Raw genomic sequence first — 72,089 nt, 5'->3', positions numbered from 1 at the left:
AATTCAGAGAGTATAAGAATGAGGTGGAGAATCAGACTGGAAAGAGTATCAAAACTCTTCGATCAGATCAAGGAGGTGAGTACTTAAGTACAAAGTTCACTCAGTTCCTCAAAGACCATGTGATATTATCCCAATGGACACCTCCTTATACATCTCAGCTCAATAGTGTCTCTGAAAGGAGAAATCGTACATTATTAGATATGGTACGGTCCATGATAAGTTTCGCTGACCAACCCATCTCATTCTAGAGATATGCTCTAGAAACCGCAGCTTACCTTTTGAACAGAGTTCCAACTAAGTCGGTAGTGTCTACACCATATGAGATATGGAAAGGGAAGAAGCCTGATCTTAAGGTTGTTAAGATTTGGGGCTGCCCTGCACATGTTAAAAGACACAACCCCGATAAGTTTGAATCAAGGACCGAGTGATGCAAATTTGTGGGATACCCCAAGGAAACTTGTGGGTATTATTTCTATCATCTCGAGGACCAAAAGGTCTTTGTAGCTAAGAGAGCAGTGTTCCTTAAGAAGGAACACATTCTTGGCGGAGATAGTGGGAGAATGATAGAATTGAGCAAGGTTGGAGAACCAAGCTCAAGCACCACTCTACAGCCCGAGTCTGTTCAGGTACCTAATACACAAGTTTCAACTTTACGTAGGTCTGATAGACTATCCCATCCTCCTGAGAGATATGTGGGACATATTAGAGGAGAGGATGTAGAGGATATTGATCCTCAGACCTACGAGAAGGCTATTATGAGTATAGACTCCGGGAAGTGGCAAGAAGCCATGAATTCTGAGATGGATTCTATGTACTCCAATACGGTTTGGAACCTAGTTGATGCGCCCGAAGGTATTGTACCCATCGGTTGCAAGTGGATCTTTAAGAAAAAGATCGGAGTAGATGGAAAGGTAGAGACCTATAAAGCAAGGCTAGTGGCTAAGGGGTATCGTCAAAGGCAAGGTGTTGACTATGATGAAACCTTCTCACCCGTAGCAATGCTAAAATCCATCAGAATTCTATTGGCTATTGCAGCACACTATGATTATGAGATCTGGCAGATGGATGTGAAAATCGCATTCCTCAATGGGAACCTCGAGGAGGAGGTGTATATGATACAACCTGAGGGATACATGTCCAAGAACTGTCCAGATAAGGTGTGTAGGTTGTTTAGATCCATTTATGGATTAAATCAAGCTTTCTGAAGTTGGAACATAAGATTTGATGAGGCAATCAGATCTTATGACTTCGTTAAGAACGAAGATGAGCCTTGTATATACAGAAAGGTAAGTAGGAGCTCTATCATCTTTTTGGTGTTATATGTGGATGACATCCTGATCATTGGGAATGACGTAAGAATGCTATCCATAGTAAAGGCTTGGTTATCTAGACACTTCTCCATGAAGGACTTAGGGGAAGCATCCTATATTTTGGGGATTAGAATCTATAGAGTTAGATCTAAGAGGATGCTTGGCTTGTCCTAGTCCAGGTACATAGAAACCATTGTCAAAAGGTTTGGCATGGAAAATTCCAAGAGAGGTCTCATACCAATGAGACATGGGATATCACTTTCTACGAGTATATCCCCAAAGACTCCAGAAGAAAGGGCGAACATGGATATGATACCTTATGCCTCAACAATAGGGTCTATCATGTATGCTATGCTATGTACTAGGCCTGATATAGCGCATGCTCTGAGTGTCACGAGCAAGTATCAGGCGGATCCAGGCTTGGAGCACTGGAAAGCAGTAAAGTGTATCCTTAAGTACTTGAGAAGGACTAAGGATCTTTTACTAGTATATGGAGGTAATAGCCTTAAGGTTGAAGGCTACACTGACTCAAGTTTTCAATCTGATGTCGATGATAGCAAGTCGAATTCAGGGTTTGTGTACACCTTGAATGGAGGAGCAGTGTGCTGGAAGAGTTCCAAGCAAGATACCACTGCTGACTCGATCACAGAGGCGGAGTACATTGCTGCATCAGATGCAGCAAAGGAGGGAGTTTGGGTGAAGAAGTTCATCACAGATTTGGGAGTCGTGCCGGGTAGCGAAGAGCCGATCTCCCTATATTGCGACAACAACGGGGCGATTGCTCAAGCAAAGGAACCTAGGTCTCATCAGAAATCTAAGCATGTTCTGAGGAGGTTCCACCTTATCAGAAAGATTGTGACCCGAGGAGATGTAGTAGTGGAAAGAGTTCCATCCGAAGATAACATTGCAGATCCACTAACAAAGCTGTTGTCTCAGATTTGTTTTGAGCGTCACAGAGGTCTGATGGGGATCAGACACATAGGTGATTGGCTTTAGGTCAAGTGGGAGATTGCTAGTCATAGGTGCCCAGCAAGCCAATCACGTGAGTGATGGCACGTGTGACTTAATATAGAATCTTTTTGCTTATTATATTTTGGCATATATCACTTTATAACTATTGCATAAATGCATACATATATTGTGATGTCCTTGGATTTGTGCAATGGGAATCGGATCGTGATGAGATCACGATAGTGAGATCGATTCACCTTTAAACACATATCCTAAATAATCCCGGTCATAGGTTACTCGAGAGGGATATCATGATAACTGGACAGACTGGTGTGTTGTATACCCATCCATATGATGGATGCAGCTGGTCTCATAGCTGCTTGTGTAGGGACACTAGGGATACAGTACAGGTGCTCATTGGAGAATGAGTTCACTGATTGATCCGTTTACGGAATGTTAGATGGTTGATGATGCCTTATTGTCAGACAGTGATTCCGTAGTTCTAGTGGTGTATCTGGTCCTTAGACTTGAGGCACCAAGGATGTCCTGTGTGAGTGCTCCACTCTTTGATACCAGACTTATAGGTTTGGCTATCCCAGATCTAGTACAACTGGTCATTGGGAGTGGTAGTCGACCTTACGAGGGCTATTGAGTGTCGATAGAGGATCATCCACTCTCGGCGTCATGAGAGGAATATCCCATGTGTTCTTGCTCAAACAAATCCCTGGCCAGGGTCATTCGGGTTGAGAGAGAAAGAGTTCTCCAGGAGAATCCAATTAGAGCGAGACTCGAGAAGAAATCGTGTGGGTCTGACAACACCATGCTCGATATACGGTCTCTGGTATATTAGATGGATGAGGGACTATAGGTATACGGTAACTGAGGACAGACATGTCCAATGGATTGGATTCCCCTGTATCGTCTGGGGACTACGGCGTAGTGGCCTAGTACGTCCATAGTCGATGAGTCAAGTAAATTATTACAGAGATAATAATTCACTGAGTTAGAAGGAGTTCTGACAGGTATGACTCACGGCCAGCTCGATATTGGGCCTAGAGGGTCACATACATATGGTAGGCATTGCGATGAATAGAGGTTCGGATATGAGATATCCGACGGAGCCCTTGTCTTATTGGATGCAGATCCAATACCCACTGGGGGAGGACCCATTAGGGTTTGACAAGGGACCTCTATAAATAGGAGGGATTCGGAGCCCCATGGGCTAGAGAGCTTTTGGTTTGCCTTTTTCCTATTCTCCTCTCCATCTCCACCTCAGAGTAGGTCTGGAGTTTTGAGGAGCGTCGTTGTAACCCTGCTGTGTGGATCACCGCTAGAGAGGAGGACGCTTGACCTCCTTCACCCTCTCCTAAGGATCTGTAAGGAAACATGGATATACAATCTCCCTAGGTAACACAATCTATTCTATACGCAGTTTCATGTTTCGCGGATTTTTGCGTACCAATCTTCGCACGACGACGAACATCTCTTTGGGAATCGGGGATTTTGTTTTTCTTGTTCTTCCGCTGCGCATATGATGTCGCCCCCAAGAATTTCCCAACAAATATTATCGAAAGCAGTTTTCGAAGATCTTCTCTTCCAATGAACCATTGGAATGATTTGGAGAAGAAGACTTTTTCCTTAATGCTAGAGCTGTGAACGCTCTATTTTGCGCTTTGGATAAAACTGAGTTTAATCGGGTTTCTACTTGCGAAACGACTTTCGATATATGGCACACTCTTGAAATCACACATGAAGGTACTAACAAAGTTAAAGATTCGAAAATCAACTTTTTAATACATGATTTTAAACTTTTTCGAATGAAGCCAAGTGAAACCGTTATTGATATGTACACCAATTTTACGGATGTCGTCAATGGTTTAAAAACACTTGGTAGAAGTTTTTTGGATTTTGAACTTGTAAACAAGATTTTACATTCTCTTAATAAGAGTTGGAATTCAAAAGTAACGGCTATTCAAGAATCAAAAAAATTAAACCATTTACCAATTGAAGAACTTATAGGGTCTTTGATGACCTATGAAATAACATGCAATGCACATAAAGAACTTGAGAATCACCTTCCAAAGAACATGAAGGATTTCGGATTCAGAACAATTGAAGACCACTCGAGGTTAAGCTCAAGTGATAGTGAACTTAAACTCCTCATGAAATTTTTAAAACAAGAATCAAAAATTAAAAATAAACTTAAAAAGAAGAAGAAGGCGACTTTAGACGAATTGAGCTCATCCGAAAACAAGAAGAAAATCAATAAAGGCGAGGTGGCAAGCTAAGCCTTAAGGGCTTTCTACATTATTTCGAAACTTCTTTGCCTTATTTCAAAATTATATAATGCTTTTCATGAGTTATTTTAGTTTAGAAAAATTATTTTTCTTGAAAATTACATGTTTAATAATATAATGAAAATGCTAAAAAATTAGGATCATGCTTATCTTTCTAGCAATTTTGAAAATAATCATGAAAATTACATGTTTTATGATAAATGAATAAATATGTTAGACTTAAATCTAATGATAATCCTATGTATGATTTTAAGAAGCATTAATGTGTATTATGTTGATTAATCATATTGTTTCTCAATTTTGATTAAAGATGATCTATGATTCATGAAATCATGTTTGATTTGAAGTAATGATTTGATATCATGCTTAATGAGTTTATCTTTCGAAATTATGCATGATGATTTGAAGTAATAATGATTTTTGGGTAATTTATGGATTATCGATCTTTGCGAAAGTTCTTTTACAGCTTTAAATGTTAATGCATGTTTTTGTTTGGCATAAAAAAACAAAGGCATGCTTGTATAAAATCAAATCACTTAGATTAAAACAAAAAGGGGGAATGCATATTTTTCTTGAATATACCTCTAAAGCTTTTCGATTTTTCAACAATTAATTCTTAGTGATGAATCCATCTTATATAATCTCTTGAAAATAATCTTGATTTGATGATTTGAATTTAAATGAGTTTTATCTTGATTTTTCAAAATTTATAACTTAAGATTTCTTATGCACAAATCAAGATCTCCTATGTTTCTTTTATCCACTTATAAAAGAAGATATTTGTTGAAATAAATCATGTCTTATGACATTCATAAAAAAATTGGGACATTATGCATGAATCAAGTTCTCATGAGAATCTATTTACGTTGTCTTCATTGAATTTTCTTGAAAATATGTTGATAATTTTGACGATCTGAATTTGAATAATTTTTATCAAAATCATGATCTTGGTTTATTGGAATTACTTGAGATATTTTTTTTAATCAAGATCTCTTCTATGTACTCCTACGATTTTTCTTGGTATTTTACTAAAGAAGAGATTTTCTATGTGAATCATAATATTTTATATGCATGAATTGAGGTCTTGTTCTCCTACAAGATTAAATGAATTTTATCTATATCATGATCTTCTAAGAGTTCTTTTCGTTAATTATTTAAGAGGAGATTTGTTAAAATGGATCATGGTTTCTCTTGATTTCTTGAATTTTAGACTTGATCTTTCATTTTTAATGATTGAAATAATGATTGAAACATTGATGATATGAATGCATGAAATACTCTTGATATTGTTTTGATGCTCTAAAATGATATAAATTTGCTAGCTTATGAGTATCATGTATGATATGATGATTAATTTATTTTTACTATCATGCATAGAGTAAGGATGATATGTAAACTTTTAAAATTATGCATGTTATAAATTGAAACTATAATGATGCACAAACATGTTGAAATAATGATTGAAACATTAATATACTTATGAATGATGATTTGATATTATGCATGTAATACTTCAACTTATGATAATGATGCATGCATTGATAAAATATTCATGATGAAAAATTATTTTGACATTCATAACTTGATTTTTCATCTTTAATTATTCATCCTTTATCATGATTTGAAAATTATTGTAAAAGGAAAAAGAGATATAAAGTTATATTATTCCCTTCTTTTTGGACAATGACAAAGGAGGAAAAATTTTGTTAGCTTGCATACTTCAACAAGAAGTAAAAAGTTTGCTTACCCTAAAAGATGTAAAACATTTTGCCAATTTTCATGTGTAAACTTTGCTAGCTCACAAATTGCAAGGAGAAAAACTTTCTAGGAGCAAAGATACTAACTTATTCAAAAATGATGCATGCAATATTTATGATTTTATTATAATGATATATTTGATGTATTGCATATCATGTATGAGAATCATGATTAAAATTACATTGACTTGAATTAAATTTAAATTCAAGGTTTATCTCAATTATGACATATTGAAATAAGAATGACGCTTTATTTTTGTCATAATTTGAAAATTAATGAATTCCATCATTGTTTTGTTATTCCTCTCTTTTTGCTAATGACAAGGGGGGAGAAAGAATTTCTAGTGTGTACATCATGAAAATCATGAAAAGAGGTAAACTTGTTAGCTTGCACAAGTCAAGAAGATGCAAAAACATAACTTACATATTTCAAGAAGCAAAAGTAGCATTCTTGAACATCTTAAATATTGCTAGCTTACATGATGTAAAACTCAAAATTTTTGCTAGCTTGCAATGATGATAAAACTTGAGATTTATTATCGAATGATTTGAACTTAGATGTCTAAAAACACTTGCTAGTTGCACTTCTCTTTTTTGTTGATGATAAAGGGGGAGAAGTATGATGTTATGCATAAGTTTATGATAATATGTTGCTTGGATTTTTGAATTCAAGAGTCTCTATCAATATGGCATATTGATAGGGGGAGTCTGTTTAAACTCCGAGAGTCTATTTAAACTCCATCATCAATTAGTTATCATCATTAAAAATGGGGAGATTGTTGAATCTCGGATTTTGAAGATGAAACCAATTGATAAGTGTTTATGAATTGATCTGCGTTTTGAGTGACATAGGATGCTTCGATCAGATGAGATAATTAAAGCAGGAAGAATCATGTTGGGTCGGTGGAACATGTCAAAAGTTTGGACGTCTAGCCGGAGGATCGGATGACGTATCCACAGAATGCTTCGGGCCATGGATTCGGGCATTAGGCTAAGAAGAGTAAAAATTACACCAAGGATATCAGAGTTGTGGAGGTCAACTGACCGATTGGGCAATAGGCCGCAAGAGAGGACGATGCATCGAAGAATCGGATGATATGTCGATGGACCAATGACATGCCAACAAACATAACTCATGCTTAGTAATAATTGTCTAGATCGAAGTGTGTTTTTACATGTGCAGGATTAACTACGATAGCAAGGCATAAAGCAAAATGAAGTCCCGGAGTCAAGAACGCGATTTCGTTGGGAGTTCATTGGAAGTCTAGACGTTTATCAAAAGTTCTATCGGAATTAAGTTCTATCGGAATTGACCGAGAAGTCCTGGAGCTTGCCAAAGAAGCTAATCAGAACTTGCCAAGAAGATCATTATGAAGTCCAATAGCTTGCCGGGAGTCCACTGGAACATTGCCGAGAGATCGTCGGAAATTCGCCGGAAGATCGTCGAAAACTCGTCAAAAGAAACCTAGACTTACGGACTTTGTTTAGCTTAGTAAATATTTTAAAATTCATAGTTAGCATATAATTGGGATTAGAATTGGGCCAATTCAATTAGGGGACAATTGGGCTAAATTTAGGTTGTGTTAGGCTAAGAGAAATGCCCAAACAGTGACCAAACAAGTGAAACAATTGTGACACAATCTCCAAGACTATGTCAAGTGGTGGTACCGTCAATCTGGGTGGTGGTATCGCCCGTACCCTAAAATTTTAAGGATTTGAATTTTGGGCTGTAAAAAGTTGTCTTCTAAACCTGTGAAAAGAAGAAGAGGGATGTAAAAGGGTAGTTAGTCTTCACGAAAGAAAACCGATAGTGGATGCTAGTAACCTTAATGGAAGAGGAATCGGCGAAGTGGATGTAAGTCATGACGACCGACTCACTATAAAAATTTGGTTTGCATTTCTCTTGTGCAATTTATTTTATTACAAACCACTTTACTTGGTTTACATCCACTATATTCTTCCGTACGCTTTCAAAGTTAATACTTTTACGAAACAGGTTTTTGTTGGAAACGGATTTAATCGTAACGAAGTTTTGAACCGATATAATTTTTACTAATTCACCCACCCACCCCGCCCCCCTTCTCTCCTAGGGTGAGATTTAACTTTGAGGATAAGGATGGTGAGTATCTAGAAATTATAGAAAAGCAACAATAGGAGAGAATAAAGGAGATAAAATCATAGAAAAGCAACAATAGAAGAAAATAAAGGAGATAATTTATTGGCTTTGCACCCATATCTTTAACCTTCAAGAATCATCTAATTTTATTTATTGAGGGTAAACTCAAGACACTAAGAAACCAAAATTCTATTTAATAATCCAAACAAGCGTATCCCAAATAAACAAAACTTGAATGCTAATTGGGTTCTGCCGCATGCGGTGTCCGGCATGATTGATTGACTTTCATGCCGGCGGTGTCCGGCCGTCCTCGGCGTCAGGTCCCACCTCTCCTGCACGAAGCCTTCGCAGGTCGTCTCTGGGATCGTGGCGCCCGTCTCTCGCGCATGCAACGTCGAGCAGCTCCTCGTAGCGCTCCTTGCACTGAGCCGGCGTTCGACCCACCTCAGTCGCAACCGCTCTCCAATCAACAAGCGCCTGCAGCCTGGCGAGATCCACCAGCCTCTCCTCCTCTTCCCTGCGCCACTCCATCTGCGAGAGCAAGTCAGCTGTAATAGGAATTGGGTGAGTCGAGAGCTTTACGTGCACCCGCGCGCACCTCGTTCGCGAGAGGAGGATGGTGCAGCCAGTGCAGTCGTTGCGATCCGTGCGACGTGTGCAGGCGAAGGGAAGGGATCGCGCGTCGGGTGTTGGACCAAAAGATTCCCTTCCGGATCATCTCTTGCTCTTCTTGCTTCCTCCTCAACGCGTTCCTTCTTCCTCCTCCTCCGGATCGATGCTGCAGAGCCTCCTCAATAAAGACGAGAGGGGAGATGGTGTTGCTCAATTCGACTAGGACTTCTTCCGAGAAGGAAGAGAGGTATAAGTCGGATTCCAGTTGCTTTTAGCTGCTTAATTTAGCTTAATCTCATCTTATTTATAATATGGGGGATAGAATTACTATAAAAGTTACAAATTGGGAGATACGGGATTTCAACACTAATTAAAATCCTTCACGTAATTAATATTAACATATTAAATTAAAATAATATCTCAAGTAAATCATATAGTCTAACTGATTGAGATGATTAATAATAACATATATGAAAGTATTTCGAGTTTTGGAAGGATCTATGTGTGATTATGCTACTATTCACTTATATATGTGATGAATTTGGATTACTTTCATTTTATTATTACATTTATCGTATAATTAGTTTTAAAATGTTAAATTAGATAAGATTTAGGTATCAAATATGTTTGTAGTTGGGCGAATTGCCTATAATAGCCTCTCTTTTTAGCATTTTGCCATAGAGTACCCTCTTTTGTTTTTTTTTCTTTTTTCCTATATAACATCCCTATTGTTTTTTTGCCTCCGACAAAATGGCCTCAATAATTCTTTTATCTTTTTTTTTTTCTTTTACGTCCCTTTTGAACCCATTACAAATGAACCAATACATTGGACTAGTTTAAGCGAGCATTAGATTGATCCAAAATAAACAATAATTAATATATAATTTATTTATTTACCAAAATAAAATAAAAATTAACATTAAAAATAATATATTATAAAAAATTTATTACAATAGATATAATATTATATTATTTAAGGGCAAACTTATTATAAAAGTTTTTTATTTTGTGAAATTTTCGATTAGAGATTCCTTGTCCAAAAATTCTCACAAAGAGCCCTAAATTTTTAAAATGATAAAACTAAGGTCAATCTATTTTTGTCTTTTCTTGTTTAAAAAAAAAAAGAATTCTCTCTCTGTCCCTCATGTAAGTTAAACCAAATCACTGAATTAAATTGATTAAACTAATCCAAGACCTAATTGATTACGGGATTCGATTTCAAGCCCTTACGATAAACTATCAAAATCTTTATCAACTAAGTTTGCACTTTTCATAATATGTTAGTTAACGTTTCGAATCCTCAATCTCATGATAAACTATCAAAATATTTATCAACTAAGTCAGTTTGCACCTTTTAAAATGTGTTAGTTGAAGTTTTGAATCCCCAACCATTGATAAGAGGGTTTTTACACGACTACTTGGCAACAATTAATGTTTAAAGTATAAAATATGTTAATGATTTCAAATCCTTGGCAAGAGAATCTGGTATACCACCATCAATTTAGTATTTAAGAAAAAAAAATATGTCAGATGAGATTTTAAACCATCAACCTTTGGTAAATTAATTTGGTACATCATCACCAAACCAATATCTAAGATGAAAAAAATAAGTCGGATGAAACTTCCCTCAAATTTTAGTAAATTAGTTTGGTATACTACCCCCAAACCAATGCTTAAGGTGATAAAAATATATTAGTGGAGGTTTCAAACCTTCAATAATATTAAATAATTTTTTTGATATATATCAATTTATAATATAAAAAATAAAATATACATTTTAAATTATAAAAATTTAAAAACAATAAAGTAAAAAAATAATTTAATAATAATATTTATGTATTTTAACGATAAAAATAAAATGTAAATTTTTTTATCAGTTTAAAAATATTTAAAATAAATTTAAAAGATCTATATGACCATTATTTTTATTTTTAAGTCTTAAAATAGTTATTTTACAGATTTTGACCCTAAAAAAATTGTTTAAAAAATACCAAAAAATATCGTTTAATTTCTCAAAAAATATATAATTTTTATCCACTGTGGACCGATTCAAAAGTTTGCTGAAATTTTAAGCTTGTTTTGATTAGAGTTAGACTAATTTATACTATTTTTAAATAGTCCAAAGAAATTGTAACCTAGTATTTGATTTTTAATAACATTTTATAAATACCTTACAAACCAATTAATAAGTCCAAATGTTAAAAAAATTCATAGAAGTATCAAAGTTATGAAATTTAGCCGAAATTAAAAAAATTTAACCCAACAGGACGCTAAATTAACAAGACAATTATTATTTAAATTTTCAAAAATAAAATATTTTATTTTTATCCATTTGGACAATTGCTTATAATAACTATTCATGTGCTCGATCTATTTTATTTGTCTTGATTAATTATAAAATTATGATTTATTTAAAATTAATCTTATTAGATTTTTTGAACTAATATCTAAATATGAAATTAATCTGATTAATATAATCATGTGTACATATATCTGACCTTCCTATTATAAAATATTCATCAGACTTCATGACCTCTATATCTTAAATATCTTCTTCTGAATATTTGGTTGCTAACTTTGTAAATTCTTCTTCCATATAAGGAGGTAATAATATTTTTATGTTTATAATGAAAATAAAATCATCTTCTCCGATAAAATCAATACCTTCCACATCCTACTCTAAATCTTATTTTTACACGATCTCATTATCTTTAATCTTAAGAAAATCTATCACACTTGATGAGATACCTTTTCATTCTTACTTGATAAAGGATATTTAGTTTTTTTTTATATTTTGCATCATGCATTTTTTATTTATTTATATATAATATTAAAAGATATATATTTTTTTCATAAATATCCTCTAAGATCAACTAGACATCTTTTTTATGTTTTGACTTAGAATCCATAAAATAATGCTTTCATCTGATATTGATTGAAAAATAAGCATCCATGCATTTTTATTTCTGTTCTCCGAAGAGTAACTCAGAATCTCTATTATCTATTACATTTCTAAAACCATACAAGATTATTATTTTTAAATCTTTCAAACTGAGAAAAAAAATTATCATAATTTTTATCTCTGGTAATTTTTGCATTCAATATAGGTAATAACAAGATCCAAAATAAACTATAAAAGTTATCATTCATACCTTCAATTTTCTCTTTGAATGTGATCAAACTTTCAATCTATTAATCTTTATATATCAATTAATTGATATTGTAGTGATCTCTTCTGTCAATCATCTTTCTCAATCTATTGTTTTTTTTATTTTGGTATTTTCTCTTATCTAATGGTTGTCACAATCAAATCTGCTTGTCAATGAATGCTGTTCTATAATTTTCTGTCTCTATACTTTCCCTATTCTTAGATTTTTCTCACCATAGATACTCTCTCCTTAGAATTTTTCTCCATAGATTATCTCCTTGTATTCTCTCTATTATTTTTTTTCCTTTTTATAGCATTGTTTCTACCTCTATAACTTTGTTTCTCTCTCTAAGAGTTTTATTTTCTCTCTATAACACTATTTCTCTCTTTAAACGATCATATTATAATTTTCTCTCTATAAAGTTATTTCTTTCTCTAAACAATATTGTTTCTCGTCAATTAATTCTTCTCTCTAAAGTAAACATATAGTCTGACTGATTGAGATGATTAATAATAACATATATGAAAGTATTTTAAGTTTGGAAGGGATATGTGTAATTATGCTACATTACTCCCTTCTATTATTATATGTGATTAATTTGGATTAGTTTCATTTTATTATAGGTATCAAATAAATATATTTGTGGTTGGGCGTATTGACTAGAATAACCTCTCTTGTTTCTTGTTTTAGCTCCAATGATTGAGAGGAATAAAAAATAGAATATGAAAATTGTTATTTACTTATTTATTTTATAAGTATAGACACCAAAATCAATAATAAGAGATAAAACTTATAGAAATGACTAATGTATGTATTGTACATGGCAAATATATATATATATGGGATAAATATAATCTTCCATAATATCAGTAAAATAAAATTATCTATGATATTCTATTAGATATGATATATCTTCGTATTTGATGTAACCCTCTATACCAAACTACACTGTTTCATGAACAATAGGCAGACTTTTGTCCTCTTTGCTATTTCAAAATTCTTCATGTGTTGACGTCCATCTAATGTAACGTATGCATGTTGAAATATATCCGGAACTGATTGAATTTAGAATTGAAAGATGCTGATATAGGACTTATAAGTCCATGATAGAAACGTGTATTAACTTTTTATACTAAGTGATAATCTTAGATCAACAGATGATGATCGAAAAGTAATTAAGATTGTTGATGGAAGGATCCATGATTCTAGATGATACAAATTATTTCTCTCTCTCTCTCTCTCTCTCTCTCTCTCTCTCTCTCTTAAACTCAGTTTTCATGATTCTGCTCTCTCTTTACCTTTTATATTTTTTTTTCTTTTGAGGAAAGAAAAATCATTTATATGATGTAAAAATCAAAATTTATAAAAAATAAAATGTAAAAAAAAAGATTTTGATGTTGATCGTGGTTACGTGAAAGAAAATAGATCTAATCATAATTTAACTTAATCTTTTGATGTAAGAGATATTTAAAAAATATTTATATATGAATAAAAATTTAAAAAGTTGAGGGTTCAAAATCTTATCAATATATTCTTTACATCTTAAAAACGTTAGTTCGACGATGGTGTACTAGACTTGTATATATTTATTAAAGATCGAGGATTTAAGGTCTCATTACACATTTTTTATATCTTAAATATGGATATTGTAAAGATGTACTAGACTTTATTATCCAAGATAGTTTGAAATCTTATCCGATATATTTGAAGGTATCTTAATGGTTAAAACTTTACAGTTTAATATTAGACTTAATCTAATATTATTTATTAATCAAACTCATTAAGAGAACTGATACATGGAAAACTAAGAACCCCAAAACACTTAAACCCAAGTTAATAGTACCTGAGTTATGTAACCTTATAAAAAATAACTCAATTTTCCTTCTCTATCAAATTAAATTGGGGTGCCAGCGGTTCATAAATGACTTAGGTAAGCAATATATTAAATTTAGAATTGATTTATCACACTAATAGAATATTTGTATCAATAAATGGTTCTTTTTCCCATGTAAACAAATCTATGAACGTCAATGCATTTATCCCCTTAAAAATAATTATTCATCCCAAATATACTAATAGATTAGATTGATTTAAGCTGATAATAATTAGAGAAAAGGAAGGATTGCAAGCACATAATTTTTTCATGTCCAATATGTTAGGTAAAAAGCCATTTTTGGTGTTGGACATAAAGGACAAAACATAATTTGTCGAGGGCATTTATGACATTCAATTTTCATTTTTATTACCAAATCACCCGCTTCCCGCATAAATAGCGCGCCTGCCTTCCCCTCTCCAGCCTCCTTCCGCGGACGAAGATGTTGGAGAGAAAGAGGAAGAGGAAGAAGAAGAGATGGCGACTCTTTGTGGATATCAAGGTACTTTTCCTTCCCTGCTTTCCGGCATCCTTCATCCGTTCTTTTCAGCGTTTGTTGTTGGATCTTTGATGTAAAGATTCATCTCTTCTTCCTCATCGATCATCTCAATCACTTTGGTCTGGAGATCTTAGATCCATAGCCTATTGAGTCTCTCTCCGGTCTGATCTCCTCCATGCTCGTTGATCTTTGAGTTCTGCCTTTCTCTGATGTAGATCTGTGATCTTACGTATCTCTTTTGTGACATCTTATATCCGTGCAACTTTAGATCTTGTTCTTCGTTTCATATGGTTCGTGTCAATGATATGGGTCTTATCAGATCGGGAAGAATGGGGCTTAGTTTCGCGAAGCTATTCAGCCGCCTCTTTGCGAAGAAGGAGATGCGGATCCTGATGGTGGGGCTTGATGCCGCCGGTAAGACGACCATCTTATACAAGCTCAAGCTCGGGGAGATCGTCACCACCATACCCACCATCGGTGAGAATTATTTGCCTTCATCGTTTGTCTTCTCTATCGAGGTCAGTTTGATGCTACCTGGCATTGTGGTTCCTCTTTCATCTAAATTTATTGTTTGTTTTCCCCTGTATTAGTCGGTCTCATATCGCTCATCATCTTCATCTTTTCTGTTTATAGTAAGTAATTGGTTTTGTTGGCAACTCTTTAATTGTGGTGCTTTTGTTTTTGCTTTAACACATGATATCATATCTCTATCTTTAAAAGCTAGAAAGAGAATTATAATGTCTATTGCTCTGTTTGCCATGATTTGGTCCTGATTCTGGTCTCTATTATTAACATGGTATTGCATTACTTCATACCACATTTCCTCGTTAAGCTCTCCTCTTCCGATTGTTCTGGCTAGATGCTCTTCTGATTAAGATTCAGGATAAAGAAGGGATATACATCGTACTTGTTTCATGAAGTTCCCAAAAATATAAAGTATACAAAGAATTAATGTATATAGTTTTATTTGTTAGATTGTGTGATTTTTATAATTTGATAAGATATATATAATATAATTAATTAGATTTTGATGATATATATTGATTAATAGAAAAGAAGTCCTAGGAGTAACTCTTCTATTTACTTATTCTAGACCTCTGCTCTCGCTTATAAATAGACAGGACCTAAAGGCACTAAAAAAAAAAGAAAAAAAAAAAGAGAGGTTATCTCAGTTTAAGGGATTATAGTCTTTCTCTCAACTCTTTTCCCTAACTATCAATCTAGGTGGTCCTACGAAAAGATAAGAAGAGAAGAGAAGGATCTAGTTCTAATTCTCTTACAAATTTGTAATGATCTTAGATATAAAGACGGTACCCTTACTGATCATAACAAAGATCTCTTTTTCAGATGACATCAAAAGGTACATATCGTAAAACTAGATCTAATTATATTTGATTTCAATCCTATCATAAAAAATTATTTTCGTATTTAATTTAGCATATTACATATTTTATGCTTACAATTGGTATCAGAGCTAGGTTCTTGAGATCAAATTTATGTGTGGGTAAACCGCGCACAGACAGCGGCCGCGCACGGGTAGGCCACACCTAGGCAGCGATCACACGTTGGCAGTAGCCACGACCATTCATGCGTAGGCATCGGCAACTGCACAGGTAGCAACCACATGCGTGGGAAACCGTGCCCAAGTGGTGGCCACGCGCGGGCAGTCGTGCCTAAGCGGTGGCCATGCGCGGGTAGTCGTGCCCAAGTAGTAACCACACGCATGCAGGAACCACCGCAACATCCATGCATGGGCTGGAATCGCCACAGTAGTTGCGTGCAGGCAAAGGTACTACCGTAGTGGCAACGGCCACACATGGGCAGGAATTGCCGCAACGATTGCGCATGGGCAGAGGCAGCCCTACGGCGATAGTGGCCGCGCGCGGGCGACGGCAGCACCGCATGCGCAGGCAGTAAGGTTTTGGTAAATATTATAATTTTGCCCTAGGGTTTCCCTTTGATTAAATTATAGTTTTGCCCTTTTGTATTTTATTGATATCTTTTAAATTTTTTTTATAATTCTGCCCTTTACAAATCTCATAATTTTAGTTTATATCTTGCCAAATATTTATATTTTTACCCTTATAAAATTAAGAATTTTAATTTATATTTTTAACTATAAAATAGATAAATATGATTTATTATAATTATGATTGAATTTAATCATAATTATATTTTGATTATTTGATTGGATTTAATTTTGATTAAAAATATAAATTATGGTTTACTTTTATAGTTTTCTCAAATGAATTATTGATTATATTTTTACATATGATAAATAAAATCTAATTATGAAATAATATTCATTTGGTTATTTACATGTATATATTTAAAATTATAAAATAATATTTATCTTTCACAAGAAGATATGATTTATATGTTATTATGATTATCATATGAGTTTTCTTTTGCTGATTAATGTTCAATAATTATTATGATTGTTATTTTAATATTAAACTGCTTAGCATAAATTAAATTAAAGAAATTTAATGAATATTATTTACAACTTATCTCCTTAAGTTTTATTTGACTTGTAGTTACCAAAATGACTTAAGATTATAGACTTTTGTGACATGAATTACAATAAAAGTTTTGTCATTATAGGATATTTTAAATTATATTTTATATTATTGTATTAGTTTTGCAGCCACCAAAGTGTCCTAGACCAATAACTTATAAAATAATATTAAGGAATTAGTTTTAAATGATATTAAGGAAATAATATTCATAATGACACACATAATTATGAGATTTAGATAATTTTAAAGGAGAATCCACTTCAAATAATTATGTTATAGAGTAAGATGATACTGTTTTGGATATCCTTACAGTTTAAGGTTGTATACCCAAATGTAATAATAGTACTCCACAATGATGGTATCAGTCCTACATAAATGATCTTGAGTGAACACTAGATATATTAATATTTCACTTAAAGGTGTAATATAGATGATATCAATAGTTCCTTAAATTTTTAAAAAACTTAAAGTATTAATATTATTTTATATTTTTGTAGTGGTATTTCCGTCCATACATTCATATGTTTCTAGTATTCATGTACTTTCTGGATCAAATTATTCAGAATGGTTAGAGCATGTGCACTTTACACTAGGCGTATTAAATTTTAATTTAGCATTGCTTGTTAAAAAACCTACAGACTTGACTGATGAAAGTTTTATAGAATAAGTTGATAAAATGAAGGTTTGAGAAAGATATGATGTGCTTAATTTAATGTTCAAAAGAATGGCGATTGCAAATAATATAAAGACCTTATTACCGATTGTAACTAGTGCACAGAAATATTTAAAGGTTATTGAAGATAAATTTAAATCTGCTGATAAGTCATTGGCTGACATACTAATGAAAGAACTGACTATGGCTCAGTATGATGACATTCGAGGAATTCATGATCACATCCTTAATATGGCTAATAAAGTTACAAAATTTAAAGCATTAGGTATGAATGTTGATGAGTCTTTCCTCAATTCATTCTTAATTCCCTTTCTTCTTAGTTTGGCTCATTCAAGATTCACTATAATATAAATAAAGATAAGTGAGATTTGAAAGAATTAATTAATATGTGTGTTCAGGAAGAATTGAGAGTAAAGTAAGAAAGTTCATATAATGTCATGACTACTACTTAAGGAGTTAGTAATAAGAAAAAACAATTAAAGCATCATCCATCAAAGAAATTTGTCGGGTTTGGAAATGTTAAACAGACTAATGAAAAGAAAACATTTACAGTAAAGTGTTTTTTTTGTGGCAAGAAAGGATATGTGAAAAAATACTACATTAAACATAAGACTTGGTTCGAAAAGAAAGGTATTAACTCGATCTTTATATGTTTCAAATCAAACATTACAGAAGTTTTTTCTAATACTTGGTGGATTGATTCTAGTGCTTCAAATCACGTTATCAATAATATGTAGGGATTTCTTTCAATCCGAAAACCAAAAGAATATGAGAGATTCATCATTATGGGAAATCGTCTTATATTAGTGGGAACTCATAGTCTATACTTAGAGACGCGTCATTTGATAGATCTTGTTGACACATGTTATGTTCCTATTATTTCTAGAAATTTAGTTTCTCTATCTAGAATTGATGAGTTAGGATATTGACTTTGTTTTGATAATGGTAAACTCAGTATATTTTATGATTTAATAAAAGTTGGTTTTGGAATTCTGTGTGATGGTTTATATAGAATTAATTTGGATCTTAAGTTTGCAAAAATATTATTGACCCTGCAATCAAGTACTGGATTGAAACGTAATTTCAATAATGAAAGATTTTTTATATTGTGGCATAAATGATTTGGGCATCTCCAAGGAAAGAATTGAAAGATTAGTGAATGAAAATTTTAGAATATTTAGACTTCACTGATTTTAATGATTGTATATATTGCATTAAGAGAAAATAATCTAAACATATAAAGAAAAATGCCACAAGAAGTAAAGAACTATTTGAGATTATTCATACTGATATCTGCCGACCACTTCATATTACTTAGTTTAGCGGAGAAAGATATTTAATCATATTTATAGATGACCTGTTCAGATATGGCTATGTTTATCCAATACATGAAAAGTCTTAAGCCATTAATACTATTAAAATGTACATAAATGAGGTAGAGAGATAATTAGATAAAAAAAGTTAAAATTGTCAGATCTGATAGGGGTGATGAATTTTATGACAGATATAATAAATCTGGTCAGAATATTGGTCCTTTTGCTAGATTCTTAGAACAATGGGGTACTAGTGTTCAATATGCATTATCAGGTGTGCCACAATAGAACGGTTTTGCTGAAAGGCGAAATCGTACTCTTATTGATATGGTTAGGAGAAAGCTATAAAAAGTAACGATTCTGAAAAATGGTATGATGCAATGAAGAAGAATTAAAATTGATGGTCTAGAATGGTGTTTGGAAACTCGTTGAATTATTCAATAATTATAAAAGAGTCTATTGTAAATAAGTCTTTAAGACAAAACGTGATTCAACGGGTAATATTAAATAATATAAAACCAAACTTGTGGCCAAAGGTTTTTCTCAAAAAGAGATGTTGATTTTAACGAGACTTTTTCTCCAATTTCTAGAAAGGACTCGTTAAGAATCATCATGGTATTAGTAGCTCATTATGATATTGACTTACATCATATGGATGTGAAAATAATATTTTTGAATGGAGATCTAGATGAAGAAATTTATATGGTACAACATAAAGGATTCATAGAAAAAGGAAAAGAAAGTTGGGCTTGTAAACTTAAAAAATCTATTTATGATCTTAAACAAGCTTCTAAACAATGATATATAAAGTTTCATAATACCATTAATTTTTCGGATTTAAGGAAAACACTGTTAATAAAATAATATTTTTTACTCTCACTTATTTTATCATTTTCTAGGAATCTTACATTAATAGATTCTACTATCCTCATACTATGATTTGGGTAATAAAATATGTATCTTTTAGATTTTTTTGGATAACAAATAAAATATCCTGAAATAATTCTTATATCCAATTTTTTTTTTTATGTGGATTGATTATTTTTATCTCTGTAAGATACCCTCAAATATGTAAATGTCTCAAATTGAGCTTCCTACCAGTCCATAACTTGAATGTAGTTGATGAAACTAACTTATTAGGAACCCTATTCAAGATATATATAGCTGTCCTAAGAGCTTCATCCCATATCGACTCAAGTATAAATAAATAACTTATCATACTCCTAACCATATCCATAAGTGTATGATTTCATTTTTCAATAACACCATTCTGTTGTGACACATCTGATAATACATATTGAGCACTAATACTTCGTTGTTTTAGGAATCTAGCAAAAAGATTAATATTCTAACCAAATCCATCATATCTACTATAAAATTCACCACCCATATCAGATTTGATAATTTGAACTTTTCTATCTAATTGCCTCTCGATCTCATTTATGTATAATTCAAGAGTATCAACGGCTTGAGACTTTTCATATATTAGATAAATATAGTCATTTTTGGACAGGTCATCTATAAATGTGATGAAATACTTTTCTCTACTAAAATAAGGAATATAAAGTATTCCGTAGATATCAGTATGAATAATCTCAAGGAGTTTTTTATTTCTTATGATATTTTTCTTTATATATTTAGTTTGCTTTCCATTAATGTAATTTATACAAATATCAAAATTAGTAAAGTCTAAATCTTCCAAAATATTATTCTTAACTAATCTTTAAATTCTTTCCTTGAAGATATTCCTCAATCATCGATGCTATAATATAGAAGATCTTTTATTATTGAAATTATGTTTCAATCCAACACTTAGATTGCAGGGTCAATAATGTGTTTGCAAACTCAAAATCTAAATTAATTTTGTATAAACCATCACATAGAATTTCAGAACTAACTTTTATTGAATCATAAAATATATCGAGTTACAATTATAAAAAAAAGATAATATCCTAACTCATTAATTCTAGATAGAGAAACTAAATTTCTAAAATAATAGAAATACAACACATGTCAATAAAATCCATCAGATAACCCATCTCTATGTATAGGCGATAAATTCTCACTAATATTACTTTCGTTTTAAGACTATTTCCTAGAATGATGAATCTCTCATGTTTTTTTGGTTTCCGGTTGAAAAAAATCCTTGTATATTATTGGTAACATTATTTGAAGCACTAGAATCAATGTACCAAGTATTAGAAGGAACTTCTGTAATGTTTGATTCGAAATATACAAAGGTTGAGTTAATACCTTTCTTTTCGAACCAAATCTTGTGTTTAATGTAATTCTTCTTTATATGTCCTTTCTTACCATAAAAAAAGTATTTTATTGTAAAAAATTTCTTTTCATTAGTCTATTTAATATTTTCAGACCTGATAAATTTCTTTGATGGATGATGTTTTAATTTTCTTTTTTTACTACCAGCTCCTTAACTGCTAGTTATGACATTATATGAACTTTCCTATTTTAATCTCAATTATTTCTAAATATATATATTAGTTAACTCATTTAAGTCTCACTTATCTTTATTTGTATTATAGTAAATCTTGAATTGGCCAAACTGAGAATGAAAGGAATTAAGAATGAACCACACGAGGGAAGAATCGTCAATATTCATAATTAATACTTTAAGTTTTGCATCTTTGTTAGCCATATTGAGGATTGATCATAAATTTCTGGAATGTCATCATATTGAGTCATAGTTAGTTTTTTCATTAATATGCCAACTAATGACTTATCAGTAGATTTAAATCAGTCTTCAATAACCTTTAAATATTCTTGTTCGCTAGTTGCAATCGATAATGAAGTCTTTATATTATTTATAATCGTCATTCTTATTAACATTAAACTAAGCCCATCATATCTTTCCTAAGCTTTCATTTTATTAACTTGTTTTATAGTGCTTTCATCAGCTTTTCAACAAGCAATGCTAAATCAAGATCTAATACGCATAACATGAGTTACACATTCTCTAACAATTCTGAATAATTTGATTCAGAGTACTAGAACACTAGAAACATATGAATGTATGGATGAAAGTACCACCACAAAAATATAAAATATAAAATAACAGTAATGCTTTGAGTTTTTCAAAAATTTGATGAACTATTGATATTATTTATATTACACCATCATAAATTACAAGGATATCCAAAATAGTATTATCCTACCCTATCACATAATTATTTGAAGTAGATTTATTTTTGAGATTATATAAATCTTCTGTATGTTATTGTGAATATTATTTTCTTAATATTATTTAAAATTAATTTTTTAATATTATTTTATAAGTTATTGGTATAGGTGACTACAAGACCAATACAATAATATAAAATATACTTTAAAATTTATCATCCTAAGCCACTTTGATAGCTACAAGTCACATAAAATTTAGGGAGATGAATTATAAATAATATTCATCAAATTTATTCAATTTAATTTATGCTAAGTAGTTCAATAATAGAATATCAATCATAATAATTATTGAACATTAATAAGAAAAAAAAAAAACTCATATGATAATCATGATAATATATAAATCATGTTAAAATATAAATATTATTTCATAATTTTAAATATATATATGTGAATAACCAAATGAATATTTAAGTACAATAATTGGATTTTATTTACTATATGTAAAAATATAATCAATAATTTATATGAGAAAATTATAAAAGTGAATCATAATTTATAATTTTTTAATTTAATCTAATCAAATAATCAAAATATAATCATAATTATAATAAATCATATTTATCAATTTTATAATTAAAAATATAAATTGGAATTCCCAATTTTATAAGGGTAAAACTATAAATATTAGGTAGGATACAAACTAAAATTATGAGATTTTTAAAGGGCAGAATTATCAAAAGATTTAAAGGATATTAATAAAATATATAAGGGCAAAACTATAATTTGACCCAGGGCAACCTTGCTTGCGTCGTCGCCTGCACGTGCGGCGTTGTCGTCGCGGGGTTGCCTCTGCCCGCATGCGGCCGCTGCGACGATTCCTGCTTGTGCATGGCCGTCGCCTAAGCGCGGCTGCCCGCGTGTGTGGCTGCTACCTACGCGGCTGTCGTCGCCTGTGCACGGTCGTTGCAAGGATGCGGGTTCATATTAGATTTTTTGGCCATTTTATAATTGGATAAGATATATAACTAATTGGGTTTCGTTGAAATATTTTAGCCAATAGAATGGAAGTCCACTTACGGAATGATTCCTTGGGAGATAACCTTGATGGAAGGAAATCTCCTGAGATCTTATCGTAGACCCTCTGCTCTTGCCTATAAAAGGATAAGACCTCTAGGGGGTTGAGAAAACGTTGACGTTAGCACGTATACACGTACAGACGCACCTCTCCGTTGAGGGATTTTAGTTTTTCTCCTTAACTCTCTCCCCCAATATCCATCAATTTGTATGGGTCTTGTGAAAGGATAGGAAGAGAGGAGAAAGGATCTATTCCTTGCAAACGGTGCCTGCAGCAATTTTGGATCGGTGCCTGTAGCAATCTTGGATTAAAGACGGTGCTTAGCATATCAAACGAGATCTCTGAACAGATGGCATCAAAAGGTACGTATTGTTAAAATTAGATCTATGCACTTGATTTCAATCCTAGCGTATAAATTATTTTTGCATTTCAGATATAGCATAATTAAATTTTTTTATGCTTACAATTTGGTATCAGAGCCCGAATTTTTAGATAAATGCATTAGATCTATAAATTTGTTTACGATGCATAAATTACCTTTATCTTCTAAGAATTGCTAAGCAGCAATGGTCATCGTCGACCTTGCTGCGAATTTGCGATTACGCCGGGTAGCGTGCGCATCACAGAACCAGTCTTATACATGGGCATCACAGAACCCGTCCATGCGACAGCCGGTCGCACACGGCCAGAACACGGACGGTCGGCCGCATGTAGGCAGACAACCTAGGTGGTGGTCGTGCGTGAGCAGGCCGTGCACAGGCTGCGGCCGCGCGTTGGCAACAGCCATGCGCGGGTAGGAACCATCGCAGCGGTAGCGGCCGCGCGTGGGCAGGTGGCAACCCCGCGATGGTAGCACCGTGGTGGCGGCAGCCGCGCAGGCAGCAGCAGCAGCGCCGCACGCGCAAGCGACGGTGAATGCAGATTAGGGTTTTTGATATAATTATGATTTTGCCCTCGAGACTAGTGTTTTATAAAATTACAGTTGTACCCTAATAAATTTCGTAATTTTAGTTTATGTACTGTCAACATATTTATGGTTTTGCCCTCGAGTCTAATTTCTACCAAATTACAATTCTACCATTCGTATATTTTCGATTTATATCTTTTTAAATATTTACGGTTTTATCAAAATTGAGAAATTTAGTTTATATCCTTAATTATAAAATTGATAAATGTGATTTATTATAATTACGATTAATTTTAATCATGATTATATTTTTGATTATTTGATTAGATTTAATTTTGATTTAAAAAGAAACTATAAATTATGGTTTACTTTATAGTTTTCTCATATGAATTATTGATTATACATGTGATAAATAAAATTAAAATCTAATTATTATTTTTAAAATTTTATTTACTTATTCATATGTATATATATGAAATTATGAAATAATGTTTACCTTTCAAATGAAGGCATGATTTATACGTTATTATGATTATCATATGAGTTTTCTTACTGATTAATATTCAATAATTATTATTATTATTTATTATTAAATTACTTAGTATTAATGTTCAATAATTATTATTGTTATTTATTATTGAACTGCTTAGTATTAATATTCAATAATTATTATGGTTATTTTATTATTGAACTACTTAGCAAAAATTAAAGAAATTGATGAATATTATTTGTAATTCATCTCCTTGAGTTTAATCTGATTAGTAGCTACCAAAGTGGCTTTGGATAATAGACTTTTGTGATATGAATTATAATAAAAGTTTTATCATTTATAAGATATTTTAAATTTTATTTTATATTATTGCATTAGTCTTGTAGCCACTAAAGTGACTTGGAGTAATGACTTATAAAATAATATTAAGGAATTAGTCTTAAATGACATTAAGGAAATAATATTCATAATGATACATATAATTAGGATATTTAGATAATTCTAAAGGAGAATCTAATTCAAATAATTATGTGATGGGTAGGATGATATTGTTTTTGGATATCCTTGCAGTTTAGGGTTGTATACCCAAAGGTAGCTACACTATTCCACAAGGATGATATCAGTTCTTCATAAATATTCTTGAGTGAACACTAGATATGTTAATGATATCAATAGTTTATCAATTTTTGACAAACTCAAAGCATTAATGTTGTTCTATATTTTTTGTAGTGGTACTTCAGTATATACATTCTTATGCATTTAGTATCCCTGTACTATTTAGATCAAATTATTCAGAATAGTTAGAGTATGTGCAATTCACACTGGGTGTATTAGATCTTGATTTAGCATTACTTGTTGAAAAGCCTACAGACTTGACTAATGAAAGTACTGTAGAACAAGTTAATGAATTGAAGGCTTGGGAAAGATCTGATAGACTTAGTTTAATATTCATAAGAATGACAATTGCAAATAACATAAAGACTTCATTGCCTATTGCAACTAGCGTAAAGAAATATTTAAAGGTTATTGAAGACAGATTTAAATCTGTTGATAAGTCATTGACTGACACATTAATGAAAAAACTGACTACGGCTCAGTATGATGGCACTCAAGGAATTCAGGATCACATCCTCAATATGGCTGACAAAGCTACAAAACTTAAAACATTAGACATGAATGTTGATGAGTCTTTTCTCGTGTAATTTATTCTTAATTCTTTTCTTTCTCAATTTGGCCCATTAAAGATTCACTACAATACAAATAAGGATAAGTGAGACTTGAATGAGTTGACTAGCATGTGTGTTCAGGAAGAATTAAGATTAAGGTAGGAAAGTTCATATAATGTCATGGCTACTACTTAAGGAGGGTAATAAGAAAAGAAAATTAAAGCATTATCAATCAAATAAATTTTCCGGGTTTGGAAATGTTAAACGGACTAATGAAAAGAAAGCATTTACTATAAAGTGCTTCTTTTGTGGCAAGAAAGGACACGTGAAGAAGGACTGTATTAAACGCAAGACTTTGTTCGAAAAGAAATATATTAACTCGACCTTTGTATGTTTCGAATCAAACATTACAGAAGTTTCTTCTAACACTTAGTGTATTAATTCTGGTGCTTCAACTAATGTTATAAATAACATGCAGGGATTTCTTTCAATTCGAAAATTAAAAGAATATGAAAGATTCATTATTATGGGAAATCGTCTTAAAGTGAAAGTGATATCAATGGGAACTTATCGTCTACGCTTAAAGACAGGTCACTTGATGGATCTTGTTAACACATGTTATATCCCTACAATTTCTAGAATTGATGAGTTAGGATATTATCTTTCTTTTGATAGTGGTAAACTCAGCATGTTTTATGATTCAATAAAAGTTGGTTCTTGAATTCTGTGTGATGGTTTGTAAAGAATTAATTTGGATCTTGAGTTTGCAAAGACATTAATGACCCTGCAATCAAGTATTGGATTGAAATGTAGTTTCAATAATGAAAGACCTTTTATATTGTGGCATAGATGATTGAGGCATATCTCTAAGGAAAGAATTGAAAGATTAGTGAAGGATAATATTTTGGAACATTTAGACTTTATTGATTTTAATGTTTGTATAGATTGCATTAAGGGAAAGCAAACTAAAAATATAAAGAAAAATATCATAAGAAGTAAAGAACTCCTTGAGATTATTCATACTGATATTTGCGGACCATTTCATATTCCTTGTTTTAGTGGAGAAAAATATTTTATCACATTTATAGATGATCTATCCAGATTTGGCTATGTTTATCTAATACATGAAAAGTCTCAAGCCGTTGATACTCTAGAAGTATACATAAATGAGGTTGAGAGACAATTAGATAGAAAAGTTAAAATTATCAGATTTGACAGAGGTGGTGAATTTTATGACAGATATGCTAGATCTTGTTAGAATATTGGTCCTTTTGCTAGATTTTTATAATAACGGGGTATTTGTGCTCAATATGCATTACCAAGTGTGCCACAACAGAATGGTATTGCTGAAAAGCGAAATCGTACTCTGATTGACATGGTTAGGAGCATGATGAGTTATTCTTCTATACCTGAGTCGATGTGGGGTGAAGCTCTTAGGACAGCTATGTACATCTTGAACAAGGTTCCTAGTAAATCAGTTTCATCGACTCTATTTGAGTTATGAATTGGTAGGAAGCCCAGTCTAAGACATTTACATATTTGGGGGTGTCTTGCAGAGATAAGAGTATTTAATCCACATGAAAAGAAATTGAATCCAAGAACTATTTCAGGATATTTTATTGGTTATCCAGAAAAATCCAAGGGATACAAATTTTATTGCCCTAATCATAGTATGAAAATAGTAAAATATGGTAATGTAAAATTATTAGAAAATGATGAAATCAGTGGGAGTGTAAAATCTCAAAGGATTAATTTTAATATCGAGGAGAGTATTGATGAGGGTGAACAACAAAATAACATCGAAAAACTCTCACATGATGTTTATGTCGCCGCTGATGATCTTGTAGAACAATCACAATTGCCAAATTTGAGAATATCTCAAAGGAAAAGGAAACATGTCATTTCTGATGATTATGTGGTATATCTACAAGAATCAGATTATGATATAGGAATAAAAAGAGATCCCTTATCGTTTTTACAAGTCATATAAAGTAACGATTCTAAAAAATGGTATGATGCAATGAAAGAAGAGTTAAAATCAATGGTCCAGAATGGTGTTTGGGATCTCGTTGAATTGCCTAATAATTATAAAAGAGTCGGTTGTAAATGGGTCTTTAAGACAAAACGTGACTCAACAGGCAATATCGAGCGATATAAAGCCAGACTTGTGGCCAAAGGTTTTTCTCAGAAGGAAGGCATTGACTATAATGAGACTTTTTCTCCAGTTTCTAGAAAGGACTCATTAAGAATCGTCATGGCATTAGTAGCTCATTATGATCTTGAGTTACATCAGATGGATGTGAAAACTGTATTTCTGAATGGGGATCTGGATGAAGAAATCTATATGGAACAACCTGAAGGATTCATTGAAAAGGGAAAAGAAAGTTGGGCTTGTAAACTTAAGAAATCCATTTATGGCTTTAAACAAGCTTCTGGACAATGGTATATAAAATTTCATAATACTATTACTTCATTCAAATTTAAGGAAAACACTGTTGATCAGTGTATATATTTGAAGGTAAGTAGGAGCAAGTTTATTATATTGGTTTTATATGTGGATGATATTTTACTTGCTAGTAGTGATCTTGGTTTATTGCACGAAACCAAGATATTTCTCAATAAGAACTTTAAGATGGTTGATATGAATGAGGCAGCTTATGTTATTGGCATTGAGATATTCAGGGATAGATCTCAAGGATTATTAGAATTGTCTTAGAAAGAATATATTGATCATATTTTGGAAAAATTTAATATGCAACTTTGCTCGGCCAATGATATACCTATTACTAGGTGAAAAATTCAGTCAAAACCAGTGCCAAAGAAATATCTTAGAAAAGAATCAAATGAAGAATATTTCTTATAGGTGCACGGTTGGAAGTCTATTATATGCTCAAACTTGTACAAGACCAGATATCAGTTTTGCAGTTGCAATGTTACGAAGATACCAAAGCAATCCAGGAATGAAATTTTGGAAAGCTGCAAAGAAAGTAATGAGATATCTGTAAAGGACGAAAGATTATATGCTCACATATAGGAGATCAGATCAGCTTAAAGTGATAGGATATTTAGATGCTGATTTGGCAAATTGCCTCGACACTAGGATGTCTACTTTAGGATTTGTATTTATGTTAGCTAGTGGGGCAATTTCTTGGAAAAGTGCAAAGCAATCGCTTATTGCATCATCAACAATGGAAGCTGAATTTGTGGCATGCTTTGAGGCCACAAATCAAGCTTTATGGTTGCAAAATTTCATCTAAGGACTTGGATTGGTCGACTCAATTGCCAGGCCGTTGAAGATATTTTGTGATAACACTACAGCAGTTTTCTTCTCTAAGAATGACGTTCCAAGCATATTGAGATAAAGTACTTGGTGGTTAGAGAAAGAGTCCAGAAATAATTAGTGTCAATTGAGAACTTGAGCACCACTATGATGATTGCTGATCCATTAACAAAAGCCTTACAGTGTAAAATATTCAAAGAACATGTTCTTAGAATGGGGCTTATGAGCAAGTTATAAAGGATATGGTAATGCATGTTTATGTGGATGCTATTATTAGCATTCTTCTTGCTTAATTAAAGTTATATATTTTTGCTATCCTGTTTACATTTATAGTTGAATGTAATAACATGATTGTCTTGACAAGACAAATTACAAGGGTCATTATGGACTATATTAGGAAAGACTAACAATGTTGTGATACATAGAAGGGAGTATGACATTGATGAAATACTATGACTCGCATTGATAGTTGGACTTAATATAGTATTATTATGTTTATTGGACTTATTGACTTATTTTAAAATATGACTATGTATAAAATGCTTTTCAATATTCTTCGGAATCCAATTAGGTAAAATTATTTTTTAAATAAATTTTGTTTTGTTTATTTTGATTTTGAATATTTTTTTATATCTTATCAATTAATGGGTCAAGTGGGAGAATGTTAGATTTTGTGGCTCTTTTATAATTGGATAAGATATATAACTAATTGGGTTCCGGTGAAATATTTTAGCCAATAAAATAAAAGTCCACTTATGGAACGATTCCTCGGGAGATAACCTTGATGGGAGAAAATCTCTTGAGATATTATCATAGACCCTCTGCTCTCGCCTATAAAAGGACAGGACCTCTACGGGGTTGAGAGAACGTTAACGTTAGCACGTATACACATACAGACGCACCTCTCCGTTGAGGGATTTCAGTTTTTCTCCTCAACTCTCTCCCCAAAACCCTCTCCCCCAAAATCCATCAATCTGTGTGGGTCTTGTGAAAGGATAGGAAGAGAGGAGAAAGTATCTACTCTTTGCATTCCTTGCAGATGGCGCCTGTAGTAATCTTGGATCGGTGCCTGCAACAATCTTGGAGCAATCTTGGATCAAAGACGATGCTTAGCAAATCAAATGAAATCTCTGATGAACATATGACATCAAAAGGTAGGTATCGTTAAAATTAAATCTATACACTTGATTTTAATCCTGACATATAAGTTATTTTAATATTTTAAATATAACATAATTAAATTTTTTTATGCTTGCACTGCCCGCATGCAATCGTCCCAAGGGCGCGCATACCACATAGATTGATGGTATTGCATTACCTCATACCACATTTCCTCGTTAAGCTCTCCTCTTCCAATTGTTCTGGCTAGAAGCTCTTCTGATTAAGATGCTAGGATAAAGAAGGGATATACATCTTTTATGAGGTTCCCACCAATATAAAGTATGCAAAGAATTAATTTACACAGTTTTATCTGCTATAAGTGGTACCACCATCCACCCTCTACAGTGGTGACTTAAGGAATCAAGTAGGGGCACACCTCTTGAATTTCACATATAATTTATGAGTCATTGAAGGGATTCCAATTCTCATCACTCAAAAAACTCTTATATGAGTTCAATGTCAAGTATATGCCCTTGGCTCTTGTCATAATGGTAACATGTGAATGACGTGCCTCTCGTCATGATCTGTAATAGATTTTTATCATATATACTGGGTTACTTGCTGATTGTTGCCAAAGCATTTATCTTTTCTTTTTAGTATATTGAATATTCACTAAAATAATTGGTAGCATTGATCTTTCTTCAGAATCTTATCCGCACTTGTGAATCTTATGCATTTTTTGGGGCAATGGTGCAGATTTTTCAAGTTCTTGGAAGAGAGTTTCCTGTTGACGGTTCAACCAAATTCTTCTAATTCGGCTTATAGATGATCACATTCATCTAAAGTTTTTGAAATTATTTCTTGCATATATATTATCTCAAATCACAATTATGGTCTTGGATACTGCTTTTATGCATTTATAGCACTAGAAACGGAGATAATTTTTTTTCCCGAGAGCAACTTTTAAAAAAGTTGGATAACATGCTTGTCAACTTTTTGTCCCTCTTATGATGGAAATTGAGTTTTGTTGTTTAGCATTTTGTGTAAATTTTATGACCATATTGTTAGAAAAAGAAGTCCAGTAACAGTGTTGTATATCTACTCTATACACTTGTTAACCACGTCCATTAATACAGGGTTTAACGTTGAGACTGTAGAGTATAAAAATATTAGCTTCACCGTATGGGATGTTGGTGGTCAGGATAAGGTACATCCATAAATCTCTAAAATTTTTCTTATTATGCATGACAAATGGCTAATTTTTGCCTTCTTAAAATGTACCTGTTTTACTGATGCAGACAAGTGTTGAGTTAGGAAAATAGGTGAAATAATTGACATCGAATAATTTAATGACACTGAAATCTACTATTTCTGATCGTTAATTAATGAAATTAAACACTACTAAAATTTCTTTTAATGTATAAAATTCTTGTGAATTATCATTGGCCCATCTATGTTTCTTTTTATAGTTTGACTGAGGTTCTGGTAATCTGGCCATGTGATAACAGATCAGACCTTTATGGAGGCATTACTTCCAGAACACCCAGGGTCTTGTTGTTGACAGCAATGGCAGAGATCGTGTGGCTGAAGCAAGGGATGAGCTTCAAAGGATGCTTAATGAGGTAGTTCTCCATGCATAATGCCTCTAATCTTTTATCTTTGATATTGACTTGTCTTTATTTAGCAGCGACTATAAAGCTGACATAATTGGATGTACTATTTATTTGCATATGGTATTGGCTTGCATGTTGTACTAAAATTAGATATGTCAATCCACTTGATTAAAATCGATATTTGTAACCCAGAAATATTCCTCCGTCAAATAAATTTTTGTTAACTAGTGAAAATATCACACTCACAGGGGCTGTTCTTGTGTTTTCTACAATTTCCATCATAAACAAATTTTGATACCCAAAGAACATTGTTGCATACAATCTTTATCACCATATCTTGTTGGATAGAAACAGCATTAGATCTATATGCCACCTAAGGATTTGCACCTACACCATAGGTTCCTTTTTTTTTAACCTCTTAGCTTACTTAACCATAGGGTAAAAAGTCTCACAATGGCCCCTTAAATCGACTCCATCTCAATCATGTACCATCCCAGAAGGAAATTATTTAGTAAGTCTCTTATAAATATGAAACCGAAAGACAAACATATACTTGATCGGGTATGTGATCTTTAAATTTACCGATATATTTTGTGTATTTTGATTGTGATGATTTATCTGTTTTTAAGCGAGTCTTTATGATGAAAGAATGCAACTATCTTACACTCTTATTTATACTCCACATTTTACAGAATGACTACTTTCTTTTTTTAACTAGAACTTCTTGTATTCATATTAATCTTCTAGCACTTTCTTACCGCTAGCTAACATACGTATTGAGAATGGCACTGTGTTTCTTGACATGGTCCAAAACTGTAAATTTTTGTAGGCTCATCATATTGGTAAACCCTAGCTCAGCCCTTGGCTATAAGTTGATGTCCCTATCATATTTGATTTAAAGTGAACTAAAGGTACTAAAAGAGTGTTTTCTTTTCTTTTCTTTTCTTCAAGAAAGCTATTCAGAATGTAATTGATTCTGGAAAAGGTATTTCGTAAACAATTGACTGTGTACAGTTTTGTCAGTCAATCATGCTTGACCATGGGTGGCATGATACCTGAAGTTATTGCTTTTGCAAAGTACAAAATTTCCATGGCATTATATATTATTGCTCCCTTATATATGAAGCAAAGTGACCCATGTACTGTTGTATTCATTAACAGAAAATGTAACATAACATTGCATTTTCTTTTGATTAAATATAAAGTAACATCAATCAAGTTTTGAGAAAATTATAGGATCAAAGCATGTCACAGAGCATATTGGCTATTAGGATAGAAAATTATAGGATCAATTTCTTCTTTTCTATCCTGGATCATTTTCTTGGTCATTGTAGGATGAGTTGCGTGATGCTGTCTTGCTCGTGTTCGCGAACAAACAAGACCTCCCAAATGCTATGAATGCTGCTGAAATTACTGACAAGCTTGGTCTGCATTCCCTGCGTCAACGGCATTGGTATACCGTCTGGGACTAGTCCAACTATGACATTTAATAATTGCAATGAATTCTCGTCTTAGATTTTAAGCAACTAGAAATTTAGAGATGTAAATGTCCCACTTGATTAGAGAAATTACTTAAATTAAAAACATAGTTAATTATATATTTATATTTAATTGAAAAAACCCATATTAAACCCTTCCGCAATGAGGTCAAGTAAAATCTTGATAGAGGGCACAAATCTACATCTTCTCTGCTTGTTTTGTTAATTTGTGATGCTGTAATACATTCCCTAACTATACGAGGAAATTTCTCTATTCTATTGAGAAAAATCCTCTATTCTTGAAGAAAATCATTTTTCTTAATTTGTATAAATAGGAGAGGGAACATGTTAATGTATTGAAGCATTTTCATTTCTTCAATAAAGCTTCTTCAATAATTGTTCTTATCTTCTATTATTTTTATCATGGTATTAGAGCAGTGAGAAAAGCGAAATTTCGCTATTGTTTTGGCTAGCGACCAACGTCGTTGAGAAAAGTAAAGCTTCGCCCTTGTCTTCGGCCAGTGACCAACGTCGTTGAGAAAAGCGAAGCTTCGCCCTTGCCTTTGGCCAATGACCAACGTCGTTGAGAAAAGTGAAGCTTCGCCCTTGTCTTCGGCCAGCGACCAACGCCGCTGTAGCCACATTCCTAAGAGGCTCCATGGCCAATCCTCATCTTCCTCACCACGGTAGCCTTCCTTCGCTGCCTTCGTTGATCTATTAAAAGTCGGTGGACTTAAGGAGAACGAAGGGCGGACTTACGGAGAACAAAGGGAACGCCTGTGTCCTCATAGCAATAGCAATCGCAATAGTAGTAGTGATATGCTCTTGCCCTATTCACAAAGTCTCTCGCTTGTAAACCATTCTTTGCATCGATCCAAGATTGGTATCCTTATCAAGAGCACCGGGCATGATAGAAGATAAGAATATGAGGAAATCTCTTTATTCTGTTGAGAAAAATTCTCTATTCTGTTGAGGAAAATTCTTTTTCCTAATTTGTATAAATAGAACTGGGTGGATGCTTGTTGGAGCTTTAACGAGCATCGCCTCGCAAACTTCTGAAGTTTTGGGTCCTTCCTCCACAAAATCTGCTCATTGACTCTTCTTTCAGTTAGTTGTCACATCCAAGTAGGTTCGCATCACTTCCGCTTTCGATTGGCATTTCGTTGGGAAATGAAGCGGACAATCTACTCTCAGTAGCACTGATCACCGTTGGTGAGGATTTTGACAACTATTGTCTTCCATTATCTTCGAAGGGTCTTTGAACTTGTGCAGAGCTCCTCTGCTGGATAGATAAGAGAACTGGGGTACTCGGTTTCGCCCATTCTCTTAAGAGTTGAGAAGGCAAAGGTTACTTGACTTCGCCCGCCTCCTCGAGGTTGTACTTCATGCATCGAGCTGGTTACTGGCCTTCGCCTGCTCTTTGCTCACACTTTTGAAGCACTTGAAGTGTTTGCACTTCCCTCTCCTATTTATACAAATTAGGAAAAATGATTTTCCTCAATAGAATAGAGGATTTTTCTCAACAGAATAGAGAGATTTCCTCATATAGTTGGAGAAATCTTATCTTGGTACTCCTGATAAGGATACCAATCTTGGATCGATGTAAAGAATAGTTTACAAGCGAGAGACTTTGTGAGTAGGGGTTGCTACTATTGCGATTGCTGTTGCTGTGAGGACACAGGCGTTCCCTTCGTTCTCTGTAAGTCCGCCCTTCGTTCTCCTTAAGTCCACCGACTTTTGGCAGATCAGCAAAGGCAGCGAAGGCTACCGCGGTGAGGAATATGAGGATTGGTCGTGGAGCCTTTTAGGAATGTGGCTACAGCGACATTGGTCGCTGGCCAAAGGCAAGAGCGAAACTTTGCTTTTTTCACTGCTCTGATACCATGATGAAAATAATAGAAGATAAGAACAATTATTGAAGAAGCTTTATTGAAGAAATAAAAATGTTTCAATACATTAATATATTCCCTCTCCTATTTATATAAATTAGGAAAAATAATTTTCCTCAATAGAGTAGAAGATTTTTCTCAACAAAATAGAGAGATTTCCTCGTATAGTTGGAAAAATCTTATCTTCTATCAATTAGATGACTGTTAAATAGTAAGTCTCACACGGGTCTACCCGACAATTTTGTCCTGCTGTACTCAGGTACATACAGAGCACCTGTGCTACACGACTGGTGAGGGTTTATACGAGGGGCTAGATTGACTTTCCAGCAACATAGCTAACAAGGTACCTTTTCTTCATCTTCTACATCATTTTGCTAAAATGTTTTCATGGCTGTGAAAATTATGCATGGATTGCTTATCCATAGATTTATCTGCTCCATGATCCAGAAAATAGTTTATTTTTTGTGTTGTTGTAAATAATGAGTAGGAAGAAGAAGGCTTGATTCACGTTAGCGCTGGTTGTGATATTTGTGTGTAAAGAGCATATTGCTTTTCTTGTATTAGGGTTTCGAAACCTTTTGTCATGTGGCCGTCATGCAGTCAATTATCAATTTAAGAATGATTTCAGATTGGTATACCTATTTGTATCACACGATATTATTGAATTAAGTAATAAAATGAGATAATATTATTTAATATGATATAAACATATGATAAGCAGAAGAGATATAGTGATTAAAAGGGATAAACTAATTATAATTAATAGTACAAGGAGACATAGAGAAAGACATAAACAAGACTTTATCCAAAAAAAAAAAAACTATAGTTAAGTTTAAATATTATTAATAATTTAATTAAAAATAAGATTTTTATAGATCTATTTGACAATAAAATATTTATATAATTAATCCTAAATAATTGAGATGCATTAGTTTCAAGTGTGCCATAAGTAGTTATGGTATCTCAAAAGGTGAAAGATTCTCTCTCCAAAAAAACACAATGTGCACATAAACACACTTCAGTTTTCTTTAGCCTTTCAAACTTTTTCACCAGGAGACAATTGTCATATACACTTGGGAACTAAAAACAACAAACTATCTATCTCGTAGACTTCAAATTGTAGAGAAAATATGCAACTTGGAAACTCAAAGTTAGCTAGCTAGGGTTCAATTAGCTGGATTAGAAAAATACTACAAGTATTTGGAGTTGATAAAAGGGTTCAGACGATCCAAATCTATACTATCACTAGCATGATACTAAGTTAGACACATTGTGAATTAGAATATTATATTAGATTAATACCATGGTCTGCACTACCGAACTATATCGTCCGGTACGGGCGGTATGTACCGGTCCGACAGGTTGTCGGTACGCGGATCGTCTATTACCGATCAGAGTGCACTATAGCATTGTAGCAGAGCTACAGTACTCGGTACACTTGAGTATACCGCTTGGTATACTTGGGTGTACCACTCGGTATACCATATCGTATCGGTACCAAGCCCAGGTTGAAACACCGATACGGTACAGTATTAGAACCTTGATTAATATAATAAGTAATTTAGATTAATCGTAATATCTTAAAGTTCAATTGATTGTTCTAGTAATGATCGATGATTCTGATACAAATTCTTAGTATCAAAGTAATTATCGTCCAACATGCCATCGATTCATTTCTATAAAATAATTAAGATACTTTCTAACGTTAAAGTCTGATAATTTCTCATATTGGATTTAGGTTAGCTGTGGATCCCAACAAGTTAAGCAATCAAATCTATCATAATAGAAGTAATTCATAAGACTAATGATCGAATGATTTATTCTATCTATGTGGACAATAGACCGGTAACAATTTATTTTATAGTTTTGGATACTCTTTACTTGCAAAACATACATAAAGACTGTGTATTGATGATTCGTATGAGCCTATTTATTCCATTTGTTTGTCTGTTGACATTATTGATGTGAGACCTATCTAAACATGGATGACAGGATCAAAGTTAAAGCTGTACAACAATGGGATAGAATGGTATCCCTTCAAATTTACAATCCAACTTGAACTTACCCAATCCAATTCCTGTAACCCCAATATATAGAACATTTGTTTGTTATACTAGTGATTTTGGTAATACCATACTATAACTCAAACTAGGTTATTATTGAAGTGTTATGAACTGTGATGAGAAAAACATTGGAGAAAAACATTGTTGACGAGGCCTCTTTGGCAGAAATTTTTTTTCAAGTCAATTAGAGAAATATATGTATGGTTGATTACTCCTTATGTTCATCTCATACCAACTAAGAAATCTATAGATCAATAATAATATTCAAATTAAAAAAATCGACATAAGATTTAGGCTTCAAACCTATTTACAAAAAAAAAAAAGACTCAAACTCAAAATTTCTTGTATCTAGACCTCTTTAATCCTAATTGGAAATTGATTCTCTCTATATTTAAATTCCTAACTCTTCCTGTGAGACTATCATAATACTTACTAACCCTAACATCATATCTAGCCTCCATATAAATATCTCAAATGTCACATTAACTTTTTCAACATTTGCTTTACTTAGCCATTACCTTCCATTTCATTCACCTATTTTGTATTCAAAATTGATTAGATTTCTACATCCTTTTCTTCTTCTTCCCTTATAATATGTCTTGCTTGTTACTTTGATCTTGGGCTGAGCTGATCTCAACCTTTGACAAACAAGCATGATATATCATCACTAGATCATATTAGGATTAGAGCGGCACTAAGAGGGGGTGAATTAGTGCAACGAATTAAAACTTCAGTTTTGAAAAAAATCTTTCATAAGATAAAAACCAATATCGATGAAAACGATTTGGAAGCACTTAGAAGCTTATGGAAGCGTAGTGACTAAGTAAAGAAGTTTACGGTATGTAAATGGCAAGAGTAGAATGTAAACCAGATAACACAGCAGTTTTAAAGTGGTTCGGTCAAAATGACCTACATCCACTTGCGAAGTCTTTTTCGAAGAGGCTCCCAACTTCCACTAGCAAAATCTCTTTGTAGGGGAAGGACTAATACCCCTCTTATAACCTTTACAAGTGATTCACACTCTTACAATTCTTTTCAACAAGATGGGAGGAGGTGAACAGCAATTTGAAAAACAAGACTTGCTAAGACTTTTCTAAAGCTTTTATCTCAAACTATTGCTTTGCAAAACGGTGTCTTCTCTATTGAGAATTGAGGGGTATTTATAGACCTCAAGAGGATTCAAAATTTGGGCTCTAAATTTGAATTCCTCTTGTGTTTCCGAGACTGACGGTGCCACCGCTTGTCAATGTCTGTCAGGCAGGTGTACTGACGGTGCCACCGTCTGTCAATGTCTGTCAGGCAGGTGTACTGGCGGTGCCACCGCCTGGTCTTGGGTGCTGGGCGGTGCCACCGCTTAGTCTAGCGGTGCCACCGCATGACACTTCGGGTTCTAGGCGGTGTCGCTGCCCAGTCCGGTGGTTCCACTGCCCGTCCTTACAAATTTCTGGTTGGGCTTTACGTCCGATCCAAACCAAGTCTCTTTTGGGCCTAGTTGGCCCCTAACCAAGGTATAGGATTGTCCCTAAATCCTATCCCTAATTACATGTGAACTACATACCTAAAAACAAAATCCTAAGCAAGTGTTTAACCAGCCAACGTCAAGTTTTGTTTCTGCGAGCTTTCCCGCGTTCTTCCGGTGGACTTCCGATACGCCGTCGAGTTTCTTCCAGTGGACTCCCAACAGGCTCCCGATCTTGTGACAAGTTTAATGAGTAGCCGAGCCTTCTCGGTGATCTCTGCGAACCTCCAACGATCTCTTCGGCAGACTTCCGAAAGTTCTGACAAGTCTCTGATCTTTCTTGGTTGGTTCCAACAGCATCTCCGACGAATCTTCGGACTTTCAAACGTCCATCGAACTTGACTCTGGTATCCTTGCTTTATGTTTTTAGGCTGTCATAGTTAATCCTGCACACTCAACTTCAATAGTATGGATTAGATCAATTAACCCATCAATTAATTTCATCATTAAAATCCAAAATTCAACATATCAATGTTTTAAGTATAAAATTTTTTTTGGATGAAGTTTCATATCCTCAATCTTTTATAGGTAAATCTATTATATTATTGTCAGACTAATATTTAGATATAAATTTAATAAATGATGTTTTAAACTCTTTTAACTTTTGATATGTGAATATGATATACAATAATCATATTAATGTTTTAACTATATATGTATCAAATCATTAAATTCTAATATGTAGATCTTAGTTTACCACCATCAAATCAATATTTTAGATATAACCTGAGTTTATCCACATATAAGAATGGTATATTAGGTTAGATTTGACATCCAACATCAATTTGGTAATAAAAAATCTGAAATATTTAAGATTGTAGTGAGAGCTCAACCTAACCTGAACACTAATTAAGCTTCCAGTTATGAGATGTCATTATCAACCTTAAACCAACAAGAAACCCACAAAACCTGATTCGTTCAAATTTCCATCCCCAAATCATGTCTGTTAACTAACTTTATCATTTATGCAACTAAGTTGCCAAATAATATAATGAAAATTAATATGTTAATCTGAGTTGAGAGAGAGAGAGAGGGAGAGAAGCCAATGCTTGAGCTTGAGAGATCACCTCTGAGTTGAGAGAGAGAGAGAGAGAGAGAGAGAAAAGCCAATGCTTGAGCTTGAGAGATCACCAACCTTCTTTTTGAATCCTAAGCTATGAGCAGTCTTTAGCTACAACAAGAGTCTCCAACCACTAGTTTTGCCAAGGTTGACATCAAAGAGAACAGTATCAGATTCCCCACCCACCGACAAATGCTATCCACCTTAGAATTCAATGCATCAGTGAGGAATAAAGTCCTCTGACTCAACCCTTTTCTTCATTCCTTCAACTTCGATTCTGGAAAAAGTTCGCTGGAACTCAGAAAAAGTTTATTCTTTTGTTGATGATTTCCAAACCTTCATATGCTCTCACCTATTATTAAGTCCATCTGTTTCATTCATTTATTTTATTATGTTTGAACTGATAACTTTAAACTCAAATTTATTATATCACACTCGTATAACCCTTTTAAATTTTCATATGGGAGTCTTATCTCTCTCTCTCTCGTATTTAAGAGTTTGACATCCTCATAAAAAAAAATAAATATTTTTTAAAATCAAACATACGTGAGTTATGATTTCATATGCCCACTAATTTATTTTTCGAGTGTTGCTACTCTATCGATAACGAACATATATCATCTACAAACCAAATGATATTTCTAAATATTGTCAATCTCTAAATGAAACTTGATTAGATGGTCCATTCTTGTTTCTACAGTAAAAAGAAACAAAAAGACTTATCGGAGAAGACACAGGGTCGGTCTCACCAATGCAGCCTAACGTCTCAAGAGCAGCAGCCTTCGTAAGTGCAAGTGATCTCCCAATAATGTGACTGATGTATGAATCTTTCCTTGTTGATTTTTGTTTATAAATTGCATAATAACAATCATTTATATATATATAATCTCAACTGGGAGGTGAGGAATTCTTTAAAGTACATAGAAATGTATTTAACGAGACAGGGATGGGAGCACAGCAGCATCTTCCACTGTCAAATCAACATAACAACATTAGAAAAAGGGAGATATATTCCTGCTGCTTTTTTCCAAATGAAAAAGAGGGATTCTATCAACTTTGTCAATCTTCGATCGCGTGGGCATATGCTTCGATGACTGTTCAAGAGAACAAATGAGGAAATGATCAGCAGTCGATACAACATTCCGAGAGAATGATTGCAGTGCAAACGATATGCTCCTTAATGACCCACAGATATGGCAATTCTCATGATGACAGGTCATTTCTGCTGCTCATGCCAAGTGAATCATATCCCATCTTACCTATTAACAGTGTCAGACTTGATGAAATCCTGCCTGGCCTGATTAATAATTGGCAATAGGCAGTAGCAGATTGTGTACTGCACAACATACATAAAGCGAGACTAAGGTATAAATGCATGCATGGCCTTTGATGTTCCTTATATGACATGGTTTTGTTGGAGTTGGCAGTATGGATACGTCTGATATAGAAAAAAAAGTCGATGAAGTTGCCAATCGATTTATGTATGTTTTGCTGAATGTTACGAAGAGTGTCTCCATGTGAAAAGAAACATGGAACAACATTACAGGATGATGGTTGACCGCAACACGTCGAGATCCAGAATAATTCCTAATTATGTTCTTGTCCTGCATTTGCTTGCAAGAAGATGTCGATAATGATAGTGAGAACGTCTTGATATATGTCAAGACAAACAAACATGATATGAAACCTGATAATAGTGACAAAAACAATAAAGTTAAAGTTATTTCATTTCTACAATAAAGCTTCTTCAATTATTGTTCTTATCTTCTATTCTTTTTATCAATCTTCACATATGAATTTTATGCACCAAACTTTAGTTTAAACCAGCTCGAGAAGATCATTGATTGTTCTTCGTATGCTCTTCTCCTTTGTCTTTGATCCCAACCTCAACAAATGGCTGAAAGTGAAGAGGGATTAATGCCAATGGATAACATCTGAATTCCCCAATCTCCTTTTCCTCTGGTGATAGATGAACAAATACCATGCCTAGCAAGGAGACAAAAGGGAATCACATGCTTATTCCATATTCCATGAGAAGCAGCACCATGCACAGCAGAGTTGTTGTTCTTGACGGGCAGTATGTATCTAATATTCTGCTGCTTTCTTGCCGCAATGAGTCAACCAGACTTCTCAGACTCGTGTCATCGATCGACTGTTATGAGAGCATCTGCGGATTGAATCCATCTCTCGCAACAAGTACAAACTCAAACTCACCAATCAAGCTTAGTTCCTCCTCACAACAGTTGAGGAATCTAAAGTTTGCAGCTCCTGAAAGCATTAGAGAACATGATGTCTCTTTAGGTCCAAAATTCTCTTGGCAAGCATGAGGTTCTTCCTTTTTCTTTAATCCATCTTTCGCAAAAGAGAATGGATATCGACGGATCGATTCGCCTGCGCATGGGACAAGCTAAAGTTGTTCCCACAAAGAAAGTTGCTGTTATTGATGCTGCTGCAGAATCTTTAGTCCATCGGAGAAGTGAGAACAAAAGTTGCAGGAGATGATGGTCCAGCGGCAAAACAGGACGTCTCTTTTCGAGTTTTTGGTGCCAAGATTGGATCGGCGAAACCACTTTTGTTCCAATGATTCCGTATTCTCTTTTGCATCTGCCTTATAAAGGGCGAGCCATGGTCATCACTAACCAGCAAGAGGAGCAGCTCATGAAGCAATTGGTTTCCGAGATGGATAATTCTTCTCCTTAGATCAAGGAAAAGGAAGGTAAGAAGGAACGATGGCGGAGAAGTTTGAATCATCATCTACCTTTTTCTCTTGAATTCTCACTGTGCGATACTGCTTTTGACATGCAGAAGATGTATCATCATCAGCATCATCACCAGGGACACAACAACATCCTTTCTTGTAGGACTGCGTTTCCTGCAGAGAAGCATTTGTTGCTGCAAGGAGGAAGTATCCCAGAAGATTCAGGACTGGTTCTATCGACTGATGCCAAGCCCAGGTTGAAGTGGACAGCCGAGCTCCATGAAAGATTCATAGAGGCAGTCAATCAACTTGGTGGAGCAGATAGTGAGTATATCATCATCATCATCATCATCATCAACAACAACAACAAGAACAACAACAACAACAACAACAACAACAAAAAAGAAGGCAGAATTCAACATAAACGTTCTCATCCGATGGCAAATGCATGTTGCATTCTGGGCTAAATTTAAGCTCATCGTTTTGCAGAGGCTACACCCAAGTCGGTCATGAGGCTCATGGGCATTCCTGGACTAACTCTCTATCACCTGAAAAGCCATCTTCAGGTCCTGATCGAATTCTTCTCCTTCTTCTTCTTTCTTTCTTGTTTCCTTTCTGTAACATTGGGAGATTGAGTTGTCGTTGTGGTATTGCAGAAGTACAGGCTCAGCAAGAATCTCCAAGCTCAAGCAAATGGAGCCGAGAGTGGTAAGAAGCAGCATCCGACTTTGAGTTGTCAGAGCAGGAAGAAAAGAAATGCAAGCTAAGACTTGTTATCTTACAGTTATAGGTTGTAAGCTTGCAGCAGAGAGAACAAGCGAGGGCAACGGATCACGAGCGAGCAACACAAACATCATTCCCCAGTCAAACAAGTAAGACAACAGCAACATGCAATGTAATAAACCATCGAGTGCAATAGATTGTTTACTGACATGAGCTTAATTGCAGAACATATCCGATAAATGAAGCACTTCAAATGCAAATTGAAGTCCAAAGAAGGCTACAAGAACAACTTGAGGTAAATTAGCTTTGATGAGATATATATCTATAGATATGAGATAAGCATGCATCAACCACTACACACTGTTGAAAGAGAACATACGGATTACTACTCATTACTGTGTGATTAAACAAGTGCCAGACCACCAATTTGAAGGCTGCAAATAAATTAGCTTTGATGAGATATTTGTTGGATGTGCATCATACTTCAAACACCAGCTTCTCTATAGAAGCATGGAATACACGAGAGAACGAGTCGGATTGGGATTGGGATTGGTATTCCTCTGTGTGAGAGAGAGAGAGAGAGAGAGAGAGAGAGAGAGAGAGAGATCTGACACCAATGTAAACAAACAGGTAAGACAATTAACTCAAAAGCTGGTAATGCTAAACAAAAGCAAACAAATAATATATCTCGAATAAACTTCAAGAAAGAAAAGATTCAGGAAGTCGCTTAAGTCCTTTTTGTTCCTTTCTCTGTTCATCATCCTTATAGTTTGGTGCTGTTACATGATGAGTGATTGATGCATGTGATCGCAAAATGGATCCGTGGCAGGTTCAAAGGCACCTGCAACTAAGAATAGAAGCACAGGGGAAGTACTTGCAGTCTGTCCTGGAGAAGGCTCAAGAGACACTTGGGAAGCAGCATTTGGGGACTCCAGGACTAGAAGCTGCCAAAGTTCATCTCTCTCAACTGGTCTTCAAAGTCTCAAATGAATGTTTCAGCAATGCATTGACAGGTCTGGAAGAAATCCCAGCCCCGAATACCCTACAAGTGCATCCACCCCAACTTGCTGACTTCTCGGTACAAAGTTGCTTGACATCATCTCACGGATCACAAAAGGATCTTGACATGGCCAATTTCCGCAGAAGTTTGAGAGCCTACATGCATGAGAATGCCAGGCTTGAAGGTTCCCAATCTGCATGGTGCTACCTGAATGAGCACAAGACTTTTCCCTCATCCATGTTTGGGGATTCAGAAAGGACATCTTTCAAAGTAGAAGATTTTGTGTCATCACTTCCCGTGAGGCCTCGGGTGGAAAGAGAAGGGGAAGCTGGTTCTGATGCCCAGCAAACGGAAAGAAGTGACCCGAATGGCAAGAGAACAGCAGAACAACAGGCGAGAGGAAAGCAATCAGACAGTTTTGGGCTGGCTGGTCACACAGCACAACTAGATCTCAATGCTGATGAAGACGATGAGGGTGCTACGAACAGCAAATTTGACCTGAACGGCTTCAGTTGGAGCTGATTTGCGGCAAGCATTATAAAGGCATAAGAACACTGTACATACTGAAATTGTTAGCTCGCTCTCTCTCTCTCTCTCTCTCTCTCTCTCTCTCTCTCTCTTCTCCTTGATCATCACAGGTAACCAAAACAAGTTATGGCTGCAACATTAAAGTGATTCCAAAAGACAGTCTGCAGGAGATGAAGCTAAGAAGAATGCATCTACAACAAACAAGTTTCCAGGAGAATGTTACTGAGAGCATCATGTTCTCAGATCTATGATATCAATGTCACCGGCAGTCACAAGAAATCCACAGTTCAGTACCATCATAAATAATACAAATTACACAAAATAGAGATCTTGTTTCGAGCATATGGAAGAACAAGTTCTGCGGGTTAATCACTTTTAGTTACCCCACTGCCACAGACATGGCAGGTTAATCCCTACTTCAGAGTGGTCATGAGTTTGGTGCATTAATAAGGAGGGGCAGGGGAGTAGTACTTGCAGTTTTGCCTCACGAGATGGTGGTCTTGCCTTCCCAAGTCATCATCCCTACTTGGAGAACCGAGGGCTATAACTCAATATCCTTATCAAAGAAGTCCAACTTAAGACTAACTAACTCAATAGAGAAAAGATTTTCCTCAACAGAATAGAAGATTTTCCTTCGTGAGTAGATGCAGCGAAAGCTACCGCGATGAGGAAGATGAGGATTGGCCGTGGAGCCTTTTAGGAATGTGACTGCAACGACGTTGGTCGCTGGCCGAAGACAAGGTTGAAGCTTCGCTTTTCTCAATGACGTTGGTCGTTGGCCAAAGGTAAGAGCGAAACTTCGCTTTTCTCACTGCTCTGATACCATGATGAAAAGAATAGAAGATAAGAACAATTACTGAAGAAGCTTTATTGAAGAAGTGAAGAAGCTTTATTGAAGAAATAAAAAATACCTCAATACGTTAACATGTTCCCTATCTATCTAACTCGAATCACCCCTGACACATCAAGACAACTCACAGCTACGGTAAATACTATTAAATCAGGCTGACTACAGAAGGTTAAATTCATACCCGACCTGAAAGAAAATGATGCTCTGAACCACCTCCCTCTCGGTCACTTAGACACCTTCATCTCAGGTGGAGTAGAGAAGCTTATCATCAAACTCCTCTCTATTATTTCGACTTTGATGTTTTCTTCTAGATATTTCTGGCCGAAGCACTCTTCCAGCTCTGGGTTAGGGTAGTGACTTGATTCGATTTATTGCCACATCATACCCGTACTCGTCGACACCAGATCCAATGCTACTTGACTTCTTTTACTCTTCCATCACCTCAGCCACGCTATTCAACACGAGCATCCTCAGCTAACGAGTCAATAGCTATACACGACAATGATATTGTTGAGAGGGAGAGAAGAAACTCAAAACAAAAGAACAAAAAAAACTTAATAGATTAATAATAATAAAATATATCAAAAAATCAACATAAAATAAAATTTAACGTTATTTGATAAATTTAACTTGTGTCTACGAAGAAAAACTAAAGTATGAATTCTCTTTCGCACCCTCTAGCATGAACCTCGAATAATTTATATTACTTTTTACATCCTAGAAAGAAATTTAAAAGCACGAAAAGTATTTTTTATATCTTCTTCTCTACGAAAATCTAGAGATACAGGAGATATTTATATAAGAACTAAACCCTAATTACTATGGTTTTCTTTTTTTCACTGGAACTCTTTGTATTATGATTCCTTATTTCATTTGAACACTAGCTCGAGGAATTCTAAAATACTTATCTAAACAATTTCTCCCTTAATGAGTGTTTTATCAACTTTTATGCTTCTTGAAGAGAAAGTACTTTTGTTTATACTCTTTTCAATCTTCATCACTCATACCATTTCTTTCCTAGGAGGGAGGGAAGAAATATAAAATCAAAATAAAATACCTTGAGATTGATAATAAAATATATACTAGAAAGCCAACACAAGATTTAACATGGTTCGACAAATCCTGCCTACATCCATGGGGAAAAATAAAATTATTGAATATCTATGGGATTAATTACAAGACCTTGAGTTATCCTCACTCAAGTATGAATTATTATTTTTTTAATAAATCATGAAGAATTTATATCATTTTTTTCAATCTCTGTAGAAACCCTAGAGAGAAACCTATGAATATAAAAAATATTCATCACATCTTTCTTTCTCCCGCATCAAAATCTAGAGATACATATGATATTATATCAAACCCTGTCTATCAGAATTTCTTTTTTTACAATTGTATTAGAATTCTTGAGATACTAATTTCAAAAAAATCCTAAAATACTTATTAATCCCATAAATAATATAAACCAATTGTACAGGACAAGATCATGAATAGTCTCTTAATTGAACAAACTTATAATTAAATTCAGGATCAGATGTATGAATCAATCATAATCGAAGCCTCGAACTTCCCTGTTGATAAAAGATATGTTTTATTGATATTTATTGATATGCTCTCCATATTTATACAAGTTAGGAGGGAGAATTTTCCTTAATAAAGCAATGAGATTTTCTCATATAGTTAGGAAAATCTTATATGCTATCAAACCTTAGTAAGATGGTGCTCCTATCAAGGATGTCGATCTTTGACTGATGCAATAAAAGTAGTTTATGGGCGAGAGGCTTCATGAGTGAGTCTGCTAGTTGATCAACCATATATACATGAGAAACATATGGTTGATGTCAAATAACTTGATCTCATATGAAGTGAAAGTCGATAGCAATATGTTTCATACATGAGTGGAACACTAGACTGGCACATAGGTAGGTAGCTCCAACATTATCACAATATATTATAGAAGTAAGAGTGGAGTCGATGTTGAGTTCCTTGAGCAGATTCATGACCCAATTGAGTTATGCAACAACGATAGCGATGACATGGTATTCAGCTTCAATTGTGGACATTACGATTATCTTTTGCTTCTCAGAACTTCAATTGATTGGATTAGCTCCAAGGAAGATAATATACATCGACGTGGATGTTCTATCATCAAAGTTTCCTACCCAATCAATATCGAAGAAAGAGGACCTTATTGGGGGTCCCTTTAAGATATTGTATGATTCGTTTAACTACAAAACAATACATAGTAGATAGTCGATGCATGAATTATGCTAATTTATTAATCGTAAATGAGATGTTTAGATGGGTGAGAGCTAAGTACTATAAGGAGCCAACTACTTGTCGACATTGAGTGGGTTCCATAGTAGGACTCCCATCACATAATTTAAATGATTCACTAGTAGAGAGAGGGGTTGTAACCTCTTTTACATCATGTATATTTGTTTTTTATAATAAATTTTCAATGTACTTTCTTTGTGATAGGAAGAGACTTGAAAATGTATATGTTATTGCCACTCTCAAAAAGTAGCTCAAGGTTCCTAGATCTTTGAGGGAGAATCAATATGCTAATTGCTTGATAAATACTTGGATCTCTATATAATTATTAGCCATGATAATAATGTCATCCAAATATACCAGAAGATATATTGTACCTCCATATTATCATCGTAGAAATAATGAGGTATTAAACTTGGAGTTGATAAAGTTAGTTGAAGGAAAAAATGAGCCAAGTTTGTGATCTAATCTACGTTTTGAGTGATGTAGGACTAGCTTTAATCAATGAGAGGCAAATTGATTAAAGCAGGAGGAATCAGACGTTGGGCCAGAGTGAACATATCAGAAGATTGGATATCGGGCTGGAGGATCAGTCGACGTATTGGCAGAAGGCTTCGTGCCATGAGTTCGGGCATCAGGCCAAGAAGATTGAACATTGCGCCAAGGAGATCGGATGTTGCGGGAAGACGACATGCTAATTGGGCAATATGTCGAAGAAGAGGACAATGCGTCGAAGGATCAAACGAAGTATCGAATGAACCAATGATATGCCGGACAATATAGAATTTATGCTTGTAATAATTTGTCTAGATTGAGTTAGTTTAGGTCTAATTGAGTCAGTATTGGGGTTAAAACAATGCAAACTAAATTAGGGGGCTAATTGGGCCTTAATATGACTGAATTGGGCCTATTTTTTGGCTCATTCAGTATCCTATAGCAGGGTCTGATGGTGATAATGCCCAGACTTAGTAGTGGCACCATCCAAACATAATCTTCAAGATTGTGTCAAGCGATGGTACAGCCAGACTAGGCGGTGGTACCGCCTAGACACAGTCTTCAAGACTATGTCAACCGATAGTATCGCCAAACTAGACGGTAGTACTGCTAGACTGAGCAGTGGTACCATCCACTATCAGTATTACAGGTAGTAGTATTGACCAGCACAGGTGATGGTACCGCTAGGACCCTGGAAACCCGGGATAAGACCTTTTTTGGCTCTATTTTTGAAGTTAATTGATGTCTATAAATACCCCAGCTATTCCTACATAGAATACAAGAAAGTAGAGCAAAACTTTGTGATTCTAAAGTTGTAAACCTTATTAGAAAGTTGAGTTCCCTCCTCTTAAAGCTTAGAGAAAGTTGTAAGGGAGGTATGTGAGGGATACCTTGTAAAAGAGGGTTATAAAAGGTTGTCTCCTAAACCTCTGAAAAGGAGAAGTGGGGTGTAAAAGGGTAGTTGATCTTCACCCATTAAAATAAGATCATTAGTAGACGCCGGTGACCTCAATGAGGGAGTAATCATAAGTGGATGTAGGGTACAATGACCGAACCACTATAAATTCTGGTTTACATTTCTATTATTATCATTTACTTACTTTGCAATTGCTTCACTTCCTCCTTACTTGGTTTTCACTACCCTTACGAATAAACACACTTTCAAGTTATCTTCTGAGATTGATTTTTAACGAATGAATATTTTAGAAAACCGACATAATTTTATCCGCTGTACTAATTCACCCCCCCTCTCAATGCCGACTCGATCTTAACACTTGGAGGCTGACGAAGTTCATAAATAACTTTTTATAGTTTACAAACATGACTTGGATACTGAGGATGGATGAAATCAGGATGTCGCAACATAAAGATGTTTTCAATTAGAGTCCCCTATAAAAAGGTATTGTTAACATCCAATTGTCGTAATTGCCAACCTTTAGTGGTAGCCAAACTCAAGACAAATCGGATTGTTGTGGGTTTAACAATGGGACTAAATATCTCAGTGAAGTCAATACTAGGTCATTGATGAAACTCTTTGGTGACTAGACATGCTTTATATCTAGCAATGGATCCATATGAATTTCGCTTAATTCGAAAGACCCACTACACTTGATGATGCTTTGTGTGTGATGAAAGAGTATAAGATTTCATATTGAGTTATGGAGGAGGACATCATATTCTTCACATATGGCTTTATGCTAGTGTAGAGATTTTTGAGCTTGAGTGAATGTAATGGGTTTAATGGTCTTTAGGTGAGGATTATGTGATAGCATGTAGGTCAAGGATTTGACATAGTTTAAAAATACCACTCTTGGAGTATGTTGTCATTGGATGTCCGGTGGCTATGGGATTATGAGGTTATGTTGTTGATATAGGCGATGGAGAGTCACTGACATGGGCTAGGTCAGGCTGAGGTACTTCAGTGTCACTGAGTCTAAAAGAAGGTATAGACAATGGTTGTATTTTTGAATATATTGTCTCATCAATGGGGGAAACTTAAGAAGAAAGGAGTGTTAGGATCAAGAGGTCGGCACTAAGAGGGGGGTGAATTAGTACAGCGGATAAAAATGTCGGTTTTGAAAAATCTTTCGTACGATAAAAACCGAACTCGGAAGTGCTTAACTTGAAAACGTGTTCGTAAAGGTATGCAACAAAAGTAATGAGGAAATAAAGTACGTATGGAGGTTTGCAGTAAGGTAAATAGCAATAAGTAAATGTAAACCGGAGAGCACACTAATTTTAGAGTGGTTCGATCAACGTGACCTACATCCACTTTCGGCTTCCTCCTCTGACGAGGTCACCCGCGTCCACTAGAGCCTTTCTTCAATAGGCAAAGGTCAATCACCTTTTACACTCCTTTTCTCCTTTTCACGGGTTTAGGAGATAACTCTTACAAGCACTCACTCTCCTCTCTAAACAGAATCCTAACACTTAGACTAGATGATGATTCTCACAAGAGATTTCTATAGCGATTCTTTACTTTTAAACTCTCTGTGCTTGTGTGCTTTAACCAGGGATGAGAGGGGTATTTATAGGCTTTAAGTTGATTCAAACTTGAAGCCTAAAACTTTCCCATCCCGGGTTCCCCGGGCACGGGCGGTACTACCGCCTGCGTTGGGCGGTACCACCACCTAGTGTCAGTATGACTGACACTGCCCTAGGTGGTACCATCGCCCAGGTCTGGCAGTACCACTACTTAGGGGGCAGTGCTAGGTGATACCATAACCCAGACTGGCGATACCACCGCTTGACACCTTGCTAGGGGTGGTACAATCGCCTAGACTGGTGGCACCATCGCTTGTTATAGTCTCAAAGATTGTGCCACGACGGTGAGATTTCTTAGGGTACTATTTAGGCCTCTTATTGGGTCCAACATAGTCCTTGCACAGGCCTAGCTGACCCCTAATTGGGTTGGCCCAAATCAAAACCCAATTACGTACTAACTATGATTCCTAAAACATTTGCTAAGCTAAACAAGTCCCTATGTCTATTCTTCCGGTGAGCTTCCGGCAAACTTCCAACGATCTCTCGGCAATGTTCCAGCGGACTCCCAACAAGCTCCTGGGCTTCACGATGATCTTCTTAGCGAGTTCCGATGAGCTTCTCTGGCAAGCTCCGAGACTTCTCGGCTGGTTCCAACAGAACTTCCGACAAACTCTCGAACTCCTAACATGATCTCGTTCTTGACTTCGGGACTTCATTTTGCTATATGTCTTGCTATCGTAGTTAATCCTACACATGTAAAACACACTTCGATCTAGACAATTAATACTAAGCATTATTCAAGTTGTTTGGTATGTCATTGGTCCCTCGACACTTCGTCCGATTCTTCGGCGCATCGTCCTCTCTTGCGGCCTATTGCCCAATCGGCCAATTGACTCTGCAACTATGATATCCTTGGCACAATATCCGCTTTTCTTGGCTCGATACCTAAATCTATGGCCCAAAGCCTTCTGTCGATACGTCGACCAATCCACCGGTCCGACGTCCAATCTTCTGATATGTTTTCCTCTAGCACAACATGATTCTTCCTGCTTTAAGTATCTCATCTTGATCGAAGCATCCTGTGTCACTCAAAACGTAGATTAAAACATAAACATTTATCAATTAGTTTCATCATCAAAATCTAAGATTCAATAGGGAGTGAAGAAGTAATGGAGGGAATGAGCAATTGCTGAACTGGAGTAGTAGTAGAGTGTAGATCCTAAGGGGAAGAATTGGACGGTGTTATGGGAGGCTCGTCCTATTGAATCTCGAATTTTGATAATGAAATCAACTAATGAGTTTATGATCTAATCTGAGCGACATATGACTAACTTCGATCGGAAAAGACAATTTGATTAAAGTAGGAGGAATAAGAAAACAAAGGGTAATTTACATATTAGAGGGAAAAAAGTAAAAATAATTTAAAATTAGAGGTATTTTTGAGAAAAAAAAAGATAACTTTGGGGGGAATCATCCTTTGTTATATATAATAATTTTGTGTTTATCCTCTAAATTTAAGTTTGACATAATATCCTTATAAAACTTAAAAAAATACAAATATGTCATATTAATCTTTCTCAAATGATCATTAGAATAATGATATTAAATTTTAAATTAGAATTAAAAGTCCTTCGAAATTATTAATAAATGTAAAGGATTAGATAATTGGTGAAAGTAACTTTAGAGTATTTCAAGCATTTAAATACTTACTAATTTTTAAAAAAAATCAAGGATAGCAATAACTAGTAATAGTTAATTTTGAACATGTGATAATGGAATTCATATGTATGAAAGAATTAAATATTTAGAAAGAGTATATATTTTAGAGAGGGAGATATATGCAATATTAAAATTAGATAGGTAAATATATCATTTCAAAACTTGAAAAAAATATCCCTCTAAAGTTGGTGATTTGCATACATGCATCTGAATTTGATTCTACAAAACTTATAATCTTACAAAACATATCATTGTGGTTAATATATTATTATTTTTAGGTACTTAAAATTTTATTAGAAATATTTAAAAGTTCATGCTTGGCCAAATATTCCCCAAAAAGAATTAGTAATCTGACCAACACATATTCCAAAGAAATGTTGCCACTGCTGTAATATTATTTTGTTATCGTGTTCTGCTCACCGGCGACAGGACCAGACACCGACTAACACCACCGGGCTTCTTTAATCGCTTTGCGTGCGGTAAGCACACCGAATTTGCACACCGCCGTCCACGTAATGCTTTTGTCATGTATTTAGATATTTGGAATGGATGCCAACGAAACCATTGTTCGAAATATTAAAGATAGCAATATCCATATACGAATATGAATTAAGTATATGTGATTGATATCTTTTGATCATCAACTCAACCTGATGAGATCGAGTTGATCTTCTGAAAGTTCACACAGAGTGAATGAGATTACGATCCGACGGTAGAATTTGTCTGAAGTCTGTATCTCATATAAAAGACCACCAAATGATGAAAGATCATCGGAGGTCGATAAGGGATGGGGAAGAAAGGGGATTAAATCTAGTCAACGGTGCTGTTTACTGTCCAATTCAAGGCAGTTTAAGAGGCATTAAAATCTGAATGAATGAGTCAACGCCCCCGATGGCTACATAAACCCTTCCCTTGTCGTTTCGATCCGTAGGTTGATGAATGCCCTCAACCGCCACCCACCTCTCTTTAAGCTCCGATGCCCTCGTTGCCTTCTTATACATGCGCTCGAGTTCTCGCTCGGCACCCCACCTGATCTCACACGATGGAAGCGGAAGTAGGCAGGAAGGAGGAGGAGGAGAAGATGGAAGTGGAGCCCAAGACTGGAGTCTCGTTTCCTGCGAAGCTACCTGATGGGAAGCAGCTGTGTGCCACCGGGTTAAGAAGAAGGAAACTTCTGGCGCTCGGCATCAACATCTACGCCTTCGGTCGGTGGAGCTGTGGTGGAGATGCTGCAAGCGCATGCTGACATGAACCCTGTTTGTGTGTGCAGGAATGTATGTCGACATTGATGCTCGGTTGAAGGAGCTTCTCAAGGCGAAGCTTGGCGAGGCTGCAGAGAGACCCTGTAAGGAACTGTACGAGGCAGTGATCGACGGCGACGTGGGCATCGTTGTCAGGCTGGTGATAGTGTTCAAAGGCCTCACCATGAGCATGGTGAGGAAGAACTTTGATGAAGGCCTCGGTGGATCACTGAAGAAGCTCACCGGTGGTCAGCAGAACGAGGAACTCATCAAGAAGTAGAATACATACCCTATCTTTCCTCCTCGCGTATATAACCTAACCCTAAGCACGTCCTTTCTTGTGATCCATTGCAGGGTCATGGCAGCAGCGAAAGATGGCACTAAACTGCCTCCTGGATCGGTCATCGAGATAACTAGGCTTCCTGGACATGTGCTGCAGGCCAAGGGTGAGAACATTGGAGAATTGCAACATCTTATATGGATTAACAGCTATGATTAGAATGTGAGATTGTTTGGTGCAGTGAAAGATGAGTTGATGAGCAAGGTCGAGAGTGAGTTGCTGTGCAGAGCTTACTTCCACATGTATCTGGGTGATGATCCATTTGACAAGGAGGCTAAAGAGAGATTTGGAAGAACACTGGTCTCTTCTCTTTCGGCTCCATAGGATAAAAGGAGTACAAGTGGGAATAATAAAGGCTGATTTCGTTTTGCTGCAACAATGGAGGTTTTCTATATACACATTTCAGCTCCATCACGGCAGCACAAAGCACACCTCCTTTCCGTGTTCATCATGTCAGCTACATGACTTAATAATTACCTTGTAATTACAGGCACAATTCATCAATTACCTTATATATATATATATATATATATATATATATATATATATATATATATATATATAATATTTATAATAAATATTTATAGTATTTTATTGAAAATACTATAAATATTATTAAAAAAATATTATAAACAATATTATGTCATGTCTTTTCGATCGTTATAGTACTGTATATTTAGACTTATAATTAGTTTGATTGAGATTATGAATCAAATTAAATTATTTATAGTATCTTCAAATCAACTTTATAGTATTTTTATTGTGATAGTTAAAAATAATATAACATGTGAAAAACATTATAACAGATCAAAATATTATAATAGATAAATAAAATTTTCAAGTATATTATTTTTAAAATTAGAGATATTATTTGAAACAAATAAAATGAAACTATTGATTGCGAAATATAAAAAAGTAAGTATTTTAAAAAAAAATCATATTATAATATTATTAGAATATATATTATAAAGAATAATATATATATATATATATATATATATATATATATATTGGAATACTCGTATACATAACTTTCCTACACGTTCAAACTTTTTCTTTGGTGGTACACAGCCCCCATATGCTGATGACCAAGGTTTTCATCCGATGCAATATTCGATACACGCACGGAAGACCCGTCTCTGCGGCTCCATAGCTTTCACTTCTTGAATCCATAGCCCTTCTTGTCGTCGTGTTGTTCATCGAAGTGGAGCTCCCAATAGCTCCCGATCATGATTGGATTCTGATAATGGTTATTGGCCAATAGAAAAGAAGTTCAGTTAAAGTAGGATTTCTTAGGAGATAACTTTAATGGGAGCAACTCTCCTAATAACTTATTCTTGACCCTCTGCTCTCGTCTAAAAATAGACAGGACCTCTAGGGGCTAAAAATGGTGATCTCAGTGCATTAAGTTTTTTCTTTCAATCTCCCTCTCCCCTAATCCGGTCCTATGAAAAGATAGGAAGAGAGGAGAAGGATCTAGTTCTCCTTGCAGATTGATATCTCAGATCCAACAATGGAGCGCTCATAGATCAGATAAGGTTTATTCTTCTAAACAACAAGAAAGGTATGCATCGTAATATATTGTTAGATCTAATTTTATTTGATTTCAATATTGGCATAAAAGTTTTTCTGCATTATAGATAGCATGATTACAGATTTTATGCTAACAATTGGTATTAGAGCCTAGGTTCTTGAGATCAAATATATTAGATCTATTATTTTTATTTACGATGCACGAATGATTCGTCAAATATTATTGATATGTTTTTCCTATATGATTTGCTCTATTGTTAATTGTGAGCAATGTACGATCTTTATGTTTGATCGATGGATTTACTATCGGTGTTATTGAGGCAATCATCTTTGTTGATCGTTGTCGACAACCCCACTAAAGGGTCGTGTACCTCCTTAAAGTCGTGCATCACGACCGTGCGCAGGAAGCGGTCCACTTGCGAGCGGTGGCGGCACCATGGGCATCCCGCACCGCTTGTGAACACGGTGCCCACGAAAGGCAGCGGCTGCACCCCATGTTAAGGCGGCGGCCGCCCTCATGTGTAATGGTGGCGCCCACAGAAGACGCCTGCGGAAGGGCGGTGGCCGTAGATGGTGGCAGCCACTACCCCCCATGGTCAGAGGGCAGCGGCAGCGATCGTGCATGGGCACGCCGCACCCAAACGATGGCCACGCACGGGCAGGACCCGCGCGCCGGCGGCGGTTGCACACGGCTAGGCTACGCCAAGGCGGCGGCCAAGCGATACAAGAACCGCGACAATCGTGTGCAGGTAGCGACAGCGCCCACGTGCAGGTAGCGGCAGCGCGCCTGCTGCGGCATGGCAACACTGCACGCGCAAAGACGACAGCATTGCTGATCAGATTTTTGGGCAAAAATATAGTTTTGCCTTAGTGTTTCCCTTAGATCAAATTACATCTTTGCCCTTCTATATTTTATTAATATCCTTTAATTCTTTTGGCATATTTACAGTTTTGCCCTAGATGTTAGGTTTTGCCAAATTATAGCTTTGCCATTTGTGAATTTCATAATTTCAGTTTATATCATGTCATATATTTACAATTTTATTCTTATAAAATTAATAATTTTAATTTATATTCTAAATTATAAAATTAATAAATATTATTTATTATAATTATGATTGAATTTAATCATGATTATATTTTGATTATATGATTCAATTTAATTCTGATTAAAAAATATAAACTACGGTTTACTTTTATAGTTTTCTCATATGAATTATTGATTATATTTTTACATATGGTAATTAAAATATAATTATTGTTCTTAGATATTTATTTGATTATTCACATATATCTTTTTAAAATTATGAAATAATATTTATCTTTCACATGAAGGCATGATTTATATGTTATCATGATTATTATATGAGTTTTTTTTCTGATTAATGTTTAATAATTATTATGGTTGTTATTTTATTATTGAACTGCTTTAGCATAAATCAAGATAAATAAATTTATGAATATTATTTGTAATTTATCTTCATAAGTTTTATCTAACCGATAGCTACCAAAGTAGCATGAGATAATAGACCTATGAGATGTGAATTACAATAAAGGTCTTATCATTTATAGGACATTTTATATTATATTTTATATTTTTGTATCGGTCTTGTAGCCTCCAAAGTGACCTGGACCAATAATTTATAAAATATATTATGAAATTAGTCCTAAATGATATTAAATAAAATAATATTCACAATGGCAACATGAATCAAGATAAAGAAATTTAGTGAATATTATTTATAATTTATCTTTCTAAGTTTTATCTGAATGGTAGCTACCAAAGTAGCCTAGGATGATAGACTTATGGGATATAAATTACAATAAAGTTCTTGTCATTCATGGGATATTTTAGACCGTATTTTATCTTTTTGTATTGGTCCTGTAGTCACCAAAGTGATCTAGACCAATAATCTATAAAAATTAATTATGGAATTGATCCTAAATGATATTAAATAAAATAATATTTAGATGATAATATCCTTACAGTTTAGGGTTGTATACCCAAAGATAACAATACAATTCCACAAAGATGATATCAGTCCTCCATAAGTGATCTTGAGTGAATACTAGATATATCAATATTTCACCGAAAGGTGAAATATAGATGATATCAATAGTTCATCATATTTTAGAAACTCAAAGCATTAATGTTATATTATTACAGTGTTACTTCATTCATTGTATTTTTGTAAATATCCCTATACTTTCTGAAATAAATGGCTTGAGTATATATAAGTTGTATTGAATGAGTGAGACCTTGATCATATTAATTGAACAGAACATAATCTTAATTACTGAAAATTTTATGAAATAAATAATTGAGGTGACTGATCAAGAAAGGTAATGACTCAATTTTATGATACTTAGACTTCAATACAATTTACAACTAGCACATGAGAATATCTAAGGATCAATTTAAATTTTCTGATAAGTCAGTAGTTGACATCTTAAAATGATAATATTTGAGGAATTCAAGAGTATATCCTCAAAATAAATGATAAAACGGTAAGCTCAAGACCTATAATATTTTGAGTACTACTCAAGGAGTAGGTAATACTAAATTAAGGATGAAACATAAGTCACCTAAATTTATAATTACTATATAAACTCATAAAAGAATATATTCACAATAAAATATTACTTCTGTAGTAAAGAAAGTTATGTGAAGAAGAAATAAAAAAAAAACACCTTTATATGGTTCAAATCAAATATTACAAAAATTATTTTTCTAATCCTTGATGGATTAATTTGATGCTTCAACATATGTTACCAATAATAGATATTCATTAAAATAAAAGAAAAATAAACGGAGATAATAAATCAAAAGAGAATGAGATATTTATCATTATGGGGAATATCTTAAAGTGAAAGCCATATTAATTTGTATTTATCGCTTATATCTAAAGATAATTTAATTTGATAAATCTTAAGGATCCATGCTTCTTATAATTTTGAGAATTTAAGTTCTTTACCTAAAATTATTAGAATATTATTTCTCTTTTGGTGGTTGTAAACTTACTGTGATTCAAGAAAATTAACCTTTGAATTATGTATAATAGTCTATACAGAATTAATATGAATCATAAGTTTACAATAATCCTATAATTAAATATTGAAGTGAAACGTAGTTTTATAAACTCCTTAGGTTATATTTATCACTCTATGCTTTCGTCTCATTAAAGAGAGACATTTTATCATCATATAAATAATCTGTTGAGATATGATTATATATATCTAATTCATGTAATGTCTATAACTATTTTCACTCTTGAAGTATACATAAATAAAGTCGATATACAATTAGATAAAAAAGTCAAGATCATCATATCTGACAAGGGTGATGAATTTTATGGTATTTATGATGAACCCAATTATAATTCTAATTATTTTACTATATTCTTAAAAAAATAAGGTATATGATTTACCAGATGTGTTACAGCAAAATATGATTACTAAAAGATATCATCGTATCTTATAGATATGGTTAGGAGTATGATAGATTATTCTTTTATATCCAAATCAATATGTGAAGAAGTTTCAAAAATAATTATGTATATCTTGAATGGTGTTCCTAGTAAGTAAATTGCATGACTTCTTTTAAGTTATGAAATGATAGGAAACCTAACTTAAGATATTTATATATTTGAGATTGTCCTATAAAGATAAGGATCTTCAACTCATATAAAAGAAAATTAGATTTAATAACTATTTTAAATATTTTATAATCTATTCATAAAAGTTTAAAGGGGTACATATCTTATTGCTCTAATCATAGTATGAGGATAATTAAATTTGGTAATGTAAGATTTTTTACTGTAAAATTTTATCTCAGGACTTAGTGTAGTCAGACTCAATTGCTATATTGTTGAAGATATTTTATGACATTGTAGTAGTTTTTTTCTCTAAGAATGACAAGTACTATTGCATCTATATGTATTATGATATAAAGTACTTGATGGTCAGAGAAAATGAGTCCAGAAACATTCAATGTCAATTAATTACTTGAGTTCCACTATATTGATTGCTGATCCATTCACTTAGGACTTATAGTCTAAAGTATTTTGAAAGAACATGTTCTTATGATTAGGTTTATGAGCAACCCATAAAGGATATAGTGATGCATGTTTGAGTAGATACTATAATTGACATTCTTGCCTACGTACTTAAAGTTATTTGTTTCTGTTATCCTGTTTATAATTATGTATGTACATATTATGGTTGAATGTAATGATAGGATTATCTTGACAAGATAAATTATATAGGTCATTTTGGACCGCATTAGGAAAGGCTAACAGTATTGTAGTACATAGAAGGAAGTGTGATACTGATGGCATACAACCGTTATTACTTATATTGTTAGTCAAACTTAATATATTATTATTATTATTATTATTATTATTATTATTATTATTGGTCTTATTGGCCTATTTTCTAAAATTCATGTGCGTGTATATAGTTTTTCTAAAATTTTATAATCCAATTGGGTCAAATTATTTTTTAAATAAATTTTATTTATTTATTTTTTATTTTAAATCCTTTTATATCTTACTAATTAATGGGCCAAGAATTTTAGATTATGTGACCCTATTTAATTAAGTAAGATATATTATAGATATTATTGGATTCTAATAATGGTTATTGGCCAATAGAAAAGAAGTTTAATTAAAGTAGGATTTCTTAGGAGATAACCTTGATGGGAGAAACTCTCCTAATAACTTATCTTAGACCCTTTGCTCTCGCCTAAAAATAGACAGGACCTCTAGGGGCTAAAAGTGGTGATCTCAGTGCATCTCAATGTAGTTGAGAGATTAAGGTTTTTCTTTCAATCTCCCTCTCCCCTAATCCGGTCCTGTGAAAAGATAGGAAGAGAGGAGAAGGATCAGATAAAGTTATTCTTCTTAACAACAAGAAAGGTATGCATCGTAATATATTGTTAGATCTAATTTTATTTTATTTCAATCTTAGCATAAAGGTTTTTTTGCATTACAGATAGCATGATTATAGATTTTATGCTAACAATTGGAATTAGAGCCTAGGTTCTTGAGATCAAATATATTAGATCTATTACCAAGCGCCTCACTTGCCTTGAGCACCATCAAGTATGATTGCCAACATTGAGTCGTAACTCAAACTCAGTCATCACAACCTTTGTGCGCTACAGATTCTTCCAAGCTTGGTTGTCCTTGTGGTGCCTCTTGCGTGAAGGATTGGTCATTCCTCTGAATACTAATCTCAGATATTTGTCCTTTGAGCGACTCCTTTTTCGTACATCTCAATGCCGGCTTTTCTCCAAATGGTCGCATGTGTTGGTTGCCCTCAACGCAACCCCACTAGGTCCTCCCACGTTTGCATGCTATGTATTTATATGAGTGCTTGTCCTGCTCTGATACCATCTGTCACGGACTTAGCTGGTTTTACCTAAGTCGTGAGGCACTCTTCCGTGTCCGTTCGTAAAGATCAACCTCCCCGAAACCTCCCATGGTCTCTTAGGGCCTACAAAAGATAAAACATGTTAGAGAAAACGCCTTACTCCGGATCCATAAGCAAACATTTCATAAAACACTTCACATCCAATGCAAATTACAAACAGACTTCACAATCTCTGAACGGTCGCACAACAAAGGATCCAAAAGGGTCCACTATAGACCGAAATCATTCACAAGTGTCCACATGACACAACCTTTATTTACAAACCTAAAACGACCATCAAACCCAACTAAAATGGGGTTATAAGCCTTCGATCATCCCTCTACATATTGTGCAAAGCATGAACAAGCTAAAAGACATAGACATACATAAGTATTTATTCGAATACTCTGTTTATAATTTTATCCGTGATAAATCGGCAACTGAAATAGCCAACAACAACCGAAAGATTTATGGCTGTTGAAAGACGGAGCCTTAAGGTTGGGATAGAACTCAAATGAGATCGATCGATGGCGGTCAACATCTCGACTCTGGATAGTAGAAAGAAGGTGAAAGAGACAGATACAAGAAGCATGAGGCTCCCATAGTCCCTATAGTGAGAACATTCTCTATCATGAGGAACGATCTAGATCAATGTCTTCTTGATCCATTGAATTCTCGTCCAAAGCTCAAAACACTCTCACTCCTATTTTACATAATTTTTATTTAAAAAAATTTTGAGTTTCGGATGATCGATTTTCTATTTGTGTTGATGGAGTGATCACTAGCACAAACATTCCTACATGAAAATCTATTGTCATTGGACTGAAAGTGATTGAACAATGAATTTATATTTACAAGGATCTATTGTCATTTGGTGGTGCCTTGTGCTTGCCATGTTTTGAATTTATATTTACGACTTAGATCTTTAGAAAAAAAAATTCTCTCGTTAAACAAGCTAAAGCTATGCCATTCGTTTGGAGTCATCCACAAGTAATGACAGAATGAGTCAGATTTTACAAATTAAATGATAAAAGACCTAAAACATTTTCTATAAGGATCCTATCCAATGAAATTTTACATATGAAGAATTTTGTGAATATATAAAAAATTATTATATATTTTTATTGTAAACAATGTTAGGTAAGTTAGTTTATATCCACAATATTGGAATGTGAAAGAATTTTAAAATTTTTAAAAATTTAAAAGTTGCTTATTTAAATTTAAAATATTTAAATAAATATTTAAGTGATTATTTAACCAGTTATTATTAAAGTTAAAGAGTAAATATTGATATTGGTGATAAAATTTGAGATATTGAAAAGTTAATCATTAACTTATGTGATCATTATAATGCTAAGTATAGTAAAGAACATGGTACTTTCGAAATTTTTACATGTACGAATCAAGTTAGTAGGGGAAGCAAAATCCTTAAGGGAGAAAACCATTGTTACAAAGACAAAAAAAAAAAAAAAAAAGCAAGGAGATCATCGGGTTTGAACTCCATATATATTTAATTTCTTTCGAGTTTGATGATAGCACTACAAGTATAGAGTTTTTTATTATGAAATAGTGATATGATGCCCAACACAAATACTAATAACTCTAGTGTTGACAATAGATGTGAATCAAGCTTTCATCACAAGAGGATGGATCCCAGATAAAATTAGATCGAACATGACCTTTAAAAAATTAAAACTCAAGCATGTATCGATGATTAGACAAAGGGGACAAAATGAAATCATAATATTATCTTCGAAGAAAACATCCTTCTATTTTATATATCAATCGAAGCGATGATCGAAATGTCTAGCATCTTCTAGGAATCAGCCCTTGGTTTGGTTCCCCTTTTTGTTAAATCGAAATCGATGAATTCAGAATTATAGTTGGGATTATTTCTATCTGATAATTTTCCTCTTCTTGATTTCTCTCTCTCTTCAATTTAGATTTTTTTTTTTTTTCACTTTTTCTCTATTTATTTCTCTATATAATAGGATTAAGTCTCCGGTATCTATGGTAGTTGTGACCCACAAAATCATAGAAAATAAAAGCATGAGTAAAGTAAAAAAAAGATGGAGAAGAAACCAAATCAGAAAGCACTTTAGCACTGTTTTGCATCTCGACAACACTTTCTTCTTCCACTCGGCTGCTGGTCCTCTCTTCTCTAAATATTTCTCTTTGTTCACTGACGGTCGTCCCACCCATAAGCCTACCAATGGCAAACTCCGAATAGTAATCAACAGCAAGGCTTTGGCTTTGGCTTTGCAAGGTAAAAGACTTATTTAATCCCCACTCCAAGCTAAAGACAGACTTAATTCAAATCAAATGCTAATTCTTTAAATTTATATTTCATCCGAGAGTTAATGAGAAACTATGGTTCTCTTTCATTACATTATATAAATTATTTTTATAATATTATCAATATATATTTATGTTTTTAACATAGTATATTTTTTTTTAAATTATTAAACATACAAACCGACCTATTAATCCATCCAATCCAATTTTGATAACTTTGATCAAAATGCTAAAAGACTAAATGTATATTTTAAATGTGAATTTATGTTTGGATGTTGTATTGCAGGTACTCAAATATTGATGCTACCTTAGTATAGCATTAGTATTTGATATTTACGAGATGCTAATATAATTTTTTTAAAGTTTCAAAGCACCCCGTAACATTATCTAAAAAAATCATAATATTTTTAACATAATTTAGTGAAAAATAACATGATTTATATCTTCTATAAGTTAAAAATTTTATTTATTTTTGAATATATTATTTTTATATTATATTATATATATATATATATATATATAGGTCATACAAAATTTATTTTATTTATTTTCTTATTAATTTAAATAAAAAATATGTATTTACTTTTGAATAAATATTATAAATATTAGAAGGGTAAATTTATCACATATATTGAATAAACTGCTGAAGCATAAATTACCAAGTAATACTTACATCACTACACACTTAAAATATAGTGTTTTTTATTGATATAAAGTAACGATGGAAGATGGAATTTGGCTTCTATTGATAGAGAACAAACTCCGAATACTTACGTGAAGATGGATCCTACATAAAATTGATGGGAAAGGAGAGGCCCATACTTTATACTCAAATATTTGGTGGTTGTAAAGCGATGGAAAGGTGGGAAATCAGTTGGCTTTGAATACTCAAATATTCAATTTTCCTTAAACTAATTATTAGTCTGAAATGAATATATATATATATATAATAAATTTCTTTAATTATATGAGAAAATCTCTCTAATTTTGTTGAGAGAATCCTCTATTCTGTTGAGGAAAATCCTCCCTCATAATCTGTATAAATAGGAGAGGGACATGTTAATGTATTCAAAGTTTCTTTAATAAAGCTTCTTTAATAATTATTTGCTAGAGCATGTTGACATCATTATTGCTTTTCCACCTCTGCTGTCTGTGCTGCTTTTCCACCTCCGTTGTCGACAAATATTACAAATATTTTCTTCTCGGCAAACGACAATTGTCTTCTCCACTCCACTCTGCGCTAATGTCCATTCCTTTTCATTGTGGTGTCCTACTCACGAAGTCTTTGACTCGTAAACTATTTGCTTTACATCAATCCAAGATTGATATTTTTGACACATCTTGCGATCTTTTACTCTCCGGGAAATTCTCTATTCTATCAATAAATAAATAAATAAATAAATATATATATATATATATATATATATATATATAGTGTTGAAAGTCTTTTGATTTGTTGGGCGGCAATTGGATGACAAGACATTGCTACTCAATTCGAATTCGAACTCCGTAATTAGTTGGATCGTGCGTGAAGCGTCCCTTGTCGTGGCATTCTTGGGAAGCAAGTTTGACTCAGGGTTTGGCCATGCGTGGCAATACATGGAGGGAAGCCAGATTCCATCAGTACACCTCTTCCTCTTATACAAGGCCGGTGGAGTCCGCCACAGCAGCGCACGCAACCACGCAAGTTTGACTCAGGGCTTGCGCGCAGAGAGAGAGAGAGGGGAATGGCGAACCTGTTCTGCAAGCAAGCGCAGAATTATGTGGAGACTCGGCCGAGTTACCCGGAAGATCTATTCCGGTTCATCGCATCCAAGACTCCCCAGCACGACCTGGCTTGGGATGTGGGCACCGGCAGCGGTCAGGCCGCCGTCTCCGTGAGTTCTCTCTCTCTCTCTCTCTCGTTCGCTCGCTCTCACAGGCCCAAATTGCTTCTTCAGCTAGCCAGGCTCTACAAGAGACTCGTGGCGACGGACACGAGTCAGGAGCAACTCAGCTTCGCGCCCAGGCTCCCCAACATCGACTACCGCCACACGCCGCCCACCCTGTCGCCCACGGATCTGCACCAGCACGTGGCGCCGCCTTCGACCGTGGACCTGGTCTGCGTGGCCCAGGCGCTCCACTGGCTCGACCTCCCCACCTTCTACGACGGGGTCAACTCGGTCCTGGCCAAGCCCGGAGGCGTCCTCGCCGTGTGGTGCTATACCGAGCCCCGAGTCGACCCGGCGGTGGACACGGTGTTCTGGCGCCTGTACACCGAATCGGGCCGGTTCTGGGCAGCGGCACGACAGATGGTGGATGACGAGTACAGGAGCCTGCTGTTCCCGTACGATCCGGTGGACGGGGAGGAAAGCACGGGGCCGTTTGAGTTCGCGGCGGAGCGGGCCATGGACATGGGGACGTATCTCACCTACATTAGGTCGTGGTCGGCGTATCAGACGGCTAAGGAAAGGGGAGTGGAGCTTTTGACGGATGGGATGGTGAGTGATCTTGAGAAGGCATGGGGTGGCGACGGGAAGGCGGTCAAGGTCGTCCGCTTCCCTATCTTCCTTAGGATTGGGAAAGTGAGGACCTAAAATTTCTGTCTCTCGATTTGGTGTCCCCTTTCAAGATTTTATAAGCAATAATAAAATCCCCAAATCCCTATTTTATTTTATTCTATTCTTTTTTAGTTTGAAATCGGACAATATATTGGATTTTTAAAACGATTAAGGACTTGAAAAGATAATAAACTCGATCGGATTGATATATATATATATATATATATATATATATATATATATATATATATATTTTAAATTAAAATTAGTTCAGTTTAGTCCACACTGATTAACAAAATGAAACTGTTTAAATTGGAATACTTTATATTGTTCAAAATCAAATTATTGATGAATCGATTTTGAATATATTTAAATTAGATTTAATTTCAATTCAATTCAGTTTTCTACCTCCATTTGAATTGAATGAACATATGAAGATCCAGTCTTCCTTAATCTCTTCATTTTGATTTAATATATTTTTTTTTTACACAAGTATTCTTCTTGTACCATCCATCCTCTCCCATTTTTAGATTTTTTTTTTTTGTTTTGTATTTGTCACATTAACTATCACTTTAATCTAATGGCTTATTGTTGATTATATCAATTAGGTCATTGTTGATTAAATTAGTGATGTCAAAGTTGATCCAACGACTCAGGTCAAATCTACTATCTCATGCAAAATTAATAAATAATTGTGTCAGCGTTAGATTTAGTTATTCCAAAGCGCTAAATTCCTTTGATGGTCAAATAACTCAAACTTATTTAAGAAAATTTAGACTATGTGCCCCCTTTTATAGTGAGGGTTTGGGATTGTTATATTATCTATTACTCAACTTATGGAGCGTAATAATCTATCATAACCATCATCCACATTCAGAATTGCTATACCCATTGATTACATCATTCGTACGATAATGGATGAGCGAAGGTTGACCACAATCGTTTTCTAGCTTATGCTTACCAGAGGTAGCCACGCTGATGTGGTGATGATTGATCGTCTACGTGTCTCTCACGTGTCGACCAAGTGACTCAACCATATTGATTACACATAGTTCGCTAATTAGGCATGTGGAAGTCTTGTCCATTTATAGCTAAGAACAAAGGGTCTAGGATAAATAATTAAAAGAGTCCCTCCCATCAAAGTCTCATGACAAATCATATTATAATTAAGCTTCCTTTCTATTGATTAATAACCGTTGTCAAGATTTAATTAAATCTATAATATATCTTACTTAATTAGATAGGATAATATAATCCAATATTTTTTCACTTGATTCATTAATTGGTAAGATCTAAAAGAAATTTAAAATTAAAATAATAAAATAAAATTTTATTTAAGAATAATTTTACCTAATTAGATAAATTTTAAAAGTATTTTATACATTATTATGAATTTTAAAATAAGTCAATAAATCAAATAAGCATAATAATAATACATTAAATCTAATTACCAATGCAAGTCATAGTAGTTACATGTTATCAATGTTTCCAACTACTAATGGAGTTATAGTAGTTATATGTCATCAATATCATACTCTTTTTTATTACTATAATATTATTACTCTTTCCTAATGTAGTCTATAATGACCTTTGTAATTTATCTTTTTATGTAAACAAGATAGTAAAAATAAATAACTTTAAATACGTAAACAAGAATACTAATTATAATATCTACTAAAATATGTATTACTATATCTTTTATGGGTTGCTCAAAACCCAATCATAAAAATATATTTTTTAAAAAAATTTTAGGTTATAAGTTCTAAGTGAATAGATCAACAATCAATATAGTTGAACTTATATTCTTAATTGATATTAATTGATTCTAAATATTTTGTCTTTAACCATCAAGTACTTTATACTATAATGTATAGAACTACTAAAGTGCTTAGCATTCTTAGAGAAGAAAACTGTTATAGTAAGTCACAAAATATCTTCAGCCACTTGACAATTGAGTTTAACCACATCAAGTCCTATGATAAAATTTTACAATTATAAAGCTTGATTAGTGACCTCAAAACATACCATAAAATTAGCTTTTATTATTAATAATATAATAATACATTACTTTATATTCTTCGATGTAAATTGCTCCTTCAACTAATATAAATATAAAACATAAAGTTGACTTTATATTATCGAGGTAATTTACAGAATCAACATTTGAAAATACTATCATTTCAAGCTAATCTAATTTCATATATATATGAACATATAATCTTTCATCCATTCTACATATCTTATTGCTTTCTTTGTGACATTTTAATATTTTATTCCTAGGTAACTCTAATATATACCTAATATTTTGACTATAAAATTGATATTTGATTTGGTATAAGCTTAAGCATATAATAGACTTTCAACTATGTATACATAAGAAATTTTTTTTATTTGATTCTTTTCCAAGTTATTTTAAAAACATTTGCCTTCATTGAAATTTTTACATTTTTATTTGCTAAACAAAATTATATACTAAATCTCTTAATGACCCAATCAATATATCCTTTCTATGATAGCTTAGTAATTTTTGGGATATATTTATGAATATTTCAATGGCAATAACATAAGATGCCTAATTCATATCAACCATCTTAAAATTTACTAGTTACATGTACTCTATAAGTCAATCACGTGAGTGATGATACATATGACACGTTGCACAATCTTTTTTGTTATTATTTTTATTATTATTATATTTTTCTTACTTTATATTGGATGATGAATATATTATGATATTCTTGAATCTATACAGTGAGAATTAGATCATGATAATAAGATCAATTCGTCTATAAACACAGACCATGAATAGTGTTTATAGTCTATGTTTATATTTAGTCTACTGTAGTGTTTTTTTTATATTTAGTGTACACTACTTGGTGAGACATAAATTTTTTTTTTCATGAAATTGTGATGATAATATATTCTTGATATTATTATGATCTTCTAGTTATTTTGGAGAAGACTTATTGTAAATTTGTTATTATTATTGCTGATAGTAGAAGTTTCAAGTGGACTATAGTCGTATGGTTTTTCTAGTATTAGATTTTTCATATAAAAATTTGATGTTTCACTTTGTGATGGATTCATTGTTCTATTGTTTATATTACTTTGGTTAATATTTACTTTTGATAATAAGTTGGTATTTTGATGAGAAACTCATTTTGATATTAAATATAGAAAAAAATTATTTCGTATACAAATAATTCTTACGATAATATATTCTTTCGTAGAAAAGATATATTATCCTATAAAAATTATATCATATGATATTTAAGTCAGTAAAGTTGTAGGGTTTAGAAAATAAACAAAAACATATATTAACATTCTTACGTATATCCACGGATGCACCTGATAGATTTTTCTATAATAAACTCGAGTAACCATGATATTAACAAATTGAAGTGGAGAGCAAATGGTATGATATAATTTTTATAGGATAATATATCAAGTCTTTCTTGAAAATTATCAGTCTTTATTAGATTGTGGGGATTACGGTGAATCATTAACATCACGAGTGGTCTTTCTTGAAAATGTCCCTGGATGAATATGGATAAATGGGTATCTTTGTACGATTTGACTTAGTGACAGGTTAATTCCCTTATCAATCAAAGAAAGTTGAAAATGGCAACGTCGTTGATTGCTTTTTGGGTTCATGTTAATACCCCTATCTTAGTTGTTAGTAACGTAGTTTGAATAGACAGTGCAATTTTTTTTCCTTTTTATCCATCTATGCCAAACTTTTTTAGTCTGATATTCTTTTTATTTATAATATTTTAATTAATCCTATATAGTAAAATTAAAATTAATTTATAAAGATACGATGAATATATTAATATTTTAATATTTTGACTAGTAGTTTGATCTAAACGAATTTGATATATTGATTAGCTCATCAGATTTGGATCATGATATTTAATATTAGAATTGATTTTATATTTAATATTTAAATATAATTTAAAAATTCAAGTAGGAAAAAAATTGACTATTGGATGATACTATTTTTCAGTTGTAGGCAGTCAGTGGCGTGATGTGATAGAACGAATATATACATTTAGTATCTGAAAGCTGATCGCCACCGACTGCCAATCTGTACATATAAGTGTGTTACATACGGCAATGCACACATGCATATACTTAACAAAATGCTAATTCTAATGCTTTGTAAGGAAGAAAAATATATCAGTGTTTCTGTTGATATGTTCATTTAGGGGTGGATTTAATCGATCAGAGAGTGTATTACTCGGTAGTCTATCGAGGATGACTTGATCCCTTCTGATCAAAGGTTGAACGGATGAGCATATGAATGTTTTGCCAGCCTCTTAGATGTCAAAATTGTTGGGCTGACAGCCAATATGTTCAGCCCAGGTGGGTTTTATCAGCTCACAGCTCACCCTTTTGATCTAACCCTAGATCAAAAGTTAGAAAGTATGGGGGTTATGTTTTTAAGGTAGAAAATAGCAGCGACGAGGGGAGATCTTTGAAGCAGCATCTTGATTCAAAGAGGAGAAGAAAAAGGCAAAAAACAAAGAGAAAGAAAGGGAAGAAAACAAGAGCAATGTAAAGAGACTGTTCTCAATCATCTAGCAGTGTTTTTATCTTAGGTCAGATCAAATCTACAGTAGACTCTTGCTGTGATTACTTGGGGAGGTTTTAGATATTATGCACAATGACATGATCCTTGTATCACAGTTATTCTCTTGTGATTATTACTAGGGTTTTAAGCAAAAGATTGAGATTTGTATATTCATTATTCTCATAGTGGATTATCTCTAATTTGCCTCGTGATTTTTACCCTTCACATTGGAGGGGTTTTCCACATAAATCTTGGTGTTCTATTTGATTATGATTCCATTTAATTCCACTGCGTGTTATAGCCTGCTAGTATTTGTTCATATACAAAAGTTTAGTTTTACTTTATATCCCATCAATTGGTATCAGAGCAGGGTTACAGTGATTTAATTTTTATTTTTGAACATGAAGGTCAGTAATGTTTCTTGCATAATTAGTTTAAATTGAAACAATTGGATGATATGAAAATCAAGAATGTAAGACCTCTTGTATTGCAAAGATTTGTATGGATCTTTGTAGGAGGATAATGCAAAACCCATAACTATGATGAGTGGAAGAGGTTAGATCGAAAAACAGTTGGGTTTATTCAACAGTAACTTGATGATAGTGTCTTTCACCATGTTTTTACTGAAAGTTCTACATATTCTCTTTGGAAAAAGTTAGAAGGTCTCTATGAAAGAAAAACAACTGGCAACAAAGCTTTTTTGATCAGAAAACTTGTGAACCTAAAATATAGAGAGGGTGCTTCTATTGCTGAGCATTTGAATGAAATACAGAGTATTACTAACCAGTTATTCTCTATGAAAATATCTCTTGATGATGAGTTGCAAGTATCGTTACTTCTCAGTTCATTACCAGAAAGTTGGGAGACACTAGTGGTTTCCCTTAATAATTCTACGCTAGATGGTGTTGTCACCATGAGTTAAGTAACAAGCAGTTTATTGAATGAGGAGTTGAGAAGAAAGAATTCAACAACATCTCAAAATGATTCACAGACACTTATCTTAGAGAATAGATAAAGATCAAAGTCTAGAAGCAGTTCACGTATAGGTAGAAGCAAGTCAAGATCAAGAAAAGATATTGTTTGCTATAACTATGGTGAGAAAGGACATTACAAGAATTAGTGTAAACAACCTAAAATCAATAAGAAAAAGGAAAAAAAAGTGGAGTCTACAGAGTCAAAGGATAATACTACAACTATAATGCAGGGTGATGATTATTTGATTTTGTCTCCTTCTGATGATATTTTTTCTTGTATGTGTCAGGATCTTGAGTGGGTGATTGACATAGGTACTTCTTATTATGCTATACCACGGAGAGAGTTTTTTACTACATATAGGTCTGAAAATTTTGGTGTTGTCAAGATAGGCAACTATAGCATGGTAGACATCATTGGCATGGGTGATATCCATTTAAAGACCAATATTGGCTGCAAGTTTGTGCTTAAGAATATGAGACATGTGGTTAACTTAAGGCTGAATTTAATTTCAGATGGAAGGCTAGATGATGGAGACTATGATAGTAAATTTCACAGAGG

At 33.9% G+C, this 72,089-nt stretch overlaps 4 protein-coding genes across 8 annotated transcripts; all 4 read left to right on the top strand.

Moving 5' to 3' along the window:
* The first annotated feature begins 14,476 nt into the window (after window positions 1-14,476).
* Window positions 14,477-41,592, top strand: LOC103969028 (ADP-ribosylation factor 2-B). 3 transcript variants are annotated; one of them, XR_010494297.1, is made up of 8 exons: window positions 14,477-14,567; window positions 14,884-15,041; window positions 31,366-31,436; window positions 31,738-31,851; window positions 33,177-33,295; window positions 35,469-35,552; window positions 40,552-40,635; window positions 40,796-41,592. XR_010494297.1 is itself a non-coding variant. In XM_065138607.1 (7 exons), exons 2-6 carry the CDS (start codon window positions 14,894-14,896, stop codon window positions 35,521-35,523), a joined length of 507 nt encoding a protein of 168 aa, XP_064994679.1. In that variant the 5' UTR covers window positions 14,477-14,567; window positions 14,884-14,893; the 3' UTR covers window positions 35,524-35,552; window positions 37,202-37,642. The 3 variants fall into 3 exon arrangements, 1 of the variants encoding a protein (XP_064994679.1); XR_010494296.1 differs by having other exon boundaries at window positions 40,552-40,670; XM_065138607.1 differs by lacking the exons at window positions 40,552-40,635; window positions 40,796-41,592 and adding an exon at window positions 37,202-37,642.
* An 825-nt stretch (window positions 41,593-42,417) lies between these two features.
* On the top strand, window positions 42,418-45,142 carry LOC135631054 (myb-related protein 2-like). Of its 2 annotated transcripts, none has more exons than XM_065138441.1 (7): window positions 42,418-42,567; window positions 42,657-42,873; window positions 43,039-43,115; window positions 43,206-43,257; window positions 43,334-43,421; window positions 43,498-43,567; window positions 44,102-45,142. In XM_065138441.1, the coding sequence occupies exons 2-7, from the start codon at window positions 42,660-42,662 to the stop codon at window positions 44,792-44,794; spliced, it is 1,194 nt and encodes a 397-aa protein (XP_064994513.1). In that variant the 5' UTR covers window positions 42,418-42,567; window positions 42,657-42,659; the 3' UTR covers window positions 44,795-45,142. The 2 variants fall into 2 exon arrangements, with proteins under 2 accessions (XP_064994513.1, XP_064994511.1); XM_065138439.1 differs by having other exon boundaries at window positions 42,657-42,957.
* Window positions 45,143-53,637: 8,495 nt separating this feature from the next.
* LOC135631291 (chalcone isomerase-like protein 1) lies at window positions 53,638-54,582 on the top strand. The gene is made up of 4 exons (XM_065138837.1): window positions 53,638-53,827; window positions 53,893-54,139; window positions 54,218-54,309; window positions 54,385-54,582. Exons 1-4 carry the CDS (start codon window positions 53,665-53,667, stop codon window positions 54,525-54,527), a joined length of 645 nt encoding a protein of 214 aa, XP_064994909.1. The 5' UTR covers window positions 53,638-53,664; the 3' UTR covers window positions 54,528-54,582.
* Window positions 54,583-65,027: 10,445 nt separating this feature from the next.
* Window positions 65,028-66,099, top strand: LOC135631168 (uncharacterized). 2 transcript variants are annotated; one of them, XM_065138627.1, is made up of 2 exons: window positions 65,028-65,303; window positions 65,384-66,099. In XM_065138627.1, the coding sequence occupies exons 1-2, from the start codon at window positions 65,043-65,045 to the stop codon at window positions 66,017-66,019; spliced, it is 897 nt and encodes a 298-aa protein (XP_064994699.1). In that variant the 5' UTR covers window positions 65,028-65,042; the 3' UTR covers window positions 66,020-66,099. The 2 variants fall into 2 exon arrangements, with proteins under 2 accessions (XP_064994699.1, XP_064994701.1); XM_065138629.1 differs by having other exon boundaries at window positions 65,094-65,320.
* Window positions 66,100-72,089: the final 5,990 nt, after the last annotated feature.

The sequence above is a fragment of the Musa acuminata genome, chromosome BXJ3-2, assembly GCF_036884655.1.
Source record: "Musa acuminata AAA Group cultivar baxijiao chromosome BXJ3-2, Cavendish_Baxijiao_AAA, whole genome shotgun sequence".
Classification (NCBI taxonomy): domain Eukaryota; kingdom Viridiplantae; phylum Streptophyta; class Magnoliopsida; order Zingiberales; family Musaceae; genus Musa; species Musa acuminata.
Note: the sequence above shows the minus strand (reverse complement) of the source record. Positions and strands in the feature narration are given on the sequence as shown.

Excerpts from the sequence above, each read along its gene's own strand:
- LOC103969028 (XM_065138607.1), top strand. The coding sequence starts at position 14,894 with ATGGGGCTTAGTTTCGCGAAGCTATTCAGCCGCCTCTTTGCGAAGAAG. Across the intron at positions 31,852-33,176 it reads TTCAAAGGATGCTTAATGAG|GATGAGTTGCGTGATGCTGT; the intron begins GTAGTTCTCCAT and ends TGGTCATTGTAG. Across the intron at positions 33,296-35,468 it reads TCCCTGCGTCAACGGCATTG|GTACATACAGAGCACCTGTG; the intron begins GTATACCGTCTG and ends TGCTGTACTCAG.
- LOC135631168 (XM_065138627.1), top strand. The coding sequence starts at position 65,043 with ATGGAGGGAAGCCAGATTCCATCAGTACACCTCTTCCTCTTATACAAG. Across the intron at positions 65,304-65,383 it reads GGATGTGGGCACCGGCAGCG|CTAGCCAGGCTCTACAAGAG; the intron begins GTCAGGCCGCCG and ends TTGCTTCTTCAG.
- LOC135631291 (XM_065138837.1), top strand. The coding sequence starts at position 53,665 with ATGGAAGCGGAAGTAGGCAGGAAGGAGGAGGAGGAGAAGATGGAAGTG. Across the intron at positions 53,828-53,892 it reads CATCAACATCTACGCCTTCG|GAATGTATGTCGACATTGAT; the intron begins GTCGGTGGAGCT and ends TTGTGTGTGCAG. Across the intron at positions 54,140-54,217 it reads AACGAGGAACTCATCAAGAA|GGTCATGGCAGCAGCGAAAG; the intron begins GTAGAATACATA and ends GATCCATTGCAG.
- LOC135631054 (XM_065138439.1), top strand. The coding sequence starts at position 42,660 with ATGTATCATCATCAGCATCATCACCAGGGACACAACAACATCCTTTCT. Across the intron at positions 43,116-43,205 it reads ACCTGAAAAGCCATCTTCAG|AAGTACAGGCTCAGCAAGAA; the intron begins GTCCTGATCGAA and ends GTGGTATTGCAG. Across the intron at positions 43,258-43,333 it reads AGCAAATGGAGCCGAGAGTG|TTATAGGTTGTAAGCTTGCA; the intron begins GTAAGAAGCAGC and ends GTTATCTTACAG.